This window comes from Serinus canaria, chromosome Z (assembly GCF_022539315.1).
Source record: "Serinus canaria isolate serCan28SL12 chromosome Z, serCan2020, whole genome shotgun sequence".
NCBI classification, from domain to species: Eukaryota; Metazoa; Chordata; class Aves; order Passeriformes; family Fringillidae; genus Serinus; species Serinus canaria.
Window position 1 is genome coordinate 73303676 of NC_066343.1, and position 62116 is coordinate 73365791.

At 45.3% G+C, this 62116-nt stretch overlaps 1 protein-coding gene across 1 annotated transcript; it reads right to left on the reverse strand.

Annotated features, from left to right (window-relative positions):
- Positions 1-3848: 3848 nt before the first annotated feature.
- LOXHD1 (lipoxygenase homology PLAT domains 1) lies at positions 3849-36538 on the reverse strand. Its single transcript, XM_050987231.1, has 7 exons — positions 36258-36538; positions 27368-27545; positions 21869-22054; positions 10324-10494; positions 9013-9151; positions 7371-7532; positions 3849-4448 (listed from the first exon to the last, which is right to left on the reverse strand). The coding sequence occupies exons 1-7, from the start codon at positions 36429-36431 to the stop codon at positions 3968-3970; spliced, it is 1491 nt and encodes a 496-aa protein (XP_050843188.1). The 5' UTR covers positions 36432-36538; the 3' UTR covers positions 3849-3967.
- Between the last annotated feature and the right edge of the window lie 25578 nt (positions 36539-62116).

Genomic DNA, 62116 nt, shown 5'->3' on the forward strand with positions numbered 1-62116 from the left:
GAATCCAATGGGTCATACACCCAATTTTGCATCCTGCAAAATCCATTCTGTAGGTCCTCCGGAGCTTTTATTTCTTCCCACAACAAATGGTGCCAGTCTCTGCTCCTGCCCACTCTTGATTCAGCTGCTCCTCCTGAAAAGCTGAGGCCAATGCCCAGCTTTGACTGTGTGATTAGACTTAAATAAGCCTTGGAGACAAGTGGCTGCTGATCACAGAGATTTGGTTCCCGTAGCTGAAGGGAACTGCCGGCTCCTGCAGCATCCATCAAAAGACGCATAAGGGATGAACCGTGTTCACACCACATGAAGCTCTTGGTACAGGAAGCTTTTGGAAACTCAGAAAACAAAAAACAGTTAAAAGTGACCCGCTGGTCCAGCTGGGGAAAATGTCAGTTTCTCGCTGAGATCCTGCTGATGTCCTTCAAAAGGGTGACGCTGCTGAGAGAGGTGCTGCAGATGGCAATCGGGTTTGTTTTGGAGCTGGCACAGCAAAGGAGCTGCCACAATCTGATAACAGCCCTGCTGAGCGCAGAGCCTGCCTGGGGAGGGAGAGTGACTCTGCCCATCACAGCACAGCAGCATAGACCAAAATGCAACAACTTTATTCACTGCCAGCATCTGCTCTCACTGCAGCTGCCCAGGGTCGGGAAGTTGAGCCCTTATCCATTATTATCCAGTGTTTTGTGGTGTCTAAATCTGCAGCTGGCCCACAGGATGCAGCTCAGAGTTATACAACCCCATTAATAATTTTTTTCTTTTTTTTTCTTTTTTAAAAATTTTTTTTCATTTTAGCTCTTTTCTAGTTTAGAATTGGCCTCTAAACATAAGGAAGCAGCAAGGAAGACTATAAGGTATTTTCTACATACAGAATATAAGATTCTTGTCATCTCTCAGTCATTCCCCCTTCACAAGCCTAGGGTTCATGTAGGCATATGATGCTACCAAAAATGCTTAGCAACAATTTTAAAGAGATTTGCAAATAATTTTCTGTGTCCTGCACCAAGAGGCAACTGGTCTTTCAGCATGAAACACTGCTAAGTACTCCTTGCTTATGCTTGTTTTCACTGGCAGCACCCAAGTGCTTTAGTAAACCTAAATTTGGTAAACACAGAATTTCATCAGAGTCCCAAAAATGGTGGAGAACACAAATACAATGGGACAGCCAGGTTTTGAAGACTCACGCTGAGTACTACCTATCTTGTACTTTGCTCTTGCTTCTTATTTACATTGTTGTTTTAGGATGAAGTAATGTGCATTAAAATGCCACCAATTAGGAAATAAAGTGGAAAAAAAAAGAAGGTAGAGGTTGGTGGTGGGAGCAGGAGCTTTGTATCTGCCCAACACACCAGCTTTGGGCTGCTTGGCCTCCATAAGAAAAGACTAAGCCCTGCAAAAGGCACAGGACTTGGAAAATTTTGGCTTTTCTCCTCCCTAGATCTCCACTTGTCCAAGAAAGCGTTGACTCTAGCAGCTTAACACAAATTCAGCGGCTGGAAAAACTCCACTCTTGTCTTATTACTTCTGTAGCAGCTGTTGCAGCAACAGAGGGATTCCCCCGAGTCAGGGTGGAGCTGAGCTTTGCACTAAGGAGGGGCTTGTTTGAAGTCTTCAGTGGAGAAAAGCAGAGTTCTTTCATGCCTTGCCAAGGTTGCCTTCCTGGAGTCAGTGTGGGTGCTGACCCTCTATCAGCAAACTCTCCTTGGCCCTTTCCAGAGCCTGGAGCTTTTGTGCTGGATAAGCTTGCCGAGGGACGGCAGGTGGCCTTGATGACCCCAGGTATCTACAAACCCAACTCCCACCTGGTTTGGTCATCCTGAAGATATTAATTCCTGCTTCAGCTGTGCCTCAATCCATGTTTCTAGCCTCTTGCCACCTGTGATTTCCCCAGACATGAGCACATTTTAGATGCAAGGTAAGAATTTATCTTTCCTTCTTACCCCAGGAAGGGATGGTGTGTGGGTCAGGAGCTGCCTCACTGCTTCCCAGGGCTGGAATCATAGAAGAATCCTAGAATCACAGAGTCATCATGGTCTCACAGAATGGTTTGGGCTGGAAGGGACCTCAAAGATTCTGTTACCCCCCTGCCATGGGCAGGGACACCTTCCACTAGAACAGGTTGCTCCCAACCCCATCCAACCTGGCCATGGAAGCAAGTACCAGTGGAGTGGGCTTGCCCAGGGGATGGCAGGGGTTAAACTGATGCTCTAAAACCAGCTTTCCCCTCATCCTGTACCAAGCAGAGGGTGACTAGAGTTAGCTGGAAATGCTGGGACTACAGCACTGTACAGGGACAAACTCCTATTTCACAGCAGCACTCATTTGTCTGAAAAGGAGCCAAACTTCTTGACAGGAGAGGTTTTTTTCCATAGTGCTGGTTAAACCTGGATTAACCTCCCTCCTCCTGGGTGGGAGGGAGTGCAGGAAGATCAAAAGCCTGACCCTTATTTTGCTTCAAACGCCACCTGGGAACTGCAATGACACTGTGCAAGACCAGCAAACCCAGATGCACCAGACTCCACTCATGGTGGTGCCTGCTGCGGGAAACAGAAATCCAGAACTTCCCTGGAAGGGCTTTAGTAGGTTAGGAGCTTTCAAATACCTCTGAGCAATCAACAGCATTTCTAAGATGCTTCTGTCTCCTGTCTCTGTATCACCAGGTTTGCTGGGCCTCCTTTGCCCATGAAGAGTGAGGGACTGAGCAGTGGGATAGTCCTGCCTCGTGGCCTGGCACATCCAGGCACGGTCCCAGCAGAAGCATCATCCTCAACCCAGGAACTGCTGGGGTGGGTGGGCTTGGTGGGTTGAGCACACTTTTGACCCCTTTGATTCCTACTCTTGCAAAGTTCTTGCTTAAAACCAGCTTTCGGGAGTGGGAATGTCCTCTCCAGGCTGGGCCAGGAGGAAGGTCCTCATGGCCCAAACACCTCCCTTTTTCCTCCTGAGGGTGTGTCCTCCTACTTTGCATCCTAAAGAGAGAGACAGGGCTCCAGGAGCAATGATTTAGGAACAGATTTTCTTGTTAGTACCTGTAGAGGTGTGAGTGCCTGGGAAGAGCTCATTAATAGGAGCACTGGCCCTTACTGCCTCTGGGAAATCCCTTCTCAGCCTCAGAGAAAGACAAAACAGCAATCCTTATTAAAGGAAAATAAAAGTTAAAATGAATGGCAGTTGCTCTGAAACAGAGCTGGCATTCAGGCCATGTAGGGTATGATTATCCTGAGTCAGCTTTGAATATAGTTAGCCCAGCTTCCTTGCTGTGGAATTGATTATCTGGAAGGTCTTTTGCACTGGCAGCTGCAACCATAGATCTCAGCTCTTGGCAGAGTTGTAGGAATTCAGCCAGGGAGCAAAGTCGGCCCTGGAGGGGGAAAATGCTCACAGGGTGGAAAACATCACCCAGATCCCACTGCTTGAGACCTGGCTGGGTGGATGCGGATGCTCCCCAAACTCCCCATGGAACATCCTACTGCGCCTTCTGTTTTTTGATGTGGTGCCCTCTGGAGATGTCCAAATGTGTGTATGGACGTGCAGAGCTTGCAGTTGCCAGCAGTGGGAAAAAAAATGGGATCTCCAAGCTCAATTTTCTTAAATAAAAGTGTCTCAATTCTCTTAACCTCTATGCTTCTCTAAAAGGGGAGCCTATCAGTGGAGTAGGTCAGTGGGTATTCCCAGCTCTGTCAAGGCATAGCGCTGAAAGCAGAAACCTCTGAGCTGGTAAAGGACAGTTTATATCTCTGCTGGTTGTAGTTTTTAATCATAAGTAAGCAATAAACACATTTATTTAATTAACAGTTTTATGTGCACCTTTAAAAAAAAGCAACATTACTTTTACAAAATGTTAACCCAGGAAGAACGTCTTGCTACTAAAAATCTCTCAATAAAAAAAGCAGTGTATTAAAAAGTAAAAGGCAATATAAAACAGTATAATGAGAAAAAAAAATGCATACTGAAGGGACCAAAACCCTTCTCAGTACCTAGGAAAAAGATCCCTACAGATTAACCCATCCCCCCGGTTTTCATCCAGCCACTTCCCGCAGGGAAATATGGTGGTGACCCCAGTGGCCGAGTTGGTGATCTCCACCCGCTCCACCAGCCAGCCCGGAGCCAGCCCGCTGTTGTCGTGCTCAATCCGCACCTTCTTCAGCTCCCCCATGTCCAGCGTTTCCAGGTAGAACCTGTTGGTTTTGCCTCGCTCGAAGAGGTTCCTGAACTTCTGCCGCAGCGCGCGCCGCCCCGAGTCGCCGTTCAGGCCGTAGATGGTGATGAACACGTTGGCGTCGGTGCCCGCGCCCTTCTCGAAGCCTGTGACCACGATGGTCTCGTATTTCACTGGCACCAGGCTCCGGGCTTTGCTGGCAAAGCTCTCGGTGACCTTGGCACACTCGAAGACTTTGTAGTCTCGCCGCTTGTAGCGCAGAGGGATTTTCGTGTTGCACCTGAAGAAGTACCTGCCGCAGGGAATGAGGGGAAGGTGAGTGGCACGGGCGGCCACTTTGTGAGAGAATTGTGGGATTGTTTGTGTTGGAAAAGCCTTCTAGGATCATTGAGTCAAAGTGCTACCCCACCCCAGCACTGCCCAGCCCACCACTGCAAGGTGATTCCAAAGCGCCACATCCACACGGCTTTTAAACCCCTCCAGGGATGGGGACTCCACCACTGCCTTGGGCAGCTGTGCCAGGGCTGGACAGCTCCTTGGATGAAGAAATTTTCTATAATAGCCAGTTTATCCTTCCCCTGGCATGTTTTGAGACCGTTCCCTCTGCTCCTGTCCCTGTTCCCTGGGAGCACAGCCCAACTCCCCCGGCTGTCCCCTCCTGTCAGGAGCTGTGCAGAGCCACAAGGTCCCCCCTGAGCCTCCTTTTCTCCAGGCTCAGCCCCTTCCCAGCTCCCTCAGCCTCTCCTGGGGCTCCAGCCCCTTCCCAGCTCTGTTCCCTGCCCTGGACACGCTCCAGCCCCTCGGTGTCTCTGCTGTCCTGAGGGCCCAGAGCTGTCACCAGCATTGAGGTGCCTCAGCAGTGCCAGCACAGGGGACAAGCCTTGTCCACCTATACCACATTGTTGGTACAAACATGGAGCCAGCAAGTTAGGGAGTGTGAATTCTACTAAATTGCCCCATATTAATGCTGTTTTCAGCATTTTCCCCTCTATGTACCGGAACTTGAATATTTCTCTAGAAAGAGGGCCGTGATGGAACTTTGCAGCTGGAAAAAATCTGACCTCTTCCCACACAGCTACAGACACACTGCACATGGGAAGGATCTGTGTGGCTCTTGTCACCTCTTCAGCCTGTGCAATGGCATGACCAGTTCCAGACCCACCAAGGCAGGACAAGCAGTCAGACCCAGAGCTAAAGCAGGAAAAAGGCATTAAAAAAAGGACCAGGAAAGATGGAGGTTTAAATTTCTCCCATCCTTTCTAGATCCCCCATTTCATCCTTATCAGGGAACAAAAACAGTGGGATCAGGAGCATGATAGGTACCAGATGCCAACAGCCCCTATCCCTGCAGTGCTGTCTCTGGTGATGTGCAGGGAACACTGAGCACATCCATAAATTGCCTCGAAGCTGGCACTCAGCCAAGAGCTGGAGCATTCCACTTTTAAGGATGTATTTCATTTCCAATGATGCAGATCAGTTCCAAATGAGGTTTTCCCCCTTCGCCCACCTTCACTGAACTGAAGCAGGTCCTCCTGAATGGAGTGTGGCTGGATTGCAGTGCGTGTGTAAAATAAACACCTGGAGGAAGGGTCACTGTGAATCCAGCTGTATGGTGTTTCTTAAGCATCCTATACTCTTGGCATTTGCTGCAGACAAAGTGAAGCACTTATTCCCTGGAAAGAAGCTTTATAGATGAGAAAATCCAAGGGGATTTGTGTCATTCAACACAAATTTTAGGCTCAGGGAGAGAAAAAACTGCATGAGAATGTGATGGAGAGGATGCCCTGTGCTGTAGATTGATTTCCTCAGCTCTGGAAGTAAAAGGGTGCATGCCAATCTTCACGCGGGGCAAAAAGAAAAAAATTACCTTTATATCCCTGAAATATGCAAAGAAAATCTTTAAATACTATCTTTTTACTTACTAAGAAAGGAAAAATACTGGTATAATTAGAACCTATTGCTGCAACAATCTGGTAACTCTTTAAATTTGATCTTTGGCTTGTCTGGGTAGGTTTTTTGATATTTGGGATGGGTAATACCTTAAGTGAGAACTTGTTCTTGTGGTGCAAGCTCTCCGGTTGCTTGTGTGCATAGCAAACACCACTGCAAAGTGCTGCATCTGCAGAGCTGGAGCCCTGCTCCAGTGTAAGGACAGACTGCAGGCTTTGCCCATACCTTCTGGCTGCCCTTTTTAATTTAAAGCAGTCTCTAAAAAGTGTTATTTTACAAGGAAACCTTTGGCCCCTTCACAGCACACTGTCCCAGCAGTTTCAGCATGCTCCCAATGAGTTCAGTGCATGGATCTGATTGCACAGCTGGACTTAGAGGGTTCCAGGCTTTTCCCCACCAGGAGAAAAGAGCATGTTTTAGTATGCAATTGACTGAGTTTTCATTCAGCAAATATTATTAAGGCTCTTCAGTTGGCTGATTAATTTGCTAGAGACTCTTAGCTTCTAAAAAAAACCCCACCACTTCAAGGATTTCTTCTTAAACACTCAATTGTCTCAGCTGGAACAAACTCCTCATAGTTAAATTCTTTAGCAGCACTGGAAATATCGTGGAGAAGAGAAGAAATCCACAATTAATGTCGTGGACTGTTTTACTGGAGTGCACTTTGTTCTGAAAATGGGTGATCTCCTCTCTTCCTGCACAGTCCCTATGGAATCTGCTCCCCTTCCAAAGATGGGACTCAGATCAAAGTGTGCATGACCTGACCATGCTCAGGGCTCTTCAGGCATGGCTGAGCTGCAGGACTGCAACCTTTCCAGTCATGTGTGGCCCTTTGGACCAGACCAGGAGGATCTCTTATCCAAACTGCATGGTTGGAATCAGAGGCTCAGCCTTTGTCTTACTCTAGTTTCCAGGAAATCTTTCACAAGACTTACTTAAAGACCGGTCTGTGCAGAATATCCTACAATTGAATTTCAGCCACTCTGGTTATTTTCCATAATGTGGGACATCAATTCATCCTGGCTGTGAGATTCACCCCAGACAACTTGTTTATAAAGTTAGCTGCACATGCAAATACCCTCTCTAACAACTCAGAAATTGTGCAGGCAAGGACATTCTGGACCTGACACACCAAACTACACAACAGAAAACAAGACCCTCTGTTATTTCCTAGGCCTGACATGCTCCAGGAGGATGTGTGCAGAGCTGCTCACCTCCCCCATGTCCTCCCAGGGCAGCTCCTTGCATATGAGAAGGCACTTACTTGTTGCAAAGCTCCATCTCTGTCACAGTAATCTCCTGGACATGCCAGAAAACATCAGCTTTTGCAGATGACTTCTTCCCATCTTTTGGGCAGTGACCAACACAGATGGCTGCAATATCACCAACGTTCTTTGAAGAAAACTGGAATGTGTCAGTTGCTCCCCTACAGAAAACAGGGAGCAGTTTCAGCATCCTGAAGGCTGCCAGTGAGTTGCCTCAAATGGACATTAAGTAATTTGCACATGGCTATGGAAGATAGAAGATAAGCCTTCATTTACAGTCATTTGATTTAACCTACAATCATTCAACACAAAGTATAATTTCCATATTTAAATTTAGTGTTTTCTCTGATTAGGGGTGACACTTTAAATTGTTGCCACTAGGACTTTCTAGGATAAACTTGAGCTGTTCCACATACAAAATCAATTTGCCTCATTATAGATAAAGCTAAAGAATGACTAATTTCCCCTCCAGCACTTATTCATTCATTCTTGACAGATACTGTATCTGTTACACATCTACCCACCATAGCTGTTTTAAATTTGCTAGTTGAGCCACCCTTCCTGAAGCTCGAATAGGAAATAGCTCAGAGGAACAATTAAATCACAGAATCTCAGAATGGTTTGGGTTGGAAAGGACCCTAAAGATCACCTAATTCCAAACCCCTGCCGTGGGCAGGCCTGATAGGTTTCTGACAAAGTGTTGACTGGATTCCTGTTGCATTCCTTGAGTATCTGTTGGGTTTATTTCCTTGGACTGGCCCTTGGTCCCTCCAGGGATAGACTGTGCCTAACAAAGAGGGGTGTCTAAGTCCTCCACAGGTACCATAAGCTCAAGAAGCTCCTCCTGTTCTTTCATATTTCACGTGGTGTCTCAGTCAGTCATATTCTGCTCCACATAAGCCAGAATTTCACCTTCCTTTACCAGAAAAAACCTTTCCTCCCTGCAAAGCAGCAGAACATCAGCAGTGCCCGTGACTTTGGCGAGGTCCCCATCTCCAAGGGTTGTGCCCTGTCCTTAAACAAGCAGAAAACCCTGTTCACACCTGGAGCCCTGTGGTCCCACGTGGGAGAAGGAATATGCACCTTGTTTCATGGAGGTGCCTCCAGCAGGAGGCTGATTCCTGCCTTTTCTCACACAACAGTGATCTCACAGCCTTACCCCCCAGATCCATCTGCAAAGTCAAATCTGAGCAGCTCTGACAACATCTAGCCTCCAACTATTATTACTTTCTCTCTGATTCCCACTCCCAGTGAGATGCTGTAAAGGGAACTAAAACCACCTCCAGCTTCCTTCTGCTCCTCCCAGCTCAAAATCCACAGAGCCTCCCTGGGGGCTTGCCAGGAGCCTCTTTGTATGTATGGATACAAAAGGACACACACACACACACACACACACACACACACACACTTCCTTTTGCCAAATGCCTTTTTCTCGCTGTTCTAAAACCTACTCTGTGGCTGCCCAGCAGAAACTCATTTGATATCTTCCCTGTAATCTAAGTGGGAAGCCATCAAGCTTTTTGGAAGGGGAATGAGAAGCAGGGTGGCACAAACACAGCTCCCTATGGCAAGAAGAGGTGGCATTTGGGGAGGACACACAACTGGTGGGGAGTTCCTCTGGCCCACCATCCTCCTTACTACCTTTCAAATCTCCTTTTCTTGGAAGAGTTTTCCATGAGGAATTCCTTTGAGCGGCCCATCTTCCCTTCCAGGATGATCCAGATGTTTTCCTTTGTATCTGCATCCTCTCTGTCGCTGGTTACTGTGACAATCTCATAGGCTTCAAAGCATAATTAAAACACACGTTGAACAGAAAAGGAAGAGCAGATGGCCTGCAAGATCTCTTCATTTGGCTGTAACTTTGCTTAAAAACCCCTTCCCTAATATTTATCACAGCCCACAAGACAGCAAGCATTTGCAAAATAAGGGTGGAAACACACTGAAATCTGTGTGGCTTTAGACTTCTAAGTGGTTTGGGATAGAATACATAAAAATACGAGTCCTGTGCAATTGGGTAGCAAGAATAGATGGAGTTATTCTTAGAATCATAGAATATTCTGTGTTGGAGGGATCCACAAGGATGATTGAGGTCCCTCTTGAACAAGCTGTGTCCAGCTCCATGCTGTGCTAAGCACTTCATCTGAAACACAGCCTGAATTCTCCATATTTTCTTTTCTTTCTTTTTTTTTTTCCCCTTAAATTTGTGCCACTGTTCCTAGCAGAGTGAGGGTATCCATGCACCCAACAGGATGTGCTCAGGTGCTGTGGTGGCCTGTAAGTACCCAGAATGGCCCTCACAAGGCTGATTTTTTTTTTCAGGGGTAGAGCACAATCACGGTGAAGTAATGTGATTATTGTCTCCCCAGGATTCTCCTGAAGAAGAGCAGTGGTGCAGTAGTTCTTGAGATGGACTCTGCATAACCTCAGTGTGGTTAAGTAACTCTTGTTGGCTGAGTCACCCCCACATCAGACAGCAGTGTAATTGCCTTGGTCCCAGCGGGATTACCCAGAGCAGATCCAGGGCCATGGGCTGTTAAGCTCAGCTGTTGTGTTCAGCTGGGACACTTAAGCTCACAGCCCAGAACCAGCTAAGGAGGAAGCTGGAGTAATGTTACTTACCAAGCTTTAAGGACTGAACTTATTTTCCACCTCAAAGGCTCGAGCACTTTGCTTCTAATGAGATCATATCCATGTGCTCTCATGGCTTACTGATGGAGTGAACCACTGCAGATGGGCCCCTCTTTGCTTTCAACCCAGAATGAGATCTTTTTCTTCCTCACAAATCCTGTTTCATTTCTTTCTTATCCCAGAACTGCACTATTGAGCTGAAGTGTTCACGAAATAACCCCTAAAGCCTGCATGGGAGCCTCCAACTTGCAGGAGATGTGGTCCTACAACCTCTGAGGAAAAAAACCTCCCTCAGGAAATGGCACAAGAGCACTCCAAACTCACCAGTCCGTTCCTTCAGTTCCAGGATGTCATTATTGGCACAGGCCAGCTCCCTGATGAGCTGCCCATCATCTTCACCTTTAGCCAGCCAGCGATCGCACTGGAACCGAAAGGTCTTGTCCATGGCAGAGTCTGTCACATCAATATATTCCAAGTGCCAGCCTGGGGCAATTCCTGGTAAAACAACAGAAATAGAAAAGGTCTGAATGTTTGCACATAGGAGGGGAGGTACCTTTCCTTGGTTATTGCTATAAATAATGGAATTATGGAATGGTTCAGGTTGGAAGGGACCTTTGAAGGTCAGCTCTCCTGCCATGGGCAGGGACACCTTCCACTATCCCAGGTTGCTCCAAGCCTCATCCAGCCCGGCCTTGGACACTGCCAGGCATGTGGCAGCCACAGCTGTGCCAAAGCCTCCCCACCCTCACTGTAAATTTTTTTTTCTTTTATATATCTAATCTAAATTGACTCTCTTCTAGTTTTCAACCCTATTGCAGCAGGCCCTGCTAAAACATTTGTCCCCATCTTTTTATAAGCACTAAAGTAGGGGCTCTCTCCTCTTTGAAGTCAGAATGTAAAGTACAACTTCCTCCTTTGGCCCTGCCAACCAGAGCATGTAAAGAAACTTCCCATCCTTGGGCAAATTAAAGAGTGCAGGGACGGCATGTGAAAACAGGAAGGAGTAAAGTGAGGAATGTCCCAGCATGGATGACCAAATCACTTTACATTTCCCTTGGGGCCTTCTGAGGAGCCACAGCACCTTTTTAGCTTGCTACTTGTTTTTTTCCCCATTGGAAAAGCAACTTGAAGATGAAGAAAACAGCATTTGAGAATGTTTTCCTGATTTCTTTGTTAAAATCACAGGAACACTTGTTGACCTCAGTGGGGACGGGAGGTTCTGACAGTTCTGCTTTCAAGTCCTGCTATTAGTCAGACAAAAAATGTTATGTTCATGATGAGACATATCTGCTCACTTATTATGTACATCCTGGAGAGATTAAACAGCTCTTGCTCTTCCAGGAATTCACTGCCGTGTGCCTATTTCTTACGTTTGCAAAAATTAATCCTCATTATCCCTGAATATAAAATGATGGCACATTTTTTGAGTTATGTCAACAAGTTGCCCTTCTCCTGTGGACTGTGAGCCTCCACACCAGGGGCTGGCAGTTCTTTAACAGCCTCATAGCCATTGCTGTTTTGAGCTTTGGCTTCCTGAACCTTCTCCAAGTTAGGAAATTAAACTGTGTGCTATGCAGCACAGACCTCAACCAACACCACCATTCACCCCTTAAATTTCAGGGGCACAGAACTGCAAAGTCATTGTGCCTGGAAGGGTCATCTGTAGAACATCTTCCTTAGGGCAAACTCAGCTAAAGCAGGTTCCTCAGGGCCAGGTCTGGCCAGGTTTTTATATCTTCAAGAATGGAGATTCCACAACCTCTCTGGGTGGCCTCTGTCAGAGGAAAAAAGCTTTATTTTCTCATTTTAAATAGAATTTCCTCTATTTCAGTTTGAGCCCATTCCTTCTTTTGCTGTCACTGGACACTGGTGAGAAGAGTTTGGTTCCATCTGCTTTAATTTTACAGGTTGCCCAGAGAGGCTGTGGCTGCCCCTGGATCCCTGGAAGTGTCTAAGGCTGGGCTGGAAGGGCTTGGAGCAACCTGGGATAGTGGAAGGTGTCCCTGCCCATGGCAGGGAGTTGGAACACAATTGTCTTTAAGGTCTCTTCCATCCCAAACCATTCTGTGATTCTACAATTCTGTGAAGTTTTCCAGGGCTCCCACTCACTGTGATTTAACTGGAGCAACTTGCTCTTTGGGGCTGTTTCGGAAATTTATTCTGCACATGTTGGCAGTGTCAGTTGTTAATCTTTTGGTAGGATCTTTTCCATTTAAGTTCAGTGAACATCTCTGCAGGATATTCAGGAGGCTGATCTGCTTCCATCTACATGGTGACAAGAGTACAGCATGAAAAAAGGGAAACATGCCTTCCTTCTGCAGTGAGGGATGTCAGTGCCTGCAGACCAGGATGGAATAAATTGTTGATCAGCTTGGCTGCCAGCAGCAAACAGGATGATGGGGTCAGGATCAGTTCTAAGCAGCAGAACCAGAAAGGAGGCTGGGTGAGATGCATATGCCCTCCTCCCTCTTCTCCAGCCTGGTGCCAGCAGCCCCACTCACCAAGAACCTGCAACAAATTCCTGCTCTTTTATCAGAGGCAGGGATGGGACAGACCTGACTTTCCTGCAGATGTTGGAGCTGAGGGCAAAGCCAGCTCCTCCCCACAAAAATGCTTTTATCAGCGCTAGGCTATTTAAAGAGCAAGTGCTGAGCTCTGTCAGGGATCAGCACTGAAAAGCAAATGCCAACAGGGTGTCCCTTACAGCACAGGGGTACCTAAATTAAGGTGCTGGATAGACAGTCCTAGAAAAATGGTACTTCCCCTAAACATCCTCCTGTCTGCTTTAAAGAAAAAACATTTCTCTCTCACTAGAATTTGCCTTCTCTCACTTTCATTCCTGATTGTTAGTGACTTAGATTATGAGACCTGTGTTTGGATCCCTAAATACTTTTCATTTCTAGGAGAATAGCTCACCCCAGGTGAAAGCTGTATTGGATACGTCCATAGCAGCATATCTCCCTACCCTGTCCATGTCCCATTGTCCCAGGAGTGGTGTCACATCAAGGGTTTCATTGCCACAGCATTAAACACCATTTAAAAGCTGACATGGAAATGGAAGGGTTGGTTCATGTCTGAAAAATGCATCCTGTTCTACTAGAAAAGGTATTGTTTTTCTTTTGTTTCAGACTGAGAAAGCATTTATAAAATTGCTCTTTACATTGGTATGGAAAAGAAAATGGAAAGGCCAGTGATGCACAGAGTTTAAATCTGAGACTTTCTCTCTGCTGGGCTGGCACTGTGTGCTGGGCATCACATCAGCAGAAGAAGAACAAGCCATGTTTGCAGAACTGCTTTCCAGGTCATGAAATCCTGGTTTCAGGCTATCATCCCATTTACCCCTTGTGTTCCTCTGAGACTTTTGCAAAGGGCTCAGAGACTCTACAGCACCGAAGCAAAGATAAGAAAGGAAACTCCGACCCCAGAGTCACCAGATCCACAGCCCAAGCTGGGTTATAGAGCAGCACAAGCAAAAGAGGAAGAGAAGCCAGAAAGGTGATGTGAATTTAGGAGTGTGAAAGGACTTTCCCAAATCCTGACCACTGCTCACACAGCCTGGCTGCAAGGAGAAACTGAAGGATCTCTGCAGCCATGGCCCATCAGCCTTTCCCCTGGACACTGTCCCTGATTCTGATCCACAGAGCCAGAGCTGCTCCATCACTCAGTTCTGGATGATTGCAGAAAAAACCAGAGCAGAGCTCTGGCACCTCAATCAACAGGAAAACAAGTGCTCAGGAAAACATCAGGTGCACAAATTTCTGCTGTGAGCCCAGTACACACCAAGACCACTACATTTGCCTCCACTGATGCTGTGGGGCAAAAGGGAAGAAACAGCACACATCTGAGTAGTTCCTGCCCAATTATTCATCCCTTGGTCTTTAAAATAATTTGGCGAGCACTGTGCCTTTGTGAAAGGTCCCCTACCACCCAAACAAGTGTTCAACATTTGTAACAAAAGGTATTTCACCCCAGGCCTCATTTTGCTGCCACTGAAATCCCCAGCAACAAACCTGCCTTAATAAAACCCATGGCAGTGCCACATAGGCTCCTTAATGGTCTGCAGCTGGAAGTGACATTTTCAATAGCATGCAAAACATTTCAAATGTAATTAGAGGAAGAGAAGAGCTTAGGGGAAAAAAAGAATCACTTTGCTTGCTTGACTCTGTATAATTTAGTGTGATCTAGGGAAATGTGTTCTGTTCCCCAAATGTCCTTATCCAAAAGAACAGTTATTTATCTAATTTATCCTCTTTCCTAAAAGGATCCAAGCTGGCCACTGGGGGATTCTGGGCAGGGACCACCTGAAAGACCCTCACAGGACCTTCTTTCCTTTTCCCCAGGTGATGCTGGAAGTCTGTGCTCTCCTGACATTGGACAGGTTGGATTGTAAGCTCCTTGTCACCCATTTCTGCAGTGATTAGCACAATTGAGCCTGACTGTAGAAGCGCAGATGAAACACAGATAATGACATTACTGCTTCATTTAACTAAAACCCCAGCCTGCAGCACCAGAAGCTTCTTTTGCCTCTCTCAGGAACAGCCACAACTTGCCTGTGCTCACCCCTAGAATATTAAACCATTCTGACACCTGCAGAAACATGGGAAGATGGGAGAAAAAAATGGGGCGGAACAAGTGTGGTGGGTTCACTGCTCAGCAGGCACCTGGTCCCTGACCTTGCTTTAGTGAATATTAACTATTCCTGGCAAATAAAGACCTGGTGGGATCAAATCTGCTGTCAGCGCCACATCCATGCTTGGATAAACACACGTCCATGGAAGTCTCCACTTTTTCCAGCCATATTCATTGACTATCTTCTCTATCCCTTAACTTTCTGTAGCAATATCTCTTCTGGTTTAGTTTTGGAAGCAGCTGATGTCTGATCAAGGATAATAGTAGTCATTACTGGTGCTTATGTTTCCACAGGAGTAAAAAATCCCTCCTACTAGAGACATTGACTGCTCAAGGGCCAGTGAAGAATCGCTGCTGCCAAGCCATTCACAGCCACCAGCCAGCACTCCTCAGCCCCCTAAATGCATTTTTTATTTATTTATTTTAAAAAATTTTCACGTTTTCTAACACACGAAGTAATGGCCATAGCACAGACAGCTCATCAGCCTTGCATCCTCTGACATTTTCTGTCCCCTGCCTGGTGAGGTGAGCATTCATCCCTAAACCCCACCTCGTGAGGCATCACCCAGAAAGTGGTGGGAGTTTTGATAGCAGCTTCAAACCACTAGGAATGGAGCATTAATTGTGAGGTGTTAAAATCATAGCATCTAGCTGTGCACCAGTACATCTCAAAACACTCTAGGAAGGTGAATAATTTTTATCCCTAATTTACATAATTGAAAATGAGGTACAGGGATGCGATTTACGCAAGGTCATTCAGCAAGCCAGTGGCAGAATAAAAATAGATCCATTTTGTATATCTCTCCTTTAGGCTCATGTTGGTTCACACCACAACATTTCTCATCGGGGCAGACAGGCAATGCAAAAAACCTCTCACAATCTTTGAGAAAGCAGAAGATTAACACTTGGGATAGTTTTAGAAAGTATGTGCCCTGCGCCCCCTCTCCTCTGTTGTCTCTGCAACTTGTTCAGACTTCAGGATTTTACTCAGGTCAAAACCACCCCTAAATTACCTTCAGACACACCCCACTCCTCCAGCCCTCACATCTTACAGATGAACTGCTCCTGTGCAAAAACACTTAACAACTCAGACTGGAGATGGAACAATTTCTCAGATTATGTTCTTGTGATTGAAGGAAATTTGGTATTTTATAGAGGGATACTTGAAGCAAAAGCTTTTAACAAGGATGCAGGATAATTTGTCCCCAAGAGGAGCAAAGGAGGCCTGTAGAAAAGAGAAGCTTTTACAGAAATGATAATTCTAAGGCTACATCTGTCCTTTTGGGCTCCTTCTGAAAGGGTCTGCAATTCACCAGATTGGAAAGGAATGAATGCACAAGGTCAACACCAAAGTCTTTGTGTTCTCTGTGGGTCTGCTATTTGAATTCCTTACATTTTTTTTTCTGCTTCATGTCACTTCTGCACTGTGATACCTTGACAGTATCTCTTGCTTAAGCTGTAACACCTGTAGAACACCTTTCCCAGAATAATGGAATGGTTTGGGATGGACAGGAGATTAAAACTTGTCCCATTCCACCCCTGCCATGGGCAGGGACACCCTCCACTATCTAAGGCTGCTCCAAGCCCTGTCCAGTCTGACCTTTGACACTTTCATGGGTGAGGTGTTCCTCTGTGCCAGGGCCTCATAATCCTCACAGGGTGAAATCCTTGTCTTTGTGGCAACATCCTTGGGTGATAAAACCTGCCCTTAAAGAGAGGGGAAGGAGCAAGGCATATGAGAGGGGGCTCCGTGGGTCAGTGCTGGGATCTCCCAAGGTGCTGAGGCCAGATTTGGACAATTTGAAGGACTAATCAGCCATGGCACAGTTGCTGACATGCTCCAAGCCTGCAGATTGCATCCCCACTCGAGCCCAGTCTGAGTTGTAGAGCTGTTCCATGCATGCAGAAGGATGTGCAGGAGTTGGCATTGTCTTCCTTTGTACTGAGCCACCAACAAAACAGAGAGTCTGATGGACTCTCCTCTCCTTGGGCAGTTTTACACATCTATTTCTCGTCCTCTCACTTTTTATTTAAAGCAGAAACTCTTCAGCAAATCTGCCCTGAGGATCAGCAGAGTTTATGAGGCAACAGTCCAGAGCTGAGAGGGAAGGCTTAGAAAAAGCCTTCTCGGGCCTGATAGCTGAGTAAATCCTTACAAAGGGCTAAAAAAAGACAGTTCTTTAGGTTTTTTTAAAAAATAATTTATGGCCTACAAGTGCCTCAAAGGCTTGAAATCATGTCCATGAATTGCAGAACCAGACCTCTGGAATGGCTGTGTGCTGCGAGTTCAAGGTCTGGGCAATTTAACATCTGAGTCAAGACACTGCTCCTGGAAAAGGTAGTTCCTTCAGGGAAAGGAAAGGAAAACCAAGAGTGTATAAACTGTTTTGACTTGAGTCCAACTCAAAAAGGGAATAAGATACTTTCTCTTTTGGAAGAGCCACCCAAAAGGAGTCACTGGGGCAGCTGGGCTATTTAAAACTCTGCTAGACAATGTCAGAGCAGTTGGTGAATTGACAGAAAGGCCTTGTTAAGGCAAAGAAGTTTGGCTCCATAACCTTGGTATTTACTTTTGTCTCTGCTCCTACAACACAGAAAAGTCTGGTATATCCATAATTAGACTCTTCCTGGCTCCCCTTGGTTGATGGCAACTGAGATAATCAAGAATCTGAAATTAACTACTTTAGACAGACTGCTTATCACCTGGGTTCAAATCTGCTCAGGCAGATGAGGGAGCCAAGTCCCTCATTTCCCATACTTCCTTGTTCCATGGAAAAAAAGGCAGTAGCCATACAAAAACAAACAAACAAACACTCAAAAAACCACCACATTAAGAAGGACAGAAACCTTTTCTAGGTAAATAGTTCTGTTACTGAGAGGCTGAGAAACTTTCAGTCATTCTTCCAGAGTGGTGATTTAGTCCTTATAGTAGACTAAAAAAAAAAAAAAATTAAAAAAAAATTGAGGCCTATATTTAGAAAGCCAGCATTTCTACAGACCTAGAGATACTGATCTTGCATAAATGTAGAACTAAATGAACTGAGATATGAGAAAATACATAGTGCCTATCTGAGATCAGGAGATGGGGAGTCTGAAAGTGATTAAATTTGCTCAGGGAGTCTAAATATATTAGGTTGAACATCAGTATCTCAAAGTAAACAGGGGCAAGATAAAAAGACATGGAGCAAAATTAAAACTAAATTTCATTCATATCACTTTGCTGTTACCAGAATCTCACTGGTGAGCTCTAAACATCTAAAAAAAATCAGGAACAAGTTCCTTGAAATTGCAGTTGTGAAGTCTTTAAACTGCCTGTTTTCAAATGAGCAACAACTTCCTCCCTAATCATTTTTACTGAAGTTAGAGTAATTAGATGGGGGCTTCATTCCTCCTTTATGTCTCATACAGAGATGTCACTCAGCAGTTTTTGTGGGGAAAATGGCATTTAAAAGTATTAAAGTGGGGCCATAAAACTGGCGTGCTTTTCCAGAGGATGAAAACATGGTGTTTGCAATTTAAAGATCTCCTGATAGGCTTGCTGTAGCAATTACTGTCTCTTCAACTCTGAACACCCCACTGCAGTCAAATTTCACTGAAAGGATAAACAAAAGTGGGATTAGAACTGGGAGCAAAGCCACTGCAGCAAGGCTGCACCAAGGGAGAAGGATGCTGAGCTGTGGTGCATGACACAGTGAGCACAATGGGCAAGGCATTTAAATGTATTTCATCCTGAAATACAGGCAGGCAGTTGGCATCTTCATATGGCAAGGAAAAAGAAGCCTTTGGATGGCTAGTATTTCCCCTAAGTAACCTTGATGGGGCACCTAATGTGGTGTTGTCATTGGACCCAAATATCAGCACAAGGACCTGGAGCTGCTGGAGCCAGTGCAGAGGAGGGCACGGAGATGCTGCCAGGGCTGGAGCCCCTCTGCTCTGGAGCCAGCCTGGCACAGCTGGGGCTGTTCCCCTGCACAAGAGAAGGCTCCAGGGGCACCTCAGAGCCCCTGCCAGGGCCTCCAGGGGATCCAGGAGAGCTGCACAGGGCATGGAGGGACAGCAGCCAGGGAATGGCTTCCCAGGGCCAGAGGGCAGGGACAGATGGGATCTTGGGAATGAGGAATTGCTGGCTGGGAGGGTGGGCAGGCCCTGGCCCAGGGTGCCCAGAGCAGCTGTGGCTGTCCCTGGATCCCTGGAAGTGCCCAAGGCCAGGCTGGATGGGGCTTGGAGCAGCCTGGAATAGTGGAAGGTGTCCCTGCCCATGGCAGGGGGTGGAATGAAATGATCTCTAAGGTCTCTTCCATCCCAAACCATTCAGTGATTCTGCAATTGAGAGTGATAATTTAGAAGATCAGGAGAAGAACACCAAGCATGCTCCATGTATTCAGGACTCGAGGAGCAATGGGGTGGGCCACTGTGAGGCCAAGCCTTCCACAGGCCATTGTAGAGTACTATTTAGTCCAAAAAAGCCAGAAAAGAGGTAAAGAAAGAATGATCCACATCTAAAGCCTCAGAGCAGCGGTAAATACAAACACATTTTTATTTAATACTTGAATTCCCTCATGCATCTGACAAAAAACATACTTGACCCCCGACCCTACTGCTCATTTAAAAGAAATAGAGCCAGGAATTTCTAGGCAGTGCCACAGCCAATTTATATAAATTATATATAGGGAGCAGGCATATATTCAAAGGATAGCTATATCCTGCATCTCAGCAGTAATAAATGCTCTACCCACCCAACAAACTGTCATGCTGAATTGTGTGAAGTTTTAGATAGGAGATGCCTTTCACATGACTAATGCAAGAACAATGTAGACAACATATGTTATGATTTAAACAACAGTTTTCCTTCTTTCTGTGGAGAAAAGCAAGAACATTTTTGCTGAACAAAACCTGAGCATGGTGTTTATCCAAGGCTTAAATTAACCTTGCTGTCAGACAGGTCTGGTAAGGACTAGTATTTATAAGTGGAAACCAGTGTTATGAGGAAATAAGGAAAGAGAATACGAGGCTGCCATGAGTATTTATATACATATTTTAGGTTCTACAAGCAGCTTAGTGTTTTAGCTGACTTGTGGTGGTTATCCGGGTACAAGTTCTTAGCCCAGAGCAAATTTAAACTAATTGAGCCAATTTACTGCTTAGCCCAAGGCTAAACTCTGTTACCTCTCTTTGCCACCAAGCAGCTGCACACAGCCAGCAATTACCAACTTGTGTCAGCAGCATGATCAGTGGCACTGAGAAGGTGAGCTGTGATTGTCATGACTTCTTGTGCAAGGAGGAGAAGGCAACAAAACCCTCTGGATTAACAGGATTTGATTGTCGTGCAGCAGGCAGCAGACTCGCGGGACTCACTGCCACAGGATCTGTGGGTGCCAGTGCCTCCTGGAGGGCCTGGGAAAGACCTTGGATGAGAAAATTCGCTGGAAATTATTTAATGGACAAAAATTTTATCCATTTCAGGAAATGCCCATAGCTATTCATCATGCAAAATGAAGAGGATTGTGAAAGGATTACACATGCTCGTTCAGCCTGTCCTCTTCCTCAGGCAGCCAGTGATGCTGCTCTTGGAAAGAGCTGGTCAGACCCTTGATCTGATCCAGTTCCCACCTTCCTGCATCCCAGTCTGTCCATGTGCCTGAGCCCTAAGGATCAGCTCTGCTTTGGTGGGTTTATTTAATCCTGTTCGCACAGCCAGTCACCAGGGAGCCATGATGCCACTTGGGGAGTAAGTTCTTTTAGCACACATTTAAGCTGGTAATAGGTCTGAAAGCAAATCTGCAAGTCCATGTTGATTTCTCGGTGCTATCAGACGGATGTCTGGACCGCTCTTGGAGCAGCCAAAAAGCCTGTTTATTGAGCTAAAACTCTCACTCAAAGCTCTTTCCATATCTACATCTAAACTGCAGATCTAGGGAATTGGTGTTTTGGCAAAGTAATCAGGTGAAAGCAGCTCCCTTACTGCATTCAGCACCAGTTACATAACATGATATTATGGAGTTTAATCAACTAAATTGTGCTGTGTTATGGGAGTGATAAATATGAGCTCAGAGTTTGCAGTGTCTGGGAATAAACAATCATGTTACGTGGATGTATCTCCCCTATTTCACTGCAGACAGAGGCTACCATTAGATTTTTTTTTCTCCCTCTCAAAGACTTTCCAATGGGAAAGTCTAATCCAGAGATAGCATCTTTTATTACTAGAGCATGACAGGCAGCCTTCCCCATCTGCCACAACTTGGAGTAGTTGAGAGGATGGTGGCCAGATGACATCAATACTGGCATGAAACCCATCCCAGCCATAAACCAGCTGTCTCAGTACAACCAGGTAATGACCAGGTGGTCCCTTTGCCATTTCTCCCCAGATTGTGGTAAATATTGCTGCCAAACAGCTTTGTTAATAGTGGCTCAGGTGTGAGCCTGTGTGAGCTATGGAGCTTCACCTTTGGGCTGCAGCAAGGGCTGGCCACCAGTGAGCAAGCCATTGCTAATGCAGTATCACATCTTTTGCATGAAGGTGGGATGGGATGTCACCACAGCAGTGTTAGTGATGCATTTGTTACAAGATACCACTTGGTGCCTGGATGGCAACACAAATGACTACCACAGTCCTACTGAGCTCTGCTCTGCTGTTGATGACACTAGTCAGAGTGTCCAGCAGCAGGGAAGTGTCAGAACCTCTCTCAGCAGCATGCTGTGTGCCCACTGGCTGATGCAATGATCTTAATAAAGCCAGACACAGATCTTTATTTCTTTCTTCTGGGGCTTGCTGTTTTATGCCAGGCTGCATTTCCCCGTGTGTCAGTGTCAGGCTGAGAACATTTAGTTGCTCTGGGAGCACCGTGCTGGCCTGTGTGAGAGGTGTGGATGGAGTCAGTGTGTTGGGACAGCAGGCTGGGTGGCTTTGCTCTGGGGGAGGCATCCCAGTGCTGCAGAGGTGGCTGTAAGCTCAGACTGAAGCTGGGGACCTGCTGCAGCAGATGCTGCACCAGCAGCCAGGAACAGGATCACCCTGAAGGGGTGTGTTTGGGCAGGGGAGTTGGGACACCAGCTCCTTGGATCTGGGTAAAATCCTGGTAAAAATTAAAATTAAAAAATCAACATCTGGGTAAAATTACCCAGGTAATTTTCCCAGCCTGAAGCAGAGCTGGGGACTCTGCCTTCAGCCTGCCTTGTGTCTGTGTGTTTCCTGAAGTGAAAACATCCCCAACTCCCCCCACTGCCCCGTCACTGCCCTGACCTTTGTTGTCATGCCAGATCCGCACTTTGCAGAGGTCTCCCAGGCTCAGCATTTCAGAGAAACTGAATTCATCCATCTGGTTCCTCTCAAACTTGTTAGACTTGTTGGACTCCTTCAGAGGCAGGGTGCCACTGTCCCCATACTCTCCAAAGAGGATCAAGGACACATTGGCGTCGGTGCCTGCTCCTGGAAGGAGAGAGCAGAGAAAAATGCCATGGGTTACCCTGCCACCTTAGGCTGGCTCCCAGCCCCAGTTGTATGGAGAGACAGCAAAGGCAGGCTGGAAGAGGCTGCAGGGGTGTTCATGTTCCTCTGGGCCCCACCAAGACATTTCAGTGGATTTGTGCAGGATCCTGCAGGGAGCACAGTCAGCTCTTCCAGTCCATCCCACAAATACAGCTGGATGCTTTGCCTGGGCACTTGAGGTGTAGTGACTGTGGCAGTGGCAGTGCAGTGGGAAGCAGAAATTTCTGTTCCTGATGGAGGACTGCCCATCACAACACTCTGCAGGGGATGTCAGGGTAGTAACTCCCATTATTCCAAGGTAGCTGGGGAAGTAAAGTGACTTACCCAGCAGAATCCAGCCATCTACTGAGGAGTGTTAAAGAACATACTTTATACCTTTTCTAGCCACAAAGTAGTGGCCTGGGCTTCCCACTGAAGCACAGTCCCTTTCCAACACTCAGTCATTCTCTCCTGCAGTCCCATAAACTTCTCCAAGCAATTGTGGCACTCAGGATCCTTCACCTGGGGTCTGTCTCCTCCTGCTCTTGCTGTGTTTGATGGTACAGGGGTTTTAGAGATACCTACAGATCATCAACCCAGCCACTGTGGCATCTCGTGGCCCACTTCACAACAGATCTTCCTTCTATATTGCTCTTTCTCAAAATATCGACCATGCAGCAATCAATGGAAAAAGTCCCAGTTTCTCATGCAAGAGTTTGCACTACCACCTTCCACCTTCTTATTATTCTTATTGTAAACATGCTGTTTTCCTAACTTTTGGGAAGTTCAAGACCAAACCACCTGCAGTGACCTTACATTTTAGCTGGAAGTGCTACATTTTCACCTGGAACTATTTACAATTCAACCAAAATGATTGCATTTTAATTTTGATACTGTAATATAAAAGCAGATTCACGAAGAGAAATAAGATTGCACATGGACAGACAGTCAATGCTGTGTCAGAGCCAGAGCCCTTAAATTTTGGGAAACCAGACCATCAAGCTCAAATCTGCCTTACAAAGGAACTCAGCATCTGCTGCCCTCGTTTGGATAGCCCAGCTTTGAAAGTCTAACCTCCTGCCAGGCCCTTTCTTGCACAAGAGTATCACAAATCCACTTAGAGCCACATAGGCAGTATTTCCCACAGCTCCATTCAAACACAATGCAGAGACAAAGTTAAGGGGACTGTAAAATTCTGGAGAAAGGTCCCACTTCCACAGGATTATGACTTGAATACAGAAGTTAGGAAAAAATTATGACTGTTCTTATGGAAGGACTGGGGGAAAAAAAATTGCTAGAAGACAAAGAGGAGAAAAAGTCATATAGAGGAAAGGCAAAGCAACATGTGTCCATGCGAAACGCTGCCCATGGTAAACTGGGGCTAATTTTCAACAGTTCCCTGGGAAGGGTTTAAGTAGGAAGAGAAAGCATCAGGGATCCAGGCAGTTCATCTGGCAGTACTTTTTATGACCCCAAAGCTTGCTGAGGTGAGGAACAAAGCAAACTGAAGTCCCTTTTCTTGCAAGGAGCAGGTTCCTAATTAATGCCAGGTCTCAAAAAGCACAGAACCAACTGTTTCTTAGCAAAACCATCCCTGCAGGAAGAACCTTATGAAGGTCTCATGCTGTGACATTTCCCTCACAAGCAATTAGCAGGAGATGGGAAAGTAAAAAACAGAAATGTTAAATCAATGTACATTTCACTTATTTGGGTCACTGATATTTTCTGTTGTTGTTCTTGCTGCCAGTTCCAGGAAACTGCCAGGCACATTTAGGAACTGTAAAAAACCTGAGAAATGAAAAGATGAAGGTACTGTCGTTGCACCAGCCCTAACTGGTGATGAGTGCAATACCTCACGGATTGATTCTGGGATCTGCAGAACTGAGCTGGACCTCATCAACACCCTAAATGATGGCAGAGTGTTTCCTCAGCAGGTTTCCAGCCAAGGGTAGATTTGTGTGAGTGACTGACATGCTGAAGGCCAGAATTATAGCCGAGATGGACCTTGAGAAACTTGAGGACTGGGAAAGAAGAAATCCCATGGAATGCAGCAAGGAGAAATGCAAAGTCTTCTGTGTGGGTTGGAATAAACCTTGCACACGCTGGGAAGCTGAAGATGTCCCAAAGTTTGCAGCAGTATCTTTTATATTCTGATTGGATCCGAGTGAGCAGGAGGTTTCCAGAGCTCAGTGCAATTCAAAGCAGCAGTTTGAATTCCTGGGTTGTGTCAAGACACTGAGAAGAGCTTGGAGGGTAGACACTAAGAGAAACAAGGGCTGGGACACAGCACTGTGAGGAGAAGCCCTGAGGGCAGCTGGGGCAGGTGCACAAGAGTCCCATGTGCAGGGACAGGGGTCATGATGACAGGGCCATCTACTGTGTCACATCATTCCCCAAAAAAAGTAAAGCCACAACTTGCTGGGCAGGCTCAGGCTGGGAATGAGGAAAAAACCAAGTTTATTAGGAATATGGTGCAGTTCTGGGTGCAGATGCCTGAGGAGGTGGTGGTGTCATCACTGTCCCTGGAGTTGTCCAGTGTTTGACTGGGCACTCTTGGCTGGCAGCACTCCTTTGAGCAGGAAAATGGGTGAAATAACCTCTAGAAGACCCTTTAAGCAGAAATCTCTATGATTATATGATTCCTTATGATTATATGAGCAGATGCTTCATTTTTAAACAAACTCTGGGCTTGAGTCACAGCCTTCTGAGGCCAAAGAATGTCTTTCTTTTTACATAAAAGAGACCTATATAAGGCACTATGAGCTGACACCAACTGTACTAAATTATGTAATTTGTAGGTTGGAACTGAGTTGACAACATCCTAATTAATCTTATAACAGCAGAGATAAGAACCTTCTGTTTCATTAATGCTTGGAAAATGAGAAAGAAGTATTTATTCACTCTCCATCTTTATTGCATTAATATGTATATGATGCCTGCACAGAGAAAGTAAAAATTAACCAGCCAAAGGACATTTTTGTGCCTCAGAAAGAGCCATCAGGTGGTCTGCCTCTATTGCATCTGTGGCTATGGGTCCTGCCTTGAAGAAAATCAGATTGTGCTTTACATCTGAGATCAAGACCTTGGTTTTAACCAAAGATTACCCATCTGACTTGAGAGGTGTATGCCCTAACAACATCCTCTTATTTGTGTGCAGTCTCTGAGAGTCATCAAGACCTTGGTTTTAACCAAAGATTACCCATCTGACTTGGGAGGTGTATGCCCTAACAACCTCCTCTTATCTGTGTGCAGCCTCTGAGAGTCATCTGAGGGGCTGCTGGTGGTGGAAAAAGGGTGATTTGAGCTTTTTGGGAGCAGAGCTGTTCCCTGCTGCAAACTCTGTAGGTTAAATTCTCACCGGAGCAGAGTGACTTTGTGAAAGACAAATTGTAACTTAAAGGTTTCCTTTGGGAAAATGTAAAACGATGCTGTTGTTAAACACGTGTGTGTAGTGGAGAGGAAATAGCTTATGCTTTCTAGTTTGCTGTAGAATCTTTGTGGGATTAATTTTCCCTAACTTTAGCCATCTAACCTAATTTAATCATGAAATCTGCATCTGAATCTGATGAAGAGAAACAAAAGAGGCAGAGACCCTCAGGAGAGTTATCCAGACCCCTGATGAAGATTCCTCTCCCATACTGACCCAAGACAGTCTAGACTGGGAGGAACTAAAACCAGAAATATAATTTTTCAGAGAGTGGCAAATAGGTGAGATTATTTTGCCTGCTTTTTTTTTTTTTTTTTTTTTCTTTTGGTGACTCTTATGAGCTGGAAAGTTGAAAGCCACTGTGAAGAAATACTTTATACCTAGAAATAAACACATTTGATTCCAGCCCCTGTGCAGTATTGCTGCTCCTCAATAATGTCAGTGTGGCAGGAGATGATACAACATGTTTGAGCATCACCTAGGATAAAATGTCTTTCTTCCTGAATTGGTCCAACCAGCAGTGATTGTGGAATACATAATGATCAAAAGGGGGAGATGGTTCATGATTTACACCTGCTTTAGATAAGCTGGATGAAGTTCAGCATTGTGTCAGTGAGCTGTGTGATCTAATCACAAACAGACTCTGAAACCTCTCTGTACTCTGCTCTTCCCTACTGGTTGTCGCTGTTCATAATGAAATAAAGTGTTTCTTCATTAATACCTGTCATCCTTCATTCAGTGGGAAGGGCAGATCTGTCTGCTGCTGCTGTCATTTTCTGTTCTCCCCTCACTTCTATTTCCATCACCTTTGTGAGTTAGGGCTGGTTTTCACAAAAAAGGTCACAGAAAGATCTACCATTACACTAGATGGATGGCCAGATACATAAACAAATCTTCTCTCTCTCTCGTTTTCTGTATTTCACTATATGTTTTTCAGACAAGCAACTGGCAGAGAAGATACATAAGAAGGGGTGAGGTGGCACAAAGATGCTCTGCCAGAGAAATTTTGATATTCTTGGATCAAACCTCAGAAGCTGCATAAATTGCTGCTGATAAAACCAGGAGGAAGGGGAAAAAAAAAGAAGCAACAAAGGGATAAAGAAAAGATATTTAGAGGTCAGCAGTTGGTTATGTGCACTGGTGTGACAGAATCTCACTTGAGGAAGACACCTTTGAAACAGGGTGTCTTCAAGACAATGCCTGGCTTGCTCCATCTTGGCACTATTCACTTCATATGTGGCAGCAGATTTCATCCAGCAGCCTGACAGAATTTCCCATGAAAAGAGGCAGTGATCCCAGGAAATTACATTGAAACCCCATTTCTTGGCTCTTGAAGCTCTTTCTGTATACTCTGTTCCACCTCTTCTATCTGGTGTGCATTTAGGAATGTTTTTTTGCACAGCCTGAGATAAATGGTCTCAAAACACTTTGAAAAGGTGGGTGAATTATTGCTGCCTGCTTTAGGTGAGTCAGGCAGTGCTGACTTGAAAACCTGATGCACACCAGCTCTGACCCTACATGGATGGACCTGACCAAAAAAGAAAAATGTGGCTGCTGACCTCTGCAGCTTGGTCTGGTAATAGTTTCTGTTAGGGTGTCTTCAGAGGAATCAAAGAGCAGTCAGACCTGGGCCTTGTGTCTAAATATGTTATTCCCAGAGCTCAGATGAGAATGAGTCTCTTAGAGACTGCCACGGTGAACAGCCAGCCAAAATGATTGTGTTCCAGCTAAACTATGTTTTTTTCAAATGTAATTTCAAATGAAGCAGATGGAGTTTTTTTTTTTTTTCATTGCTTAAAAACAAACTTCATACTAGAAAATTAATAAAATATTCAGCAAGGACCAACCTCCAATGTCACTGGTTTTAACCTGAAGAGTGTATGTGGTGTCCTCCATCATCTGCTCGTCGTTTATGACAGCTGGCATCTCACACACCAGGCTTCCCGTGGCATTTTTCAGCTTGGACAGCCAATCCCCATAGGTAAATGTGGCCACTTCTTGGTTAGTAAGGTTCTTCAGGGTGATCTGTGAAGAGCCAAAGTGGGGGCAAAAAACTTACCATTTGAATGAGGGCAAATGTTAAACTTATAAAGTGCATGATGTGGTGGGACATGGGGAGAGCTTGGCCATGGCTCCAAAGCCCCCACTGAACTCTTCTGGGATAAATGGAGTTCTCTCCTGTGGACAACATTTGCTGTGGTGGTTTGTCCTGAGAAATGGTCTTCCCAGTGTTACAATGCTTGTTCAACCTTGTGGCAAAGCAAAGGGAGAAATTTCGTCCTCTGACCTAAGTTTTGGACAAAGCCCATCCCTAAGAGGGTCAGACCTCTCCCGTGAGCCAGCATGGAATTCACTCCAAAGAAGGAACAGAGTTATTAAAAACTGCACTACCTCTCCTCGAAGCACTCAGCATCTTTCTTCTGCCTGTCTCCTCTGCGTGAGCAAGCAGAATTCATTGTGGAGAGACGCAAGCCCAAACAAGTTAAAACAAGGCACAAGATAAAATTAGGCCAGCAAAAACTTAATATTTCACACACTTCTCCCTCTGGGAAAAGGTGACAGAACAAACAGTATGCAACGGATATTAGTCACACTATCTAACGTGTCGTGGAAGCAGCTCAGATGCTGTGGTGATAAGAACAGAATGGGAATGAATTCAGAGCAGCTCAACAAGTTATTCCAACAAATGCCTAATAAAATACCCACCTTTATGTCTCTTGTTGTGTGTGGGCTCAGTGGAGCATCAGTCAAGTGGGAAAAAAACATTACACCTACCTAGAGCAAAAACCTAGCAGTAGGTTCCGGCTGAACTAGGGGAGCTGAAGGGAAGGCAGGAGACCATGGTGTAAATTGCCATTTGTGTCACCATCTAGCAGCAACAGAAGCTGTACCTGTGTGTAGCAGAGCATCAGAAAACACTGCCTCTTCAAGGGCCTTGGAAACGTGAGCCCAGAAGCGTGGCATAGTATTAGGGAGTGAACCAGGAGTGGTGGGAAATGTCACATTAAAAAGGATGCCTTGTAGCGTCTCTCCCGCAGCCGCGGGGCTGTGCTGGAGCCGGCTGGGTGCCCCCGGCCCGGCCGAAGATGCCACACCAAGTGCCACTCCTGGAGTCCCTCCGGAACCCTGGGCAGTGGTTACCGTCTGCGGCGCGGGTGGCGCAGGAGGGAGCTTCAGCTACCAGGTACCAAAGCAAAGGAAGGAGGAGGGACGCCTGTATGAGTACCAAGGATCTTTTAATCTTCTTCCCTGGTGGGTTCAGGGACAGCCGACAAAAACAGGGTCCCGTCGGGCGGCTACGGGAGTGGGTGTGATGGGCGGAGACACAAAGCTTACCAATAGCAAGGACCCAGGGAGGAGCGTGGGTTACAGCTAAGCCACTGAGGATCCCACAGGGGAGGGGAAAAACCCCAGGGGCAAATCATACATCAAATTAAGGAATGACTGACCCAGAGAATTCTCGAGATAAGGGGGGTGGTCACCATGACAGGCAGGGCAGGGGGGGCAGCTCCAATAGGGACAAACCATTGTGAGGGAAGTACATGGGGGGAACCGAGGACCGAACCATTATTGAGTTACAAAAGGAATAACCGATTCTAAAAACACACAATGCCACAATGCCTGGAGGGGATAGCTCCACCCCTGTGAAAATCTTCAAGGGTGTAGATTCCCCAGGCACTCTTGAGTCCTCATCCCAGGGTGCACCACTCTCATGGGGAAGATTTTATTCTTTGTATCTGACCGGGGTTTTCCTCAGCGCCACTCATGTCCATTGCCTCGTGACTTTTTGCTGTCCACTTCTGAGAAGAGTGTGGATCAATGGTTTCTGAAACCTCCTTTCAGGCAGCAGAAGACTGTGACTAGATTCCCCCCCAGCCTTTTCTTGTCATGGCTTAAAACCCGCATTTTCCTCAGCCGTTCTTAGTGTGCCACGTGCTTCTTGTAGCCCCGTGACCACCTCAGTGCCCTTCCACTGTGTCTCATACATCGGCCTAAGGAAAAAAACCTCAGTAAAACTTATCTTGAGATAAAATGTGCTCAAATTCTGTCTTCAAACTTCAGGTGTCCCAGTCCATGGCCTTCTGTTGACCCCAACCAAGCCTTGCTGGAGTCTTCAGCAATTCAAAAGAAGAATAGTGCTCCAGGTTATAAAAAAGTTGTTTTAAAGAGGGCAGTAGCTACACTGAAGATGGTCAGTAAGCTATGCTGTTTGTGCATTGAATGGTTCTGGGGGTAGGGCACTAATCTGGGGTTTTCAATCTGCCTGATGCTATAGAGGGATCTGTAACACAGCACCTTCAACCCCCTGTCCCAGGGGGACAGGACATTTTTGACTGTAGAAGATGTCCCACTTTTCTGAAAAGATGCTTATTCACAGCCGGTGACACAATTTCTTTGTGGTCTAAAGAACTGTTCTGTGAGTCAAGAGATATTGAATCAGACCCTTGCTTTGAACCAAGCAGAAATCAGGTCTCCCCCAGCCCAGCTGGTGGCCTTTCTGCTGGGGCACAGAAGTGTCCTCTCTCAAGGATGTGTGAATGATGCCTGCATCCTCTCAGGAGTCCAACCCAGAAAGTTTTCTTTGCAAAATTGAACTGTGAGTAATGTCAGGTTGACCAAAAATCTGTTTTCCCTATTTATGAAAATCTATGGTCTATTTTCCCCCCACCCCAGGGCACAAACTCCATGCTGGCAGAGGTTCAGCCAGCAGTACCCCTACCCTGATTGGGAATGTCAGTGACACTGTTATGGCAAACTGTCCTGAGCAAAGCTTGCAGGGAATTGTCAGGGAAGCAGTGGGGAAAGAAGCAGATTAGAGTTGTCAGCTGGAGAGACTCACGGACACAGAGGTCAGGCCTCTCACAAATATCCAGCCCATGCTGAGCTCTCCAGATGCTGTCTGAGGAAAAAAAAAAAGTCTGGCTACTAAAGCTGCTGGAGCAAAATGCCAGCTATTTCCATCCTCAGCCCCTCACCCAGGATGTGTGATTGCATCTGTGTGCATCTTACTGTGAGCACAGAAACAGAGATCTGCCCTGGTATCCTGTTCTGGGCTGGTGCTACAGGAGGAGCAGACAGGGGAAAGAAATTCATTTAATGAGTGGTTTTTGCCCAAGGAATGTCAGCCCAGAAATCCAACTCTGCCTTGGGCTTGTCCCCCAGCGTGGGCAGCAGGGCAGGGGGGATTCTGCCCCTGTGCCCCTGGGCTCAGGTGAGACCCCACCTGCAGAGCTGCCCCAGCCCTGGCTCCAACAGCACAAGGACCTGGAGCTGCTGGAGCCAGTGCAGGGGAGGGGACGGAGATGCTGCCAGGGCTGGAGCCCCTCTGCTCTGGAGCCTGCCTGGCCCAGCTGGGGCTGTTCCCCTGCACAAGAGAAGGCTCCAGGGACACCTCAGAGCCCCTGCCAGGGCCTCCAGGGGCTCCAGGAGAGCTGCACAGGGACTGGGCACAAGGCATGGAGGGACAGCAGCCAGGGAATGGCTTCCCAGGGCCAGAGGGCAGGGACAGATGGGATCTTGGGAATGAGGAATTCCCAGGGTGCCCAGAGCAACTGTGGCTGCCCCTGGATCCCTGGGAGTGCCCAAGGCCAGGCTGGATGGGACTTGGAGCAGCCTGGGACAGCGGATGGTGTCCCTGCCCATGGCAGGGGGTGGAAACTTTAAATGTAGTTTTCAAACCAAACTTTTAAAGACAAACTTTAAATGTAGTTTTCAAACCAAACTGTGATTCTGTGGTCACAGCAAGGGACACAGAAACAGCAGCAGCAGCGGCACACTGACCTCTGGGTCACAATGTGGGTACATTGCCTCTCACTTCCCCAGCATGGAGCCCCTAAATGCTGCTCATCCAGCTCAAGCACATCATGTGGTCAGTGGTGGGACCTGGGTATTCCCAGGGAAGCCCCAGATCCCACCTGAACTGGGGGCAGGTAAGGAGTTCTTGAGGCATTGCCCCCTCTCTCAGGTCTGCCTGTCTCATGACTACAGAGGGGCCCTGAAAGTTTGTTGGAAGGGATGAAAACTGAATGTAGTCTTTTTCAGTGACTAAAACAGCAGAAAATAAATTCCATCTCCTGCAAGGAGATGTTTGAGGGTGCTCCACACACAGAGAATGATGCAGGATTTTGGTTTCAATCATGAGGGTCCACAAGTCATCTCAGTGAGCTGAGCTGACACTATATTTAATTTCTGTCTGTTCCTCTCAGTAAAACTAGCTCCTGCTTGGCAATGAGAGCACTACATTGCCCTGCACCCAAGCTGTTTTTTAGGATACCTAGAACTTGCTGTGGGCTTCCAGTGTGCTTTTCAGCTCAAACTTCCTTGCTAATTATGCAAGGAGCTTAACTGGGCTGTAGAACACCAACAAGCCACAAAAAGAAAGTGGCAGAAGCGTGCATGAAGAACACATTGATAATTTGCTTTGTAGCTGAGCAAATACAGTAGTTGACAGGAACATTAAACCAACAATTTGAAATTAATTTCACACTGTCTCCGGCAATAGAAAGGTTTGACATGTCCGATTATTTGATTTACCCCTACCCAGCCTTTTTCCAGATGTCATCTAAAACATGCTCCACAGAGTCTCCCACTCTGCTGACACCAAAATACTCAGCTCTGGAATTCACCTTTAAAGGCTCAAACACAGGATTTCATGCTTCTGTTGCATGTCATTATTCTTCACTTAAACCTCGGAACTTCTGACTGTAAAACAAAAAGACTTCTCTCTTTTGCAAAGAATAAAAGTCAGCTTCAGCTATATAATTCTCAATTCTCAATAATAACTCTCAAATTCTCCTAATCTCCTTTATACAAAGGAGAAAGGACTGAATAAAGACTGAGTCCCACATGCAGGATTATTTGTGACGTTTGAATGCAATGCAATTAGTGCTTCATTAAGGCAGCTTCTTATCTGTCTGGCTTTGACAGCACAAAGTAACATTAAAATTCTGAGGGAAGCAACTCTGCAGAATTCAACAGTGTCATAATTCCTGCTATTTCACTGCTTTCATCCTTACTTGTTTCTTGCTTTTCAACTTCAAAGCTAAGACATTGGGCAGCAGGTGAAATCATCACAGGGACTGAGAAAGCAGCTATCCCAGGAAGAGTTTTCCAAAGTATGCATTTAGATAAGTTTCCTAATTAGAGTGAAAATTTTTTAATGCTGAGGGTGGGCTGGCCCTGGCCCAGAGTGCCCAAAGCAGCTGTGGCTGCCCCTGGATCCCTTGAATATCCAAGGGCAGGCTGGATTGGTATTGGAGCATCCTGGGACAGTGGAAAGTGTCCCTGTCCGTGGCAGGGGATGGAGTGAGATGAGCTTTAATGTACCCTCCAACCCAAACCATTCTGTGATTCTATGATTTTGTTCCCTGGTTTCTCAGAAACACAGAGCAGTGCCATGGCAGCTTGGTGTGGAAGAACATGAGATTCAGCATTAGATCAGTGGAAAAAAATCCCCACTCTGTGTCCCTCCAGCAGTGGTGTGATTAGAAAGCATTGCTCAGCTTTGGAGAACATTCACAATGCCTGTTTGGGCATAGTAATGATCAATAATGTTCATTTTGTTGCAAAACATAACTAATCAAATTTTGTTCCCTGCAGAGGTTTAGGTACTAGCATTTAAAACATATTGCTACTTGTGGTAGCAAGTTTGAATTTTCAGCTCCAGGTTCATTACTTTGCTGAGATTCTGAATGAAATTTTAGTGTATTTTATATAGACAGAAAAAAAAATATGACTACTTGCCTGCTTGTAAATTGAATCTTTTGGCTGTGTACAGAATCATTGATAATTCATGCATTTTAATTGGTATTTATGCATTTCTGTATCTGCTGAACTAAAAGCAGTATAAATTATGGCTAGCAACAGTTTACCAAAAGACCAAAGAGAATTAAAAAGATCATTTATTGTTAGTTTAATAGAACAAGAAAACTGAGAATATCGTGTAGATAAATGGAGCAACAAATGGTTAATTACGGGGTTGATGGCTTAATCTAGCTTCTCATTTCACTGTGCTAGTTAGCACTAACTGTGAACCATCTGTCTGAGAGTTTAGCACTACCCCCACAAGTATTTCATTATGCAGTCTTAATATGCACTTTTGACAGAAATGGAAATGGGCTCTGATCAGTTTTCATGTCACACCAGGCTACGTAAGTTTTTAAGGCTGGAATACAAATCAGAGAACAAAAATCCTTCCTCCCCTCTTCCAGAATGCTTCTGCAAGCCACCCTAGGCCTGGGAATGCAAATGCTGTTTACCTTTGCAGGGAAGGTGGGAAAGAAAACCCATAAATGCAGTTATCTACGTAACACTGGAGTTTAAAAATCCTCCTTTATATGTTTACTAAAAAAAATAGGAACTACAGGCATCATTTCCATTAGCTTCTAAAAACACAGAATTATAAAAGATGGTTTGGGTTGGAAGCAACCTTAAGGAACTTCCAGTTCAACTCCCTGCCACAGGCAGGACAACTTCCACTGTCGCAGGATGCTCCAAGCCCTGTCCAGCCTGGCCTTGGACACTTCCAGGGATCAAGGAGCAGCCACAGCTGCTCTGGGCATCCTGGGCCAGGGCCTCAATCCCTCACAGCCAAGAGTTTCTTTCTAATGTCTAATTTAAATCTCTCTTCTTTTAGTGTGAAACCTTGCCCCTCGTTCTGTCACTATCTGCCCATGTGAAAAGCTGCTCTTCTTTGTCTTTACAAGCCCTCTTTTAAGTCTGTCTCAAGAGCTGTTCTTGTTGCATGGTCCACCCGTGGCTTCTGTAGAGCTGGAAAGTGGCTACAGGTCTGCTGGATAGGTCCAAAAGAGAGTCTTCTGTGCACAATTCCCTGGGAAATCTTTGCTTTTGGTAGGACAGTCCAGCAGGCTGAGGGTTGGGAATGCCTGGAAAGACAAGGCAACAGGAAAGTGGGGAGGCACACCTAAGGATGCAGCCATCCCTTGCCTTTGTGCTGCTGCTGATTCACGACTGCAAAACCTGGAATGTCTCTGGATGAATAAGCTTTATTTGATTTCATTTTATACGAATAAGATTTATAAAACTCAGGGGAAAGCATGTGAGAAATTACAAAGGGAGTTTGACCAAGACATCTGAATCAAATCAGACAACAGATTGAGTTATTCCTTAGGCACAGAGAGAAAAACTCTGCATCTGTGGCATCAGTTCTAAAAATATATGCTGGAGGTCTAATCCTTTGAGGAGCTGCAGAAGCATCATCATAAAATCATGGAAGGTTAAGGGTTGGAAAGGACTTTAAAACTCATCCAGCCCCACCTTCTGCCATGGGCAGGGACACCTTCCACTATCCTAGGGTGTTCCAAGCTCTGTTCAACCTGGCCTCAAATAATTCTAGGGATAGGGCAGCCACAATCTCCCTGGGCAACCTGTGCCAATATTTTGCCACCCTCACAGTAAATAATTTATTTCTAATGTCCAGCTTGAATTCCTTCTCTTTCAGTTCCCCTCCTTCCCCAGCTGCTGGGAAAAATTTAGAAGTGGGAATGTTAAAGTAAAAATGGCACTGCAGCACAGAAATTCTTCTGAAAATGTAGAGATGTCCATCACTTCACTGAAAACTGGTGGCTATGTAGGGTCAGTGTTTAGAAACACATCACCTCTCTGAAAAAGACTGCAGTAAATTCGTCAAGAAAGGATAAAAGGATTAATTAAAAAATTAAATTAAAAAAAAAAATCATGCAGTGCTCCCTCTGACCATGGTTAAGCTACTAGGTCTTAAACTGTTCTTGTGAAAAGGTCAAGATACAGAAACCCAGCAGGATGTCAACTCCAGGAAAAGCATGGCAAAGGAAAATGGCAGAGATGTGTTTCTCCATTAATGACATCTGATGGTCTGCAATCAATGCATCATTCCCCCTCTGTCTCACAAATATTAGTATAGGCACCTACAACAGGCAAAGTACTTTTGACTGCCCACACAGAGGTGATCCTTACAAGGAGCTGATGGTTTGACAGTAAAGATAAAAGCAAGCACTGCACTTTTGTGCAAGGTAGGACATCAGGGGAAAGTACCATCAATTTGCGTGCTCCATTCAAAATGCAAGATAAAAATGACACCTCATTTGTATGGACAAGAAAGAAATAAATGTGTGTGCTAGAGGAGAAGGAAAGAGGAGAGATGGGATGATCCAGCAAAATGGATGGATTATTTGGAAATGTCCCACCCAGCCCAACGTGTCTCTGTCTGGCAGACAAAACCCACCCTCCCAAGGATTCAGATTCCCACATGGCAGAGATCTGGAGGGGCCGAGGGTACAATCCAGGGACCAGAAAATATTGCAGGGAGTCCTGGTGACAAACCAAGGCTCGTGCAGAGGAGAGTGAACAGAATCTGTGGTGAAACCATAGAATCATTTATGTTGGAAAAGATGCCCAATATGATCATGTCCAACCATTAACCCAGCACCACAGTGATCATTGTAAAACCATAGCCCACAAACGTGCCACAGATGTGCCACACCCACAACCCTTTTGAACACTTCCAGACATGATGATTCCACCACAAAAAAAGCTCTAAACCACAGTTTTTCCCTCTCTTCTTTCTTGACTCAATTTCTGCCGGGAAAAACCGGCAGAAAAACCGTGAGAAACCAAACAGAAAGAAAAAGTAGAAAATTAATGAAAACAAGTCCCTTGGTGCCTTTCTCCTCTGTGCCAGGGGCTGAGAGGCCCCAGGACAGGCAGGCTGTGAGAGACCCGTGATGCCAAGAGCATTACCCTTTCCATGAACCAGTGCGGGCGCGTCCCCTTCCCGTCCGTCCGGATCCTCATCTTCCTGAGGGGCGCGATGTCGGCAATCTCCATAATGAAACTGTCCTCCTGGCCCCGCTCAAACCTGCAGGGATTGGAAGACCAAGGAGGTTTTCCTGCTGCTTTACAGCCTCTCTGCATCTCTCTCTCCCGTGCCACAGCCCTGGCCGTGCCAACAGCCTCAAATCGAAAGTTTATGAGTGTTCTTTATTGGACTTGAGCTTTCCTGCACGGCAATCACCAGCTACTCTGCTGCTGGCAAGACACCGTGGTGCAGATTTGACAGGGATTCCTCCTTCCCTGGAAAACACAGCCCACCTGGAGCTGCTCCAGGCAGCCTGTAGCATACATTACTGTTCTGTTTGTAGCAGGAACAATAGTGGCTCACAGTCAGGCTTCTGAACATCGCCTCCCTCCTGGCAGCTGCCCACTTGCCTGTCCTTGGCCAGTTCCAGCTAGAAGGCAAAATAATTTTGCCTCATCCCCTTCCCCTGAGGCTCAGCACAAAACTTTGTGTTTTGTGGAGAGAGGCAGTTGCTGCAGCTCAGCTGAATGTGGCACTGGGATTGAAGACCGATGCCCAAGTTAAGTAAGCACAGGCAAATTGTGTTAGAATGGAGGCAAAGCCAGCCTGATGGAATTGGGGGATTTGGATTTGAAGACTGTCTCTGCCTCTGGTAAGAACCAGGGTGGGTTTGTGTAAGCTTGTGTGAAAGACCTTCCCCAGTGCGTGGCTGCTGTGTACAGGCACAGGGATGTGCAGGAGCTGCTCATCCGTAGCAATCAGCAGGAAGCAGGAGAAGGGAAAAAACAGCTAACATGTGCTTCCCAAAGAAGATTACATTGGCTAGGACTGCACCTTCCCTCCCTCCTGGCATCGCTGGTGGTGGGAGGAAAGCCTTGCTTCAGTGGAAGTGCTGCCTCAGGCTCAGTGTTGCTCTGTTCTAAACAAGTGGCTCCCACAAATACCTGGGGACCTGCTAGGGTCTTGGAATTGGAAATCTAATCCTTGCTAAGGAGAATGGTAGCCCAGTCCAGGAGGTCTACCAAGCACATGGTGACCACTCTGCTGTTGAGGTTTCTACTTCATGAAAACTTCTCCCTATGGGGGAATTTCCTGGGAGGTGCTGAGAGGTTTGGGAAGAGCCCAGCAAACTGTGGATACTGCCATAACAGAAACAATCCATAATGAGGGTATCTCATTCCTGGCAATGCACACAGCCTCCCATAGCTGTGCAGTGCCAGAATGCGGAGAAAAAACCCCATTTTCTTTACCAACCTCTGTTCAGATTACCCCCTGCAGGATGAATGTGATTATGCTCACACCATTATCTGAGCATGCATAGCTGCAGATGTTAGTAATAGGGGTTGGCTGGATCCTCTCAGTTTTCATCCAGGCATTGCTTCCTCTGCACTCCCAGAGGCATTTGGACAGGGCATTTTGGTCCCAGTCCATTTCTAGTTATTAAGGGTTATGTTTGCTCTTTGAAAAACTCCTTTTTCTTCTTATTTGTCTTTCTGTGGTACCAGATACTGAGGCAGCCTGTCTCACTGTGAGAAATAGAATGTACTTTTGTCCCTGGACTGGATTGATTTCCACATCTATTTAACAAAAAGGTGTGACCCTTCCAGTCTGAATTGTCCTGTTCAGTTCCTATGATCAGTTTTTATTACAATCACTATTACCTACAAAGCTTCATAGAAATCTCTCACTCTGAGGCTTTCCAGGCTGAGCCACTCTAAGCTAAAATGTCTGCTAGCAAAATAAAACATTCTTTATCTTCAGCAAATGCCTTGTTTGAAGTTTGTAACACTGATACTCATCTGCTTCTTCCAAGAGGGAAGTGATTGCCAAAGTGACAAACTGGGTGACCCAGAAACTCTTTGCTATCCCTAATTTATATGAAGATGAACATAAACCTGAAAAAAAAACAAAAAGAGAAGGGAAGAAATAGCCAGACAAGCTGACTGCTGCTATTCCCTTTTCAGGACTCTGAACCATTTATCTACAGGATTTCATTAAGCTTTCCTACCCATGCCTGCCCTTATAAATATTTCCATTGCCCAGGGGTCTTGGCAATAAGTGTAATGTAGCGAAAATTGCCTTAAATCTGTGGCAGGTTAGACAGACGGCTCTTGGTAATACACTGAGCTGCTGTGAGTGCATTGGCACTGGATGGCCCCAGTAAAGATGAAGTGCCTTTTACCATTTGGTAGCAGCAGCTCTCACACGTCCCTGCTCTGCTGGTGCAAGGACTGGAGAGATTTCCAGGTGGAAAAGAGCCAGGAAAGCCTGTGTTGTTAACAGCTGGATGAAGACTGGTGGCAGTGGTGCGGAAGCAAACAGGATGTGAATTTGGGGACATGAATGTCCTCTGCAGAGGGTGCTAATGAGATGACAAGAGCTCTGTACAGCTGGAGGTGTGATACAGAACACCTCCAGCTAGCAGAGATGTGCCAGCAGAGTAGCACATCATCCTGGGGATATTAACATAATAAGAGTTGTGCCTTACACTTCCTTTTCTTTACACAGCCCCAGTGATTTTTCAACACCTTTCACAGCTCCTCTTCTGTCAGATGATAACCCAAGCAACTAATAACACAGAGACTTTTCTATTCTCCTGTATTGCATTCTCATACTCTTATATCAGAGATTGTCCATCCCACCTGTGTAGACAAATGGACGACTCGTGTTTTTAGAGGCCACAAAGTTTAGTGGTATGCCTTGCCCCATATGCAGCAAATCTACAGCCATGCTCCTGAGGGACTGGAGATGTCTTGATCCCTTTTAGAGATTTTTGGTTGACACACCCAGATGTGAAATCTGCTTCATTTCTGACTCCAAACATCTGTGGTCCATTTTCCTGCCTACTAGGACTGAGTGTTAGGATTAAATGAGTGGAAGACAGGCCAATTTGGGCTTGCTCAGGGTCTTGTGAGAGGGGTGCCACTGAAGGCCACACTTGCTGGTAAGCCAGGGGCATTGCCCCACATGTTGGATGTTCCTCTGTGATGGGGAGCAGCAAGCCCCAAGAGCTGTGGTTTTCTGCATGACTCAGCTGTGTTTCTCACAGATATTTTAGTCAACAGCACCTCAGCTGTGTTTTTTTCACAACAGACAAAGCTCGTGCTTGTTACTAACTAGACACATGAAGATCTCAATCTTAGCTATGTTTGTCCAGACACCCACTCTGCTACAACAGCTTCAAGTGAAACATTCCCTGAGCAAACACCTTTGTGCAAGGTGCACCTTATCCTCTCAGTTATCCAGCATTCCCTCAGCAAGCTGAGCTCAAACTGTGTGGCCAAAAGCTCCCACCCTGCTGCTGCTCTGTAGATGCCTTGCTGAATGAGGTCAGAGCTAGTCAATTAATTAAATTTAAGCATGATGCCACTAAAAGATGGTTCATTCTTGAGCATGCCAAAGCTTTCTGTGCTAGGGAAGGTGCTAGAAAGGAACAAAAAAGCATTGGGAAGTGTATGAGTGGTGGAGTGTGTGGGTTTTTTGGCTTATGGAAGTGCTGCCATCAGGCTAAGGTTATAGTGTTTGTTAGCTGTTTCTGCTGAAGAAAACATGAGGTTCATCATTTTTAGCAAAATCAAAGCATTCAGTGGAGCATTCTGTGCCACCACCCATCCATTTCCCAGTGCTCTCCTGGGCAATGTTCACAGTTTTTCTTGGGGACAATACAGGACTTCACACTTCTGTTCAAAATGCTTATCTCTAAAGCCACAGAGGAGCAGGTTAAACAAAACTTGCACAAATAACAAAGGGTGTTTTCCCTGGCTATACAGTGCTTTCTTTTCCTTTGCTTTGCTAAAAATCTGACAGAAATACTTGCAAGGGGCCTGGGTCTGAATCTATATTGTCAATGGGAGTAAATGTTTGTGTTTCAGTGGGAGCATGATCAAAGCTCTGAGTGCTTCTTGAGTTGACACTAAAATCTGCCATCGCTCCACTTCTAACCAACAAAAATGACAGCTACTGTACCTGTCCCCATTTTTTTCCAGCAGCATCTCCTCAGTGTTCCCATTGGATCCGAAGACAGTCATGAAAATATTGGCGTCAGTGCCGCCGCCTTCGATGTCTCCGGTCACAACCGTGACTTCGTAGAGGATCTGGAGAGGGTTGGAAGCAATCAGAAGGCCTCATTTAAACAGCTGCCCTTAACCCAAGCTAAACAGCACTGATGCCTCAGGTTTCAGTTTTTATGTTTTTCAGATTCTGTGCTGCTTTAGTGTGTGGGTCTGAGCTTCCTATTATGGGATGGTGAGCTCTCTGCGCAGAGCAGGGAGACAAAACAATTCCTGCTCTAGCTGGGCACCAATGATCCAAATCTCAGCCCCAAGAGCACAAACAACGGAGGGCTGAAGAGAGAAAAACAAGAAGGATGGGACTTGATAACCTAAAGCTGTAACTGGACAATTAACTCCAATGTGCAAATGGACCAGAATTTAAAAAAATGTCAGACCCTGGGACTGGTCATGCATTTTGTGACCATTTTGGGTTCATCCTGGCTGTAGCCCTGGATGGACTCTTGTACTCCCCAAAGTGTGTCCACTGAGGCCTCCTAATAAATCCCTACTTTATTCTTTAGCTCTGTCTAATCTTTGTTCTAGGTCAGCCTTCACAAGGTGTCAGGCTTTCCTGGAGATCTACTTCCTTGACAGAAAAGGCTCCCACACAGTTTCTTGGTTCTTCTCCACACCATTGTTTTCAAAGGCAAGGTTAGGCATCAAAACTTACTCCAGGACTTTCCATCTATACAGATTTTCTCAGCCTCCAAAGAGACACATTTATTGTGACAACATCTGAATTACAGAATCACTGGATGGATTGGGTTGAAAGGGACATTAAAACTCATCCTGTTATACCCTCTGCCATGGGCAGGGACACCTTCCACTATCGCAGGCTGATCCAACCCCTGCCCAGCTTGGCCTGGGACAATTTTCAGGGATCCAGGGGCAGACACAGCTTCTCTGGGCACCTTGTGCCAGGGCCTCATGCCCTCAGTGTAAAAAATTCCTTTTATCTAATCCAAGTCAATCTTCCCTTTCCCGTTTAAACCCATTATCCCTTGTCCTGTTGCCACACCAGTGAGGAAGATCTCTTAAACTGTTTCTTCAGACGAGTCACAACCATCACATCCATAGCTGGGTCTCCAACCCTCTGCTGTCAGTGTCTCTGCCTGGTCGCCTCCAGCACTCCAGCTCTGTTCTGCACCAAACTCTTGCTAGTTTTAAAGAAGAGTCTCCCAGAAGCACAATTGTTTCTTTTTCTTGGCTGAAAAATGTTTCCCCTAAAAGGTCAGTGTTTAATTGGGCAATGTTTATTCCAATATCACTAATAGTTTGGAGGTTTATACATCAGAACTCTCCTTGTGGTGCAAAAATTCAGCTGTCCTGGTCTCCAAGGGGACACTCACTACTGCATCAGCTGCAGAGTCCTCCCAGATCTTGCATGCACTGAAGGCATGCCAGTTTGTAAAAAGATGTTTTTTATAGTTTTCACCCTACTAGCCTAATTTTGTTCTTTTCTCCTGACATAGGAACAGTAAGACTCTGAATAAATATGTCAAAAACATGCAAACCCCAGTGGCCATTGGGGGTTTTAAGAATTCTAGACCACTTAGAGGCATTCAAGATCATAGCTATGGTACCAAGACTCCTTTAGGACATGGAAGAATTTCAAGAAACAGCTCACAGAAACATATTTTAAATAGTGCCCTGCTAGCCTAGTTTTATTGGCCTGAATAAAACAGCCAAAATATTGGCTGCCACATAAATAAACAGTGCAAAGGAATAACATGATATAAAAAATTGTTTTTCACATTTGTTTGAACCTGAGTAACCTGTTGATCACATATTCATCCACAAGTATTTTAAATCTTAGCAATGCATCCTGTTTTTTTACAGGAAGGAGAAAAACTCTTTTACCACTGCATTGAAGGCTTCTAATGGCTGTGGTGGACATTGAGTAATTTCTGGAACTATGGCAAAGCAAGTACTCAATTTAAAGCAGAAAGAGGGAATATCAAGCCAAGAAGAAAATTAAGTTGAAATGGGTACGCATGGCTGTACAAAAGCCAAGCAGGAAAAAAAAATAGGAAAGTATTAATCTTCCCAATGATGCTAAACATCTCAGTTGTCTTTGAACCCTGAAATGCTAGTAAGACTCAGTTTCTAGCTACAGCTATTAACGAGGGAACAGTCCCAAATTCCCTCAACTAGGAGACTGATCAGAAAGTCAAATGCTCACTTCTGTTTTCATGTCCCAAACATCTCCCCAGTTTCCTTCAAGTCTCCCATCGAGTTTCTGGCCCAACATCACAGGGGAAAAAATTGTTGCTAGATGTGTCTATTTTTGGTGTGTTTATGAAAATAAATATTCAGGATTGTGCTGTTAAAGGAAGACTGAACATAAGTCTTCATTAAGATACACTTCAATCTATGGGCAAGCCATCAGCTCATCAAAAGGGGCTTGGAAACCTCATCCAGGAGGTTAAATGACAGATGGGGCATTTTTATGAGATTGGTGTTAACCCTGGTATTAAGTCTGAGGAAGGTTTTTATACCCTCTTAGGGTCAGTTCAACCACTGAAATCTGCATTGATTTGGTGAATCCTTCACAAATGCTAAAAAAATTTCAATTTTTTTTGCATGTCTGGGGAACAAGAAAGATTTCAGGAGAATATCTTTAGCTTGTGGATCAAGAGCAGCATAAAGAAAAAATAATGTACTATGAAAGTGTAACCTGACAGTAAATAGAAGCACATCTATAGAGATTTTAAATTGCCACACAGGTATTTAAACATAGTGTTATTGTCACATTATCCAGATTGTTATTTCTGCTCCAGATCTTACATCCAAGATCAGCACAGCTCAGCTTTCCAATTTGTACTAGTTTGAAATATGGCATAGCAGATATTACTTCAAAATTCATATATTTGAATGAAAAAAAGAGTTTTATTCATCACTGATTCAACTTTAATTAGTTATGCTCACCAAAAATCAGGCTTACAAATATTTCCATGTTTCAACAACTTCCAGTAATTATTAATTTCCCTATCTCCTATTAGAAAATTTGGTATGTGGCCACATCATGGAGGGATTAAAACATTAGGATATTTCTACTGCTCTAATCTGATGAGTTACAAGTAAACCTTCACCTTGAAGCTGCTCCCACCCTAGGGGTACCAGGTAACTCAGTGAGGTGACAAGATGAGGACAGGCTGCTGAACTGTGCCCTACCTGCTCTGCCCTCCCACTATGCCATGGCTGCATCCAGCCAGCCTCACTAAACAGTGCCCTAAACAGTCGTGATCCTAAACCAAGCCTAAAGATTTTGCTAATAAAATAGCATAGGGAAAGAAAGAGAAGGGAAGGCTCAAGCCACTTGCAAAAGTTAAAGCATGAGAGCTGCTGACACATGAGCTATGCCATGAGCAGAGCTCTCTGCAGGAGCTAAAGGCACAAAGGGAGCCTGGTTGCCTACCTTGATGCCAATGTTAACACATTCTGCATCCAGGATGTTGAGGATCCTTGAAGTGAGCCCGTCCCCTTTGTCTCTGGCCAGCCAGCACTTGCAGACAAAGTTGTACATGACACCTTTGGTGGGCACGACGATGGTGAGCTCTTCCATCATCCAGCAGCTCTCAGGGGTAGCGCCATCGTGCCCCACCTGCGAGGGCCAGAGGGAAAACATCTTCTGGGGAAAGGGGATTTCTCTGGGAGGGGGTGATTCACCTGGCAGCGAGGGACTCAGAGTCTGGGCACACCATCACAACAAACCATTCCTCATGGAAATGGAGGGAGCTCTGAAATGGTGCCTTGCCATGGCCAAGGGAGCTCAGGTCATCAACTGCTGTGCATGAGGGAAGGCCAATCTCAAAAAAAAAAAAGCAAGGTGGGCTGGTCTGACCTACATGGAAACGTGTCCAGTCTCTTGTCACTCTGCTCCTGCACCGTTGACCGCTATATGCTCATTTTCACTTAGCAGCAGACACACTTCTCCACCTTTACAAGCCTTTCCACTTCTGTCACTACACTTGGAAGTGATTATTCAAAACTTTATAGCCAAGAGGAAAGATGCTCAGCAAACACCCACATGTATTATTACAAGCACTTCCCTCACAAATCCACATATAAGTGAACCAAATGTATGAGGCTGTTTCTCTGCTTCCCATCCCCTTAGACTGCAAAAGCTCTGTCTTTGTGCAGGAGACAGCAGATGGAGCTTACATCTGTAGCTGGTTGATTTTCAAGGACCACCTCCTCCAGCCTCAAGAATGATCTGTCCTGGAGACCAGGAAGTCACATAAGGGTGGCTACAAGCCTGCATGGATGAACAAGGAGCTCCTGAAAAAATTTAAGTGGAGAAAGGAAGAGTACTGGAGGTGGCAAGAGGGGCAGAGATCCTACAGAAATACAGAGACAGTGCAGGAATGAGTTAATTATGAAAGCCAGAGACCACCTGGAACTGAATCTGCCAAAACCCAGGGTTCCTGCAGGTATATCAACAGCAAAACAGTGTTGACAGTGTAAATTTCTCCAAAAACCTACATGTGTTCCCCTTAAAGAAGGTGGGGAATTTAGCCTGGGGCAGACTTAGAAGCAAAATTATGTATCCAAGTTAATGTATCAACCTTGGTCAGTCTTCCAATGAGCTACCTGTCCGTAAAAGACCTACAAGCACTTCATTATTTTCCGAGAAAATGTTGTTTCTGTCATTTCTAGGAAAATGAGGTCTTTAGTCCAAAAATGTCACTGGTTTTTGTTTTTAAATTATTAGGATATTTAGGGAGGCTCAGAAAGCAATTTTTAATAACAGATTCATCTAGGGTGATATATCTGTGGCATCTATTTTTTTTCCCAAAAACAAGCGATCTTTTCTCTGTCTGACGGTCTCAGCCATCACTGCTATTAGGAGTATTATTGCTGTACTAATGTCTGTGCAGCTGCAGAAAATTAGAGCTAACCACTAGGGAAATTCATGTCTACAATGGATGCATTAATCCTTGGATTCTTGGGGTGTGAGGTGAATGGGAATATAACACTTGCCTTCCGATTCCCTCCCCACCAGCTTGGCTGAGCATCTCCAAGCCCAAAGTCAGAGTCTTAGTGCAGCTCTGCTGCAGGATGGCATGGATGAGGTAGTGGGGAAAGTTCAGGGCCATGGTTCTGCAGTGACAAAGCAGCTGGAGGGAAAATCCAACTGATCCTAATAAAATTTGCTGGTCTTTTGGGTTCATGGTACACCCCCACCTGCTCACATCATAGAATCACGAAGGACTTAAAGCCCATCTCATTCTAACCCTGCTGCCATGGGCAGGGACACCTTCCACTATCCCAGGCTGCTCCAGGCCCCATCCAACCTAGCCTTGGACAGTTCCATGGATGGGATATCCACAGATTCCCTGTGAAAAGTTTCTTTTCAAAACATGCTAGCTGCCGCATTTTCACAGCAAACTTTAACTTTGATATCTGTTGCAGCCAGAAGGAAACACCCTGTGCATCCAGCTGCCTTAGAGAACCTGTGCACTAACAGCTTTCCAAGCACCTCAAGAACAATGTAAATTCTGGGACAAATTCAGTCTGTGTCAGCCAAGACTTCCCTGTGGCTGGACTTCATGATCAGAGCACCAGGATTTGACTTTCGATTCCAAGCAAATCTTTAGACATCATGCCAATAGAGTGAATAATGCCAAGCCAGGGCCACACCAGCAGTGTAGCTGGATGTGCATATCAATATCACAGCAAGTGGTTTGGGCTGAGATGTTTGAGCTACGTTAGAATGACAGAATTTCAAAGGCAGGTGGATCCTTACTGAGGCTGTTTGAAAACCTTTATACCTTGTTCCTCCTGTCCTTGAGGGACTGCACATCACTGAGACTGAGATTCACAATTTATACAGGCCAGCTCAGAATCACATAGAAACTGAGCATATTGGCAGAGGGAAAATCTGAGAGAATATTTGTGGAAAGAAGATTCAGGGAATACTAGAGAAACCTGAGGGTCAGGTCCTAGTCACTGAGGGGCTGGGCTTGCATTTGCAACATTTGGGTGTCCTTGATCTTCCTCTGTGTTCATGGTGGAGAGAGGCTCTGAACCAGAAGAGGTTTGTGAAAACAGACCAATGCAGGACTCTCCTAGACATACCTGTGCCTCTCTGCAGCAACAACAGTCTAGGAACAGAGATACTTTCATTCATCAAGAGAAGAAATATTCAAAATTACTTTGAAAACACAGTATAAAGCATCTCCACCGAATAACTTGTGTTATTTTTTTTCATGTCAGAGTGTCTAATAAAGTCCACCAGCAGTAAATATTATATCTGTAGGCTTACAAGACAGGGACAAATGGGCCCCTTTCAAATTACTTTGTGTTCCACTGTTCCTGCTCTCTGTGGAGTGCATTTGTAGCAGGTGCACAATACCAAACTAGGAGTAGAATCACTCTGCAAATCTTACCGCCCTGCTAAATGGTACGGTCTGCTGCCTGGGTTGTACAGAGGGCTCCTGGAAACTTAATCCCCATACTATGCTATTTTCACATGGTAACTCACATTCAGAACTTTCCACCTTCTACACAAACAGACAAATGCCAAACCCAAGAACGAGCTGTTCCTCACTTTCTCCCAAGTAGATAACTAGCAATTTCCTGCAATGTCCCTGAACACTGCAATTTTCTAGAAGGAAAACGCAGACTGATGCCATGGCAACCACAGCAGACTAGCACATCAATGTCATCCCTGGGACACGGGTCCAAAAGAAGGGACCTTCCAAGCTGAGGGCACTGCATGAAGGAAGGCAGAAGGCCAGGAGCAGGTGGCTCCTTCAGCTGCGAGCTGGGGAGTCACAAGCCAGGAGGGAAAAGGGAGCCCGGGGTGAGGCAGTAGGCTGGTGAGATCACTGAGTACAGGGGTGAAAGTGTGCAGAGGAACATCACCAGCCTGAAAGATATATGTTATTTCTTTTTCTATCTCTCTACATTTTACTTGCAACCTTTTATCTTCTTTCCCATTTGTATTCCTTTTCAAATTAATTTTTGCCTTGCTTCTGCCTATTTCAAAGCGTTCTTCTCCTACTTCTATTTTCTATGCGTTCCCTACCCTATTCACTGTATCTTTTCCACCATCTTTATATTTCCTTCTTTGGGCTGCTCTTTCTGTTGCTCTGACCCTGTGGGGTGAAACTGTTATTTTCCTCCCTCTCTGTCCCACTCCATGGCTGTTTCCCTGTGTGCACACTGTTATTTTCCTCCCTCTCTGTCCCACTCCATGGCTGTTTCCCTGTGTGCACAATCTGGAAGAGAGGGATTGATAGACTTGCTTCACTATAAAAAGTTTGACCTCGAGATGGGCCAGACAGAAAGTGCCACTGATACGCATAATAACTGGGAGTGCATTAAGAAAATGGCTTGATAATAAACTCAGATCTGATAGATTTCTCAAGATGTCAGAATTCATTGCTTGAGTGAAAGTTAGTGTGAGTGACAGTCCCTCAGCTGCAACAGCAGGAAATACAGATGCAGAGATTTTCTTATTAGGATTTCTCTTTCTTTCTTGTCTCTTTCCAATTATACAGGCACACACATCAACAGATAGGATTACTTCCACAAAAGGATGTGGTAAAAACAAAATTAAATAGGCTCCTAGAGTCCTCAGGTGCTGTAGGTTTCAGTACTTGAGGGGCTGGAGCAAGCTTTAAGGAGGTGGAACTGCCATATGAAACAAGAATGATGTACACAAACAATCTAGAATATTCATGTGAAGTTTAAGCCCAGTGATGGAAAGTCTATGCAAATTGTGTCTCCCTGAGCCATAACAGAAAAAATGGTTCCTGTACTGAAATCTATTTGAGCACATTACTTGCAAATTATGATTAATTTTCTTCTCTAAGTCTGTGTCCTCCAAGCTGTGAAAACAATTTTCCTGTTTATCTGGGAAATTATACAAGATGTGTTTCTCACAATTTATGAAACCCTATTGGAAGTAGTGAAAAAAATCAACCAGGAAAAAGACCAGTGAAGAACTGCATCCTGGGAAGCTTCACTGCATCTGGCAATAGCAGGGATTGAGTGAGAAAAAGCAGTGCCAGGGATGGGACAAATCTGGGACATGTTATAACTTCTTTACAATTCACAATTATCTTCCGCTTCACAAGGATCCTGGTTTTATGCACAGTAAAGCATACTTATCTACAGGTTCAGAGGCATGCAAAATCTCATCAATAAAGTCTTGTTTACATTCCTTTTAGACCCAAGAGCCTTTCCTCCACTGCTAAGAATAACAGAACCACGTGCTTTATTTGGCCAGGAATTTCATACGCCTCCAGCGCTCGTGCTGCGTTCACAACATACCTCCACTTTTTTGATCTCCCCAACGTCTAGGCCCCAAACTGAAAATTTCTCCACAGAGCCATCTGCAAATTCATCCTTTCCCTCTGGGAGATCCAGCCACAGCCTCTCTGTCTGCACCTTCTGCGGGCCCATGATGATGATGAACACACGGCTGTCGGTGCTGGAGTCGTACTCGGTGCCTGTCGTGACGGTGATGTGGTACGGGATCACTGCCACACAGAGAGAGGTTTGCTCATCACAAAACCCACACACATACACACTTCTATGAGACCTGACAAAACCAGGGGCTCATCCCATCAGAGGGAGCAGCTGTGCATGCCAAATCGGTTCACATCCCATTGAATTCATTTGGAGAAGTGATAACATCATGCTTTGTTGGGCTACAAGTGTGCTTTGGAGACTACTTTCCCACGGCGCTCTTGGGATTGAATTCTGCAAGGGTTAATTCCCCCAGACAACCCTTCAAGGAGGTTATAAGTCCAGATTTCTCCCTAATGCATGACAGAACAGCAAAAGGCTTGAATCCTTATTGACACCAAGAGACCTTCCTGAAGATGAGTCTGAGCACCTAAATCTTAAACAGGCTATTAGGCCAAAGTGATCTTACACTCCCCCTTCAATAAAGACAAATAAATCTGTGCTGACTCCAAGGTAAGCCATCACCTACTGAAAGTCCCAGAACAACCACAAATGCTCTCCTTTGTGCCTCATTCAAGGATTGCTGTGATCTATGGGGCAGCTCAGGGTTTCAGCATCCCTGTACAAATCCAGAGAGAAGAGAACAATCCTTGTATTAAAGGTAAGTCACTCAATAATTCTATGTGTTGCACAATCATTTTGGTTGGGGGGAAAACCTTCAGGGCAAGGCTTGGTAAAAGATGAGGTGGTTTTTCTGTGGTTTTCAGAAATTTCAGTTCAGCTGTTAAAAGGGAGGAAGTGCCAGACTGCTTTTCAAGGGCTTTCCAAAAGCTCATTTGGGTAAGCTGAGCAGGCGGTGCAGAATTGGTCGCTGAATACTCGTTTGATTTCTCAGAACATTTGTGCAGGGCTGTTCAAACAGTTCTGACAAGACTCAGAGCTCTGAAACTTGCCTCGTCACCGGCTTGAAGCAGCCTGGCTTCATCATCACTTTTCTGATTAAAAATAAAAAAAGTTTGTAAGTTGACAAAAAAAATTTGGCCGGTTTTCAAATTACCCAAGACTGACATCTAATTTTGCTTTATGATGACTAACAACATTTTTGAGGTGGGGTTTGTACTATTAAACGTGTACTGCTCACATCAGACTCAGAATACTTTTGCAACATCAGAGAAGGCATAAATTCATGCTGATCAAATCTGTCCTTACCTCTGGACAAAGCAGAACCCAAAAGGATTAGTTCAGCCCCAATCTGAGGATTTTATGTACCAACATAAAATGAGATGATGATTAGGCAAGATTTATTCTCCCATTTGTGGTATAATTTACATTCCAGTAGGTATTTCAGCACAATGATGCATTTAGCAGGAAAAGGGTTTAGTTGTAGTCAAGGTGGATTTTATAAGAATATATTGAGGGGTCATGTTTAGGACATCTCCAGACTTTTAAATAAAGTATATTTTGAATAAGGACATTTTCTTCCATACAGGTTTTGTCCTGTTCTGCTGTGACAGACTAGGTTCAGAGAACTACCAGCATTTCTAGATGATCCTTAAGCCAAGGTACTTGAAACACCTATGAAAAAGAAATGAGAACTTTGAGTAGCTATAATTTCCCACTTTAAATAATGGATACAGAGATCCAGAGCAGCTTACTATCAGAGAGCAGGAAACATCCTTTGCTGTTCTTTCCTCTGAAAACTGGAAAAATGGATCCTTAAATTAGTTTATCTTCCCTCCCTGTTCTCTCCCTCTTTATCTGGGACTCATATTTCCCCTTTTTCAAACACAGGAGAAGCCAAACCTGTGGCAAGTGGCCTCAGCAGAACACCCCAGGCCCTCCAGCCCATCTCCCCTTGTCCTTAAGTGCCAACACAGAATTCAGGCTGCTCAAGGCCACGTGTTCCCCTCTCAGGAGCGTGGTTTTCCTAAGGGATCCATCCATGCCATCTCCAGGGCTGCCTTCCAGCAGGAGAGAAGGTTCCCAGTTCAGATCCTAGAAGCATCCTAGCTAAGAGGACCTTTCCCTGAGCTCCATCCTCACATCCTCCACCTCCTGCCCCTCAAAGGCACTTGCCAGCTTGATCTCAGCACAGTCAGGACTGGGCTGAGTGACAAAAGTCACTCCCTTTCCCAGCCAACTCCCAGTACCACTTCCTGAGTGAACCAGCTGAGCTGGCTTTTTTATCCCGCTGGGAAGGTGGCTGCCTGGCTCACCCAATCCATCTTATCTGACATTCCTTCAGGAAATCTGACATTCCTTCAGGAAGCAGTTTCCTTAACGAGGCCATGTCACTGAGCAGAGATAGTGGTGATGACAAGCTCCAGGACTCAGGGAACAAAGACCACCCTGGCACAATGGGGACGATGGGAACTACTCTCCTAGCGCTGCTGGAGAGGAGTTCTCCTGGGAAATGATGGTATTTCACCCATTATTTGAGAAGCTACATGGAATGCCAACATGGCAGATGTTACCCATTGTCACAGCACAGAAGTAATATCAGAAGGAGCGTGGAAATCACTTATTTTTTTTATTTGAACACAATGTGGGATTACAAAAGAAGGGCTGCCCCAAGACACGTGGGTTGCAGGCCAGGTTTAGCAATGTGCAGGATTAAATCAGCTTCCAAGTGGAAGGTGTGGGATGTGCAACCCAGGTATCACACCTCAAGCTACTGGGCATCAGAGGAGCTGCAAACCATCCATGGGACCACCTCTGGGCTTTGTGTGAGTCCCCCTGGAGAGCTATCTTAAACTCCCAAGGAAAATGACATAATTTTCACCTCATTTACCATGGAAGCTTAAGATAAATTTGATCATTTTGCGCTTGCTGTGGATTAAAAGCACACAGCAGACTATAGCTGTGAGGCAGCTGCTGCTCAGTTAGTCCATACAACACAGTGTTGTAATCACACATTTAAAATCTTAATCTGAAGCTGAAAGGCCTCATGTAGGGTATTGAAGAACTGTAGTTTCAATTTAGCTCATAAGTCATTGTCCTGGAACACCGAGGTAGTAATTTAAAGAGTAAATAAATCACAAAATCATAGAAAAGCAAGGTTGGAAGGGTCCTAAAAGTTCATCTCATTCCAACCCCCCTGCCATGGGCACGGACATCCTCCACTAGACCCCCACATCAGCTGTTGTGGTGCACACTACGTGTGGTGAGGAAAAAGAAACCTAACAAGTTCTAAAAATAAATCACATTTAAATTTAAATTAAATAACACTTCATCTTGAAATGCCATCTCAATTAAATCAAACAAACAGTTTGGAAACACTGGATTTTCTGGGAACTTCACGGCTTATCCCACTGTTGAGGTCAGAGAACTGCAGGAAAAGCAGCAAACACAGAAACACGAGTCCTGATCCAGCCTTTCCCAAAACAGTCACAGCACAAGGAAAGGAGAAATAATCTGTTGTTCTGCCTCTCCTTGCTTTTCAGCAGGATGAACACAGCCTCTTAAGCACTGCAAACATGGAAACACAAGTCCTGATCCAGCCTTTCCCAAAGCAGACACAGCACAAAGAAATAGAAATAATTGTTCTGCCTCTCCTGGCTCTTCAGCAGGATGAATGCAGCCTCTTAAGCACTGAAAGCCAAGAGCACATGGATGCATGCAACCGAACACTCAGGCAGGACCACTCACATGAGCCTTCCTCTGCTGCCTTGACCAGGCTGGATTTTTTGGGCTCCTTCGGGTTGGCGTGGCTGTCCTGGCTGGACACGCTGAGAGAGGAGCCATCCAGGCTGTTCCGCTCGCCATCGTAGCCCTGGGTGGGGCATGTTTGGGACAGTAATGAGGCTGAGTGCTCGTGGTGCCAGCTGTGCCTCCAAGAACAACATGTGAAGAAATTCCTCTAGGCCCCCAGGTACCTTTTTGGTCAGTGTAGCTTGGATAAATGTGACTTCTACTGGTGGGCTTTCATTTGCTTCATCGGTAACCCTGGCAGGCTGTTTTGGATGTGAGTTACATTAAAAGAAAATATAATAGACACAAGGGTCTTGTGAATTGTGGCCTTTTCTGTGCTAGCTGTCTGAAACTGTCTGAGATTGTCTGAAATTCAGATCAACAGAGCAGTGCCAGAGCTCATAGAATCATAGAAGGGACCTTAAAGGTCATCTTGTTCCAACTCCCCATGGGCAGGGACACCTTCAACCATCCCAGGCTGCTCCAAGCACCATCCAGCTTGGACACTGCCAGGGATCCAGGGACAGCCGCAGCTTCTCTGGGCATCCTCAGGGCCTCCCCACCCTCACAGGGAAGAAATTTTTCCTAATATGAAATCTAAACCTACTCTCTTTCACTCTGAACCCATACCCCTCATATCCCATCATTCCAGGCCCTTTTAAATTGTCTCTCTCAATTTTTCTTGTCAGCTCTTTTCAGGTACTGGAAAGCCACATTTAGGTCACCCCAAAGCTGCCTCTTCTCAGGCTGAACAATCCCAATTCTCTCGGCAGAGCTGCTCCATCCCTTTAATCACATTGGTGCCTGGAGTCACTCCAGCAGCTCCAAGTCCTTGTGCTGTTGGAGCCAGGGCTGGGGCAGCTCTGCAGGTGGGGTCTCACCTGGGCCCAGGGGCACAGGGGCAGAATCCCCCCTGCCCTGCTGCCCATGCTGGGGGATCATCCCAGGACAGGGGGTTCAGGCTGGGGCAGGTCCAGCTCTCACCCTCAGCACCCCCAGGTCCTTCTCCCAGGGCTGCTCATTAGGTACAGGTCAAACATCACAAGAGGCAGAGTACTGCAAACCTGAGTGATGTGAAACACTGGTTGTGTTTCACATCACTCAGGTTTGCAGTACTCTGCAAACCTGAGTTGCTGACAATGCATTTGGCATCATTGTCCAATAAATGTGAGGCTTTTGTCAAATAATAAATGTGAGGGTAATGACAAATAATCATTTGGCAGTGTGAGGCACACTGTCAAATAATTAGAAAAAAATTGAGTGATTAGTTTTTCCTCATTATGAATTGATATAAGCAACAGGGTAAGCCTGTCCACAAGCACTGATAGGATTGTGTGCTGCAGTTTTATGAGGCAGCAAAAGGCAACACTCATGCATGGTGTAACTCCTCTTATATTCACTCTGCTGCTTTCAGGATGAGTCCAGGACAATTCCACTGATGATCACTTCAGTGGTAACTGTCACTTACAGCGTCTCTGCACTTTGCAAAGTGGACTCCTTAAATAAAATGAACTTATAATCAGCTGCTTTATTATGTCTCACTGTACAGAAGTAAGAGAAGTCTATTAATCTTGTTTGCTAATTTTAATTAGAGCATGTACCTTGAATTCCAATTAGCTGCACTAGGCTGATAAGCAATAGAGAGCGTGCAAGTAGAAAGGACACTTCACTAAAAAACATTTGGTGCTTTAAGTGGTAGCAAAGAGACCTGGCTTTTAGGTCAGGCAGTGGTGGAACAGGGATCTGAAAAGGAATAAACAGTCCAAGTGAGGATGAAGTGAAAGGACCCACTACTCTGGTGGGAGGACCTTGAATAGTGGGACCCATTAATAACCTGCTTTTTGGTCATGGCAAGGACAGCAGCAGGGAAATCCTGTGTATCAGCAAGGTAGTGAACTCTCATCTGAAGGGTTCCACTTACACTCCTTGATTTTTCTGCTGAAATTGCAAATTACAGAGCTGGTGATAATGGGCTGAGAGTGGCCTTATTTTCAGCTCTCGTCTGAAAACAAGAAATTCATTTTGGATAAGCCAAAAGTCCTCAGAGTCTCTAATGAGCTGCCTTGGACTTCCACCAGGTATTCAATAATTTTATTTGTATGAGTAGCAGTGGAATCTGCCATGAGCCATAGCTGTACCTGCTCATAAAGTGTCCTCTCTATCTTTTTGTCCTCTTTCTTTTTAGAGAGCCAGCGCTCGCACAGGAAAACAAACGACTCCTCTGTGGTTTCATCCAGGACCTCCACTTTTTCCAGAAACCAGTCAGGACTGAACATGCTATTGTCATGGCGAATCTTGATCTTGTACAAAATGCCAAGGTCCACAGCCTGTATTGTAAAAGTGTCCTCCTGCAGGGTGTTCAAGAGCAGTGGATTCTGTTAACAAACTCTCAACAGATCATCTACTGGAAAAAGGCAGAAAAAGGGAGGCTACAGACACATATGTTTAAATTCCATATTGCTGGATGGCATTTGGCTAAAAGCTTTGCAGAAGTCTACAGAGGCATTTCTGTAGGCTAAAACTGTTCTTCAGGGAAATGTTTTAAAGCCTGCTTCTGCTAGGAGGGGAGCTGCAAGTAACACCACTTTTACAACCAGTTAGAATATTGAAATCCTGGGAGATTTTTAAGAATACTTCCCTTTCTAATCCAGTTAGATTTGCACGAACAATCCAGGTAAGTCAATCCTTGCCACCATTTTATTCAAGTGACCCATGGGATGACTACAGAACATCACTTTTGGTGATACTTTCCCAGATACAGCTGAAGTTTTAAGTCCCATCAATATAACAAGTTTTGTGGTGAATTCCAGCTTGTACTGTGTACACTCAAGTCAGTTGCACAGGGACTGTGGGTATCTGCAGCTCAGGGCTCAAGCCAGTTTCCATGACCGAGCTCATAATTTGTCCATCAGTGACTTCATAGGAACATCTGCCTGTTTGGTGCAGTGCCTGTCAGCTGTAATACCCGGCTGACAATCCATACAAAGCATTTTAAGAGGTAATGAATGTGGTAAATGGAATCAATCAATTCATCCCTCATAGGAAAACTCAGCCTATAAAGGCAGTCATTGACTTGACAGATTAAAGACTGAGAAACGGAAAGTGCCATTAACACTTCACATTTGTACCTGTCCTCTTTCAAACTTGTTGAAGTTTGTTTCGGATTTGCTGAGTTTTCTCTCTCCCATGTCCCCCATGTCTCCGTACATATTTAGGAAGACATTAGCATCAGTCCCAGCGCCGTAGATATCCCCAGTGAACACACTGATCTTGTACGTGTGAACTGCAGAAAGAAACAGAGATGATTTCTGGTCAGATGAAATATTAAGATCCTTGTTAGACACTGAATTTACCTAAGAAAATGTTCCCCGGGTTATCTGCTCGTCACTTGTAGAAGTATTAAACCCCATATGGTTTTTCTTTAAGGCTTCCAGTCCAAAGACTGGAGAATCCCTGGGCTGACATTTGCTGACTTTCCTTTTCTCCACCTAATCAATGCCTGCATGTTGCTTTGATCACACAGCTCATGGTTAAAAATGCAAAGAATCATTATGGCCATGACGGGATGGGAAGTCGATAGAGGTGAGGGAGCTCAGCACCTTCTCACACAGATGCTCGAGGGACATAGATCTGAGAACAAGCCATTCAGGGCTGTGAATCCTTAATACTCCATCTTCCATAAACAAAGACTGGGAATTCAGATGTGCAATTACTGCAGGAGTTAATGGCATGTATCTTTACAAATTCCCCATACAGACAGAGAACAGGTTCCTGGGTCCTTTTGCTGAGAGAATATTTAATTAAGGAAGGGCTGGAGCTGTGCTGTTTAAGTACCCTTTCTCTTTAGCTTGCTCAATGATGAGACAATAAAACCTCATCATGCCTTTAGTAATGTGCTTTACTAAACCTGTTAAATACTCCTATTTTTATTTTGCTACTCTTCTCCCAATTATATGGGGAAAACAAACAGTTACTGAAAGCATCCTCTTCAGGAAAAACACTGAGGGTCTGTACAAGTCTTTGATTACCCTGGTGGCATATGAGCCATGGAGAATGCCTCCCTGCAAATCCCAGGGCAATGCAAATGAGCAAGAGGCACAAAGTCTTAGTTAGGATTCTGTGTACGTTAACAGCGTTGAAGAAAATTGCTATATTGTCTTTTTCTTCTTTCTCAGTAAGATAGACCCTATTCTGCTTTGTCATCCATGAAAGATTTCCATTGATTTCTCTGAGAAATGGATCAGAGTCATCACCTGAGAACATCCACCAGGACTATGTGCAGTGCTGGGTTTTCTGGTTTGCCTCCTCACATATGTCCTACAGAGTTACAGCTCCATATTTGAGAGGCAGTTCCTACTTTAATAATGAAGGAAGCAATGCATATTGTCTAATTAGCCAATGCATCCCTCCTTGGCCTTTGCTTGCTAGTTCTAGAGACCTTGAGGACTAAACCACAGCATATTATCAAAAAAAGGTGATCCTCAGAACACCACGAGCTGATTTTCCATCAGTGCTATTTACACCGTGTCCCTGCCCATGGTGTATGAGGACTCACAGACATGCAGAAGATTTAATCCTTGTCCCAGATACTTCATATCTAAAGCAGAAGTTCCCAAACTTAGCCCTAGCTCCACGCCAGAAGAAACTTTCAACAATCCAAACATTCTATTCTGTAGATTGTAAAACCTGTTTCAAGGCTTTGCCTTCAGAAGGAAAAGTGAATCACCTAGGTTAATTAACAAATGGTAACTGATCCAAGGTAAAGCAACAGAAATTAACAAGTTAAGGAAAATGTCATGAAGGCAACTAGATATCATAGAACCATTGAATCATCAATTTGTTTGGGTTGGAAGAGACCTTTAAAGGCCACCTCGTCCAATTCACCCGCCATAGGTAGTGACACCCTCCACTAGACCAGGTTTATTAGAGCCTCATCCAACCTGATGGCAAATGTTTCCAGGAATGGGTCATTCACCTCTACTCTGGGCCATCCTTGCCAGTGTTTTACCACTTAGTTATGGATTTTAAAATTGTCTTTGCCTTTGCAGGAAAAGAAATCTCCCATAAGCTACCAGGAAGGAGGCCCTGTCTTCCTTCCAGCAAGGCACCACTTCCCTTGGCAATGGAAAACAATCCACATTAATTCCACCCTGACAATGTTCTACAGTAAATGCAAGTCAGACTCTGAAAGAAAAGAAACAGTGAGAGAACTTATTTTCTCAGTTGAATCATCTTGTTTCCAGATGCAAGAGCCAAGAATGAAAATGGCAGCTGAATTCCTTTTGCTCTGCTCAAGATGAGGATGTTCATGACCTCTCTCAAGGACATAATGAGGTCTGGGTGAGAAAAAGAGATTCTTTTTCTGGAGGAAAAAGAGGTACAAGCAGCTGGCCATACAGAGACGCAATGATTTAGGGGTGAAATTTCAGTTCTTTTTCATTTGCTTCAGCTACCAGTAATGCCAAACACTGAATGTGTAAGATAAACTCAGAGCTGAAAGAGAATTTTTCACTACTTTGTAAGATAAACTCAGAGCTGAAAAAGAATTTTTTCTCCTCCTGGGAGGCACTTTAATGAGGTGAAGGTGGCTGCAATGAACCCAGGTTTTAAAGGTTATGCATGTGTACCTGAAGGGCAGCAGACAAAACAACTTTGGGAGGAAAGAGGAGTATTAATTAGACTCTCAGATAGGAAAGGAAGAGGCAGAGTGCACAGGACAGGTGAAGCTGGGCAAACGTGTGAAGAGAGGTTAACACAGCCTGGAAGACAAGATGTAAGAATTTTGTTGGGCATCAGAAGAGATATGGAAACTACGGGTGGGGAAGGGTGTCTGTGACAGGTTCTCAAGAGCCCCAGAGGAAAATAATGACATTGTTGCACAGAAGTGCTCCAGGTGTGAGAGAGGCAGAGAACAGGAAGGGAAAGAGAAGAGAACAGTTGTACCATCACGGCACTGAACCACACATCCAAATGTTTTCCTACAAAAAAATCAGACAAAACACCCCTGCCTACTCCTAGGATTGTATTACCTTCTAAAGGCTCTTCAACTTCTTCCTCTATCTGTTTGAGTGTCCCATCCTTCATGAGCTTTTCAGTGAAAATATCAGATGGCACCAGTTCTCTGACAGTCTCACCATCATCTTCAGACTTTGCAAGCCATCTTTCACATGGAAATGTGACGGTTTCCGAGCCCTGGAGTAAACACGACAGAGGAAATCTCTTCAAAACAACATGAACACACATCAGCATTTCCCCTTTAAAACGCTCTGACCTGCAGGCAAGGATTTTAAACTCATGTATGTGTGCACAAGTGTGTAGAGGCAGACCTAAAATAGTACAGAGAAGTGTATTTTCTCCAGAAAGAGGACATCTGAGGTCTCTCAGAAGAAGCACTGAGCATGCAGCCGAAAACAGGATTCCCAGTGGGTGTGTGAGAGTGGCTGCATGATCCAGCAGATCTCTGCGCTTCCCAATATTAAAACTTGTAAATTCCTAACCAGGACTGCACCATTCCTGCTGAAGCTCTGCTTTACTGAGACTCTGCAATTCCTCTTCAACCCTTATTCAGGCAGAATTTTTTTTTTTCTTTCCCTGAGCTCAATACTTCATGATTTCGCCTATAATTCAGTGACTCAAGCTGGGTTCCAGGCAATTCCCATACATGCAATAAGAGGAGAAAAATAATGATTTAATTTTTGATCTTTTGTTTTGACTTCACTTTGGCGGAAACAAATGTGATTTATATCATCAAACAGACAAAAACAATAGAACATGTGTTTTCCACTTGGTAAACAAAATTAATCCCAGACTATTCATTAGGAACAGACTCCCATAAGGCCTCCAAGATGGTAAGATGCAGGCAGCTTTTCTGCTGGGCACCCCAGGCTATGACTCCATGAAGAGAGGAGCATGAGCCACCATGCAAAACACAGAGGCCACAAGTCTGAACAGAAGAAAAAAAAATAAGGAAGGTAGTTTTAATCTCACAGTAAATAAACACAGAAAAGAAGGCCCTTTCTTTATTAACAAGCTCATAATTTATCTCTTACCCTTCACAGGGACTTTCTGCTCTTTCCAGCATACTGTTTGGCATCACTTTCATATATAACATACCAATGGAGGCTGTAGAATCCCAGAGGGGGTTTTGGGCTGGAGGGGGCCTTAAAGGTCATCTGGTTCCAAGGCCCATGTCATGAGCAGAGACACCTTCCACTATCCCAGGGTGCTCCAGGCACTGTCCAGCCTAGCCTTGGACACTTCCAAGGATCCAGGGGCAGCCACAGCTGCTCTGGGCACCCTGGGCCAGGGCCTGCCCACTCTCCCAGTCAAGAATTTTCTTTTAATATCTAATACCCTGCCCTCTGTCAATCTGAAGCCATTCCCCCTTGTCCTGTCCCTCCATCCCTTGTCCAAAATCCCTCTCCAGCTCTCTTGTAGACACTCTTTATGAATAATTTCCATCCTAATTACTCTGCTGTGATTACTTACCAAGCCAATACAGGGCCCTTTCTTCACTACTTTTTCTATTTAAATATTAAATATTAATACATGGTAAGGGAAGGGAATAGATCTCACTGTAGCAATCTTGAACATTGTTGTGACTGTGTGTTACAGCCTGGAACTGCAGATCCTGCCCTCCCTGACACCATCATGGGGGAGGAACAGCTTGTGCACCCAAGAGCAGATGAGCACTCTGATGGCAGCCAGCCTGGAATGAGCAGGTCACAGTGTCACCACCCAAAGATCCCAGGGAAGCTGGTCTGTGGGAGCAGAGCCCCTCCAAGGGGCTTGTGTGACTGCAGCAGAATCACACTTTGAGTACAGCCCAAATCTTCTGCTGCTAATGAAAGACCATTTCTCCTCCCCTCTGCTGCTCCCCGCAGCGCTGCTGTTTAACCCCAGACAGAGATGTTTAACTCCAGGAGGAGGTTTGGAGCATGGCATACAAAATGGTGTCAAAGAAACTCAGCAGCACTTCGGGTGATTTCACATCTTTTACTTTCAAGTGTTATTTGTGCTACACAAGCAGAATACAGCACCTAATAGTTCCTGCCTCCTCATTTCTGCACTGGCTGTCTGACCACTTAACCTGTATTATCTCACTGTACGCTGAGCTGATGAACAGTGCTTATCTCCACACCTGCAGGCTGGGAAGAGAGGGCTTTCCAGAACGATGCTTCAGTGCTGAAACTCTCCCCTCCCCATAGAGATCCCACTTCAGTCACATTTCTCACTGAAGCTTTCAACAGCTCCTGAACATCCATACGGCTGGCTGTATGGGCCATTGATGCAAGCACTGTTTATTTGGTAACAAGAAATCTAGGGACTGGAGTGACAGCACAGTGGGGCATAATGCACACTTACTGCAAGAGTTAATTGTCTCATTATTGATAATCACCATGCCATTGACACGGTTTTTATTGGGGTTTCCCTGTTAGTGATTGTATTAATATTGAAGTGATGTAAAGTGCCCTGGTTTATATTAACAACAGTAAAATCCTCTTGCAGCCCTTAACAGAATTTGTTAGATTCTGAGTCTGGATCTAAGCTAGAAGCAGGGTATGATACTGTGCTAAAAGTCAGTGCTTTTCCCCTTCTCCAAGTTGTAACAAATGAAATATAATTATCAAATATAGTTGGCATGCCAAGACGGTTTTTTCAGCACACAACAATCCTAGTTTCCTACCCAAGCGCTTTCAATTTAATCTGAAAAGTTACTGACCTCATTTTTCTTTTGCAGCTCTACAGATACATCTAGACACATTTTAGCAGTCTAATCAGGTAGCAGAGCTTTTAGAAGAGCTGGCAGCATATTGCTATCCTGTGGCAGGTCATAATATCCTGCGGCTGATCAGCGGCACCATGCAGCGCCCTGCTTTCTTCTTTTTTTTCCCATCCCATAATCAAAAGATCAGCAGAATTGTAAATCTTACCATTCCCAAGTCGTTCAGGGCTTTCCTCCCTTCCTCTCCCCTCAGGTTCCCTCCCACCTGCCCTTCAAAGCTGCTGCAGTGACTGAGGAGGGGGTGCAACCCCGGGACCCTCTCTTGGCAAGCTGAGGAGCGCCCAAGACAGAGCTCGCAGGCACTTCCCAAAGTGCTCAGTTTAAGGCCAGTGTAGAAAGAGGCAGCCCAGGAAATCTCTTTTCCCTTGGTTACCACACATTTGGGCACCCCCCTCTTCATCCTCTCAAGCTTGTGACCAACAAAAATACCTGTATACCTGTTCATTAACCTAAGGAGACTAGGCAAGGGTTAGGCAATTCACTGAGAGGCTGATCATGTCAAATCGTCAAAAAGGTGATAAAGAGGAGCAATCTGAGGGTACTGGCTTGTGAAGAAGCTTGATCAGGAGGATGAAAATGGGAGAAGAGAGATCTTCTCACTCTGCACAACTCCCTGACAGAAGCCTGGAAGCAGGTGGAGGTCGGGCTCTGCTCCTGGGGAGCAAGGGACAGCAGGTGAGGAAACAGCCTCAAGGTGCACCAGGGAAGATTTAGAGTGGATAATGGGAAAAATTTCTTCCCAGAAAGGCTTGGCCAGCCCTAGCACAGCTGCCCAGGGCAGTAGAGAAGTCCCTATCCCTGGAGGGATTTAAAAGCTGTGTGGATGTGGCTCTTGGGGACATGGGTCAGTGGT

What these genes read in the sequence shown, in the direction of transcription:
- LOXHD1 (XM_050987231.1), bottom strand. Translation starts at nt 36,431, where the DNA reads ATGCAGAGAGGCTGTAAAGCAGCAGGAAAACCTCCTTGGTCTTCCAAT. An exon ending in GGAACTGAAGGAACGGACTG is followed by an intron (nt 9,152 to 10,323) that starts GTGAGTTTGGAG and finishes TATGCTTTGAAG; the next exon opens with CCTATGAGATTGTCACAGTA. An exon ending in AAGAAAAGGAGATTTGAAAG is followed by an intron (nt 7,533 to 9,012) that starts GTAGTAAGGAGG and finishes TGTTTTCTGTAG; the next exon opens with GGGAGCAACTGACACATTCC.